The sequence below is a fragment of the Muntiacus reevesi genome, chromosome 3 (genome assembly GCF_963930625.1).
Source record: "Muntiacus reevesi chromosome 3, mMunRee1.1, whole genome shotgun sequence".
Taxonomy (NCBI): domain Eukaryota; kingdom Metazoa; phylum Chordata; class Mammalia; order Artiodactyla; family Cervidae; genus Muntiacus; species Muntiacus reevesi.
In genome coordinates this window covers 115,687,969-115,759,042 of record NC_089251.1, presented here as the reverse complement: position 1 = coordinate 115,759,042, position 71,074 = coordinate 115,687,969, and the positions used below count along the sequence as shown (strand labels likewise).

General features: G+C 47.8%; 1 protein-coding gene and 1 pseudogene across 1 annotated transcript; one reads left to right on the top strand and one right to left on the bottom strand.

Moving 5' to 3' along the window:
- Window positions 1–21,821: 21,821 nt before the first annotated feature.
- SPOCD1 (SPOC domain containing 1) lies at window positions 21,822–52,365 on the top strand. The gene is made up of 14 exons (XM_065928901.1): window positions 21,822–22,988; window positions 41,180–41,221; window positions 42,212–42,388; window positions 43,034–43,094; window positions 43,408–43,513; window positions 44,290–44,449; window positions 44,589–44,705; window positions 46,259–46,384; window positions 46,619–46,627; window positions 48,807–48,988; window positions 49,303–49,438; window positions 49,959–50,048; window positions 50,616–50,802; window positions 51,698–52,365. Exons 1-14 carry the CDS (start codon window positions 21,822–21,824, stop codon window positions 52,363–52,365), a joined length of 3,228 nt encoding a protein of 1,075 aa, XP_065784973.1.
- Window positions 36,375–36,945, bottom strand: LOC136163142 (large ribosomal subunit protein uL13-like; annotated as a pseudogene).
- Window positions 52,366–71,074: the final 18,709 nt, after the last annotated feature.

The following is a 71,074-nucleotide window of genomic DNA, read 5'->3' as shown; positions in this document are numbered from 1 at the left end:
CTCCACATAGCTGCCAATGAAGGCCCAGGTTGGTCACTGACGAGCCAATGGCTAATGTGGCTCTTCAACCAAGGTGGCCTCTTTAAGTGGCCCCAGAAGGTCTGCTGGTGATGGTCCAGTGCCCAGAAAGCCCCCTGCTGGTGGTGATGGAGAGGCCTTAGCAGTCTCTGGGCACTGACTCCCTTCTCCTGTGGTCCCACACGTCAAGTTTCCTCATCCCAGGCCCCCTACCCACTGACCTCTTCCAAGGTCATGCCTCCTCCCGCTCCTTTCCCCTCTCCCAGCTCAGTGACCCCATTTACTTCCCTAGGTGGCACGTGATCTGAGTTATCTCTGTTCTCTTTTCCATCTATAGTTAACACAAAAACTCTGCCTCCAGCTTCCTTCAGGACCTTCCCTTTCGATTTTCAAGAACATTTTCTTCTCTCGGCAAAAGCAGTCTCTTGCAAATCAAAGGCTCTGCCTTTCAAACGTGTGGTTTCTGATGTGAGCTTCAGCAGACTATCTGGGAAGTTAAAAAACAATGACATCTGAACGTTGGCTGTTTCCTTCTCTTTATATTCCTGCTATGAAAGCACTCATTCTCCTGGAGGTAAAGTGGGACCTCTGATTGACGTGAGGAAGTGGGGAAAATAAAAGAATAGTTATTTTGAGATGTGCTTGTGTAGCCTTCCTGCATGTCAATGACAGGTTTGTTTTCCAGGCTGTTACATGTCTTTTAACTTTGCTCCCATAGTCTTCTGTCATTCAGAAGTGAAATGTTTCTGTGTAGTCAAATCTATCCACCTTTTCCACTTTTCTTCTAATGGTTTATGAGGTTTTGTGTTTTACATTTAGTTCTTTAAATCAAAGGTACTTTGTACATGTGCCTGGTGTGAGGTGGAGTTCAAATTTTATGTTTTTCAAATTGGACGGTCATTTGTCCTCATGCCATTGATTAAATAATCTGAATCTCCCCCATGGATTTGAAATGTTATACTTGTGATAGACAGATATTAGACTTTCTCTTGTTTTATAAGTAATTTTGTTTCTGTATTGGCAGTTGTCCCTGCCAATTAAATTTTTTTTTGTGGGAGAATGGAAGAGATGGGGAGTTATTGCTTAAGAGGTACAGAGTCTCAATTTGGGATGATAAAATAATTCCAGAGATGGATGGTGGTGATGGCTGTATAGCAATGTGACTGTACTTAATGCCACTAAACTATATGCTTAAAAATGATTAAGATGGTAAGTTTTATGTTATGTGTATTTTACCACAGTAAAAATTCTAAAATTGTTTTTTATTTGTGTGTATTTTCTATATATCTTTTCTTCCAGTTTAACCTGAGAATCAGCTTGTCAAATTCCATTAAAAAAAACCTTCAATATTTTGATTGAAATGACATGAAATTTATAGGTGACTTAGGGGAGAAGTGACATCTTTATAATACCGAGTCTTTCCATTCAGGGACATGATGTGTCTCTCCACTTATTCAGATCTCCTTTTATGTCCTTCAGTAAAGTTTTATAATTTTATTCACATCAGCTTAGTCCTAGATATATAGTGGCTTTAGTTCCCATTGTGAATGGAATCATGAGTGTAGCACAGGCTGTCACTCAAGTCTGTCCCCAGCCTAGACCCTCAGATGAATGATGGGGCCCAAAAGACACATGAGGCAGGAAGTAAAAATTACACGATTCATTTCAGCAAAAGGCTCTGCAATAGGCAACGGGTGAATCCAAGCGAGCTGAGCTAAAGAGATGGCAAGAGGATGGTCGACCTTCAGGATCAGAGAGACCCGAGTTTGTCATCAAAAGGCCAGGAAGAGGGAGAAACGCAGATGCTGGAGGTCGGCACTGATGCTCATCATTAATGCTGATATAGCGAAAATGCCTCTTTCACTTTGCAGAGCAGACTGTGACTCTGAAACCAGGAGACCTGAGTTTGAACCCTGACTCTGTCACTCACTAACTGGGTGGCCTTGGGCCAGTTGCTTAGCTTCTCAGAAGCCTAGTGTCCTCATGAGCAAAATTAAGTGTGAATGCTTCCCTGATGGCTCAGGTGGTAAAAAGTCCACTTGCAATGCAGGAGACCCAGGTTTGATCCGTGTCGGGAGGATCCCCTGGAGAAAGGAATGGCTATCCACTCCAGTATTCTTGCCTGGAGAACCCCATGGACAGAGGAGCCTGGCGGGCTGTTGTCCACGGGGTCGCAGAGTCGGACATGACTGAGCAACTAACACTTTCACTTCACTAATTATACATTCAGCTGTTTAATTATTTGTCTGTCTCCCACTGGACTGTAACTCCACATGGGCAGGCTCCAACTCGAACTGCACATTCATAAATGTTCAGGGTTGCTGCTAGCCCATCCAGAGCTCTCCAGGGAACTTGAAAAAGGCATCTTTTTGAACAGACACAGCTCTGTGAGCCCCTATCTTCGTGGCTGGGCATGTGTTGCATCTTGGTCCCAAGTTATCCTTGTCCTGGGTACTCTTGTGCAGTGAGTGACCCGCCCTGTGGGTCACAGGTCTGGAACATCAGAGGCTCTCAAGAAATTTATTGAATAAGTTGATGATTAGATGTGGGGTTTAGAGAGAAGGGAAGATCCCCTGGAGAAGGAAATGGCAACCCACGCCAGTACTCTTGCCTGGAAAATCCCATGGACAGAGAAGCCTGGTAGGCTACAGTCCACGGGGTCGCAAAGAGTCGGACACAACTGAACGACTTGACACTTTACTTTAGAGAGGAGATGAGGAAGCCCCTGAGGGGTTCTTGTTTGTGCTCAGAAGCTCTCTACTTGCAGGTGCCCAATAACATGGAATTGGCGAAGTGCTTTATTTCCTGTTGCAGGGGCTCAGGATGGCATCTTCCAGCACCCTGCCTGGGACCCCTACAGGAATGGGCCAATCTGATGACCTGGTGAGAGAGACCACCCAGGGCTTTCTTGCATGAGGCCTAGGGAGCCTTCAAGAGGCAGCCTCTCCAGGGAAGAGGGAGCCTGACTTGGTAACAAAACCTTGAGCAACCCAGGGAAGTAGAGATGAAAAGTAAGTGGGGAAGCTCTCTGTGGAGGGGAATGAAGTGGTACCTTGAAGGCTGAGGAGGAGCCAGACACCTGAAGAGCAGGGGAAAGCATCCTAGACCCAAGGATGGCGTGTGCAAAAGTTCTGAGCCTGGGGAGAGGTTGCTTGGCCCCTTTGGGGAGTTGAATGTTGGCCAAGGTGGCTGGCCCTCCATCTGTCTTTTCTTCTTTAAAAATTTTTATTTATTTATTTATGGCTGTGCTGGGTCTTCCTTGCTGTGTGCAGGCTTTCTCTAGCTGCGGTGAGCAGGCTTCTCATTGCAGTGGTCTCTCTTGCTGTGGAGTAGGGGCTCTAGGTGTGTCAGCTTCAGTAGTTGCAGAGTGCTGACTCAGTAGTTGTTGGCACACGGGCTTAGGACGTGGGATCTTCCCGGATCAGGGCTCGAACCCGTGTCCCTTGCATTGGCAGGAGTATTCTTTACCACTGAGCCACCAGGGAAGCTTTCCATCCAACTTTTCATAGACTCTTCACTAATCAGGTGCCTTTTGGAATGTCCTGCAACCATCCTCCTCTTCGTGAACTCTGTGAAGTTCAAACAACTGAGTCATACCCTGACTACACCACTGTCTCCCCAGCATGTCTTTTATCTCTGAGTACAGCCAGCCTAGGAGTTGACAGAGTCGTCCCACTAAGATAGAGAAGAACCCTAGCTCCACTGTGTATCGACTGTGGACTTTGTCAACCCCTCCTTCTGCATTTTGAAGACAGGGATGAGAAGACCAATCTTACCTAGTTGTTGGGAAAATTCGTAATAATAGGGGCAAAGACAAAGGAAAGATATTTTAAAACTCAGGAAAAAGATAAAAATGCAAAATAAGGAAATATACAAGCACATTCTTTGTGCTTGAACAGTGTGTATATGTTTACAGTAATCCTTAATTTTTTATTTTTCTTCTTTCTGTGCTGGCCAGAACTTCCAATGCAACATGGAACAAAAGCAGTAATAGTGGGTAATGTAGCTTAGTTCCTGACTTTAGAAGAGATAGTTAGAATGTGCTCCATCCAGAATGAATGCTAGCTTAAGAAACTGTGGGAATGGTGAAATCTGAGTCCTCACAGAACTTCTGATCTCTTTCTTCTTGCAACTAAACAATGGTATTCGTGTTTCAACCACCCCAGGACTCCACATTGCCTAGGGCAGTAAAGTTTTTTTTTTTTTTAAGCACAGAGTTAAAGGCCTCTTACACTTTCCCAATCTTAAATCTTCAGAGTTCACACATTCATTCCAAATGCCTGAACATCCTAGAACACACCCTTGATGGCATCTTGAATTATAATTTAGAATGTTTTTTTCTGTGCCTTTATGCCTGCCTGCCTTCGCATAATGATCTTCCCTCTGTCTGGGACACCCTCCCTTTCATGTACTCCCACTCATCTTTCCAAGGCCAGCTCACTTCTCCAAGGAGGCTCTCCTCCCACCCTCTCTAGCACTTAACATCAGACTCTTTTATGCATAAGTCTTACATGCATAAGACTCTGAGGCACAGGCCCCAACACATACAAGAATCTTTAAGTATCTGTTACACAAACACAGGCATGCTGAGTCACCTCAGTCGAGTACAACTCTTTGTGACCTGACCCTATGGACTGTAGCCCGCCAGGCTCCTCTGTCCATGGAGGATTCTCCAGGCAAGGGTACTGGAGTGGGCTGCCTCCAGAGGATCTTCCCAACCCAGGGATCGAACCGGTGTCTCTCATATCTCCTGCATTGGCAGGCAGGTTCTTTACCACTAGCGCCACCTGGGAAGCCTGAACAAACACATAAATGAACCCTAAGAGGCTGGATCACCAAAAGGAAAAAAAGTTCCATTCCTCCAACAAATCTAGACGGCTTTGCCTCAGCCTCCAAACTCCCACACATGTTCAAAAATGTTGTCTTCTGCCTTTATACTGGATCAACACTTTAGCTGAAAATAAAATTCCTGAGTCACACTTTCTCTCCTTGCTGACGTTGTAGGTGGTGCTCTATTGAATTCCAACACTGGATTCTGCCACCGAGTCAGAGGCCAGCCTTGTTTCCCCACCTTGTAACTGATTTGCTCCCTTTCGTGGAGCTGCCCAAGGGATTCTTTCTGAACTTTGGAATTCCCACCACTTTCCTAGAATATATTTGATATGGATCATTTTGGTACGGATCAGTTTTCATTGGTCTCATTAACTTTTCAATGTCTCTTTTTCCACTAAAATATGTTCTTGAACTGTATCTTGTAATAATATTGTTTGATGCCATTATTTTGGTTTACTTCTTCTGTTATGTACATATGGCTTCTCTTTGTCACTTTATAAATCAGTTAAACTTAAATCTTTTCATTTCATTTTTCTCACTTTTCTTATTTCTTTTCCCTCTGTCCCTTACCATGTTTCAGCAAAGCCTGTTCTCTTTCGTGCTACTTTCACCTTGACTTTCACTTCTGTGACATTGGATGGGGTTGGCCAAAAAGTTCATTCATCAGATATCATGAAAAAACTTGGACGAAAATTTTGGGCAATCCAGTAATTTCCCTGAACCCTGACAGCTTATTTCCTTTTGTTACCATCTCACTCTAAAAAATGAATTCTATGCCTCCCCCTGAAGCTCCGTTCCGAGCTTCTTTGCTTTTATCTGCTTCCATTTCGGATTTCTCCCGATTTCCTCAAAGATGGCCTTTGCCTCTTTTTTCCCCTTCTTGTTGCTTTCTGGGAAGAGAAGTGGGGAAGGACCAGCTTTTTCAAATAGGACATTCCAGCTGCATCACGAATAACCTCACTTCTCTCCTCTACAGTGATTGGCTGCTGAGCCTATAGGATTCATGGGATCAGCTTTTGTCAACCTCTCTGGCCTCATTTTCAGTGTTCTCCGCTCTGTCCACAGTGAACTCTGGTTTCATTTCCTTGAAAGCCCAGCATCTTTCCTTGTTCAAGACCTTGAATCATCTTTCTTTGCCTTTCCTCTGCTCTTTACCTGGATGACTTCTACATATCTTCCAGTTCTCAACAGAAAAAGTCACCTCCCCAAGGAGCTCTCCCTGACTCCCCAGCTGGTGTTCCACAACCCTATCAAGTCTCCAGCGCTCAGCACCTTTCCTCCTGGTGCTCGGAGTCAGGACACTCCATTATCTTCCCCCTATTTTGCCCTAATGTCATCCAAGCAGTGACATGGGACACTTCAGTAGCCCATGAGGCTTTGTTCAGGGTGAAAGCACAATTCCCATTTGGCCTTTTGAAATTCTGACAATAGTAATGGGATCCCCACTGCAGGGGTAGCCAGAGTTCCTGGGATACCTTGGGTGGGAAGGAAGGTCTTAGTGAGGAAAGGCCAGGTGCCTCCCAGGGGTTTTTAATCCAATGAAGAGGGACAGAAGACTCAGCAAGGTTTTTTCCCTGATATTGCTTGGGCAAAACCATGGGCATCAGCCAGAGGCAGGGTGGGGCGCTTGTCCACAGAACTCTCGGAGGGACCAGGGCTAAGCTGCCTGAGACAGCTTCGGTTGTTCTTTTAATTGTGTTTTGATTGCACACATGACATTTAAACATCACTAAAGGCAATGTTTAAAAAGAAAGAGAAGCCACTGGACCCCATCCATCTTACACATCTGATGTACTGGAAAGAGGCCTGGGCTTGGAGTCCAGCACACCAGGCTTGGCAGCCTGCTTTTCCGATTCCTGGCTGTGCCACTTTGGGCGGGCTATTGGCCTTCCCTCTGCCTTAGCTGCCTAAACTCTAAAGGGGAACAACACCTTCCTCAGGGGGATTATTTGAGGACAGTTGGGGAAGTAAGTGAGATCAGGTTTGTGGGATTCCTTAGGCATAGTGTCTGGGGTCTGATGGATACTCAGTAAAGTTTCTTTTTTTTATTTCTATCAAGGCAATGGCTTTCATTTTCTTTAAATTTTCAGAAAGCTTCTGCCAAGCTTTCATCAGGTCCATATGAACATTTTGCACTTGTGATCGTGCTTGAAATTTAATTTTGCGCTCTGCTTGTAAACTCACTGTATCCTAACCACTTGTTTCAACGTTTTCATGATGATTTCATGGTGGATGTGCCATTGAATCAGTGTCTCATTATTTATGTAACCATTTTCCTGCTATTTGGACATTTTTCAGTGTTTAAATAATTCCACATCGAAGTCTGTACTCTTTATTATTGTTGCTTTCATTGGTATCTCGTTTTTATTTCTCCTGTGGAAGGTTGAATATTCTCCCATATTTCCTTACTCCTCTATTTCCTCACCTGAATTGCCTGCTCATGACCTTTGTCCAGATTTCTCTCAGCTGCTCTGATCTTTTTTACCACTGTGTACGAAATCTTTACGTAATGAAGGCGTTACCCGTTTGCCGTTTTCCCCGCTCCCCGGGTTCACTTTCATTTTAGTTGTTTTTTCTAATAGAAAAACTTAGTATTTCATCGATCAGTTTTTGTGTTTTTTTAAAACACAATAACAAATAAAGATCTTTATTTATTTTAGGCTGCCCTGGGTCTTACTGTCGCTCCCAGGCCTTCTCTTGTTGTGGAGAATGGGGTGCTACTTTCTCGTTGTGGTGCTTGGGTTTCTCATTTGGTGGCTTCTCTTCTAGGGCACGGGCTCTAGGCGCACTGGCTGCAGAAATGGGGGTATCTGGGCTCAGTGGTTGTGGTGCATGGACTTAGCTGCCCTGGGGCAAGTGGGATCTTCTGGGACCAGGGATCGAACTGGCATCCCCTGCATTGCAAGGTGGATTCGTAACCCCTGGATCACCAGGAAAGCCTCCTTTGCGCTTGTGATTTCTTTGGTTGAGTTCATCAATTACCCAACAGACACCACATAGTAGATGAACCTCATGGAAAGGTATGGGGCAAGGGAGGAAAAGTTACCCCAGTTCTTGATTTCCAGAAGGTCTCAGTTAAGTTGATGTTATAGACATGAACTCAATCATGATGCTGCCTCATCATGAACAGAAAGGGTTGCACGAGCTGCAGCATCAGCAGTGGTCTGAGTTGTTTCTCTGCAACAGGCCCTGTTCTGAGAATTTGCTTTCACTCTCTCATTGAAGCAGCACAACAACTCTGAGACTTAAAAACTATTATTACCCCTTTTTATAGATGAGGAAAATGATCCTCAGAATGATTACAAGACTTATCCGAGCTCCAGCAGCTAGTAAGAGCTGAAACCAGTATTTGAAATCAGTCAGCCAAGCTGTAAAGCTTGCCTTCTTAAACACTACCTGAGGGCATACCCAGGGTGGTGACGGTGGTGATGATGGCAGTGGTAAGGGATGGGGCTGTAAACCAAGGAAGGCCTCCAGGAGGAGGTGAGACAAAACTGAGAAATGAGAGATGAAGACATCTTCACCATCAGGTAAGGGGCTGGGGAGGAATGGGCATTCCACAAAGAAGGAGCAGCTTTGGGGCTTCCCTGGTGGCTCAGCGGTGAAGAATCTGTCTGGAGGCCGCAACTACTGAAACCTGCGCACCCTTGAGCCCATGCTTCACAACAAGAGAAGCCACAGCGATGAGAAACCTTTGCACTGTAGCTAGAGGAAAACCTGTGCAGCAAGGAAGACATGGCACAGTCAAAAATAAATAAATCAAATTATTTAAAAAAAAGAAAAGGAGTAGCTTTTCCAAGAGCATGAAGTTGTACCCCTCCCCCAACCAGAGGCTGTAATTTGGCCAGTAGCCTCAAAGTACAGGTGTTCTTTCATTGCCCACACTTTATTTAATCTGTGTATTCCTCACAGGCTCCATGTTAGGTGCTAGAGATACAGAGGTGAACAAGACATTCAGGGAACTCAAACTGGGGCTTGGTAACAACCTAGAGGGATGGGATGGGAGGGAGGTGGGAGGGATGTTTGAGTGAGAGGCGACATGGGTAAACATGTGGCTGATTCATGTTGATGTTTGCTAGAAATCAAAGCAATACTGTAAAGCAATTATCCTTCAATTAAAAATAAATACATTAGATTAAAAAAAAATGCAAGACGGTCAAGATGATACCTGCCTCATGGAGCTTTTGTTCAAGGTAGGGGGAAGCAGACAAGAAGGATGTACTGAATGTTTATCATTCATTACTAACAGTTAAAAGCAATTCCTTTCTACATGTTGACTAGCCTTTATATCTTAAGTTTCTCCTTCCCAAAGCAGAAGTCATCTCCCCTTGTAGGGTATATGCATGTGATCTACTTTCCTCCAATCACACTCATCCTTTTGAGATATCAACCAGAAGATAGTCTGTGTGGGAGCAGCTGTGTGTGGGGCACACCTTTTGCTGGCCTGAATGGTGGCCAAGGCAGGACTGGTTCCGGGCTTTGTGATGGCAACAGCAGTTCCCCCATCAGTTCAGTTCTGCTGTGTGCTTCTTGGAGATGCTCCTGAGCTGGATCTAAAGCTCAGTTCTCCATCGTCCAATGAGCCTAACATTCCTAATTAAATTCCCTTTCTACTTAAATTGGCCAGAGTGGACCCCATTATCTGCAGGCAAGAGAACTGTGAATATGCAAACAGATAAATACACACACCAGGAAAACCAAGGGGTTTGCCCAGGGTTCCCCAGTGGTGGAGCTGAGATCTGAACCCAGGAGAGTGAGGATCCAGAGCCAGCTTCTCATCCTAGAAGCCACTGGTCAGTGTCCCTGCCTCGTGGGACCATCCTCCAGGGTTGCAGGCCTGAGAAGACCATCTAGTCTTCCCTCTTTTGTGCAGGAGAACACGATTTCCTTTCCTTTCAGGTGCACGGATTGCAGGTGGCTGGGAGGGAAGCCTTTGCACGTGGTGCCCTGGCCCTGGGCTCTTAATCTCTTGCAGTGATCTCTGCACAATCCTCCTGCCTGGAGGACTGCTAGGTGATGGGATTGTGTATTTTTGTTAATGTTATCATGGTGCGATTCTGGATCTATCCCATGGTCAGAAATAAGGGAGGGGCTACAGCCCGACTGGACCGTCCCAGAAAGGGAAGAAGGGGAGAAACAACCCAGGGTGTATGGCCTGGAGGTTGTGAGCCATCCAAGTCCCCTATGTCTGTGTCTTTGTGAAGGAGGGCTCACGCGCACCGTAACTAGAGAAAGCCTGTGAGCAGCAACGAAGATCTAGCACAGCCAAAAACAATCAATCAATCAATCAATCAAAGAAGGCAGGCTCAGAGCCCCCTGAAAGCCGGAGGCATGTCCTTGACCTCACTATTAAGAAGACCACTGCAGGAACTTCCCAGGAGGTCCAGCGGCTAAGACTCTGCTCTCCCAATGCAGGGGTCCCAGGTTCAAACCTTGGTGAGGGCACTAGATCCCACATGTCACAACTAAAAATCCTGTATGCCAAAATGAAGATCGAGGCTCCTGTGTGCCTCAATGAAGACTTGGCACAGCCAAAATAAATGAATAAACAAAACAATACCAAAAAAAGACTACTACTACAGAAGGGAAAATGGAGGCTCCTGTCTGCAATTCAGAATCTGCTTTCGTTTAGTCAGCATCTTGTTCTGGGAGACAAGGCAACTCGCCCGGAGCATGAACTGACAGCAAGGGAAGTCGATCGCCCACAAGTGGTCCTTTCACTGGCAGGACTTGCCTGTTAGCAGCAAAAGACAGGTGTTTTTCTGTTGGATGCATTTCTCTGCATTTTCCAAGGCTGGTGGATCGATAGCTACAAACAGCTTAAATAAATTTCTGTCTCAGCGCCTTACAACTCTCAGGTGGGAAATTGCATCATTGTGTAACTCAGGTTCGCATCAGGTGCCACTGCTGTTAGCAGCTGCTGTCCCTGGCTTCTCTAGACCCACGTGACAAGCCTTGTAAGGTCAAAACTACTGTGCCTATCTCAGAGATATGGACTGAGTCTCAGACAGGGGAGTCATTACCCAACATCCTAGAGCAGGGAGTCATTGGCTTCAAGGCCTCTGTGTGTGGTAAGCTGTTTGTTTTTACAGACCCCATGGACTGTAGACCGCCAGGCTCCTCTGTCCATGGGGATTCTCTAGGCAAGAATACTAGAGTGGGTTGCCATGCCCTCCTCCACGGATCTTCCCAAGCCAGGGATCGAACCCAGGTCTCCCGCAATGCAGGCAGATTCTTTACTGTGTGAGCCCCCAGGGAAGCCCATTTGTTTTTACAAACTAGGTTATTACCATTGTCAGTTTCCCAGGCTAGCAGTCACAATGGTTCTCAGAGACAGCAAGCGTCATCCCAAGGTCACAGAGCCAGTGAATAGCAAGGCTGGAATTAGAAGCCAGCTTGTGGGACCGCAGAGCCCTCTGCTAGAAGAGCTTGTCAGCCTGGGCTGGTCCAACCTCCACAGGCCTGCCCTGGAAATAATGGAGAAAGGCCACAGGCACTAAGATTTGTGTTTCTCTGAGCAGCTCCCAGAGGGAAAGGCAGGCTCCTTCTCCATCCACGGTACCAAGGGCATCAATTCCCAGCTCTGGAAGGACCTACTCCCCAAGGCTGCAGTTCTATTTTTAGCCTTGAATCCATCAATAAACAGAGAACGGCAGAGCAGGCAACTCCTGGCTGCCTGATATTAGTTAGAAGAGAGACAGGGACCATTTATTAAGTATTTTCTGTGTGCTGGCCATGCGAAATGCTTCATGTGGATTATCTACTGAAATCTTTACAACATTCCTATGAAATGACTGTATTATTATCATCATTTTATGAGTAAGGAAAATGAGGCTCAAGGAGGTTAGAGAATTTGCTTGAGGTTACACGGCTGATAAGCTGCAGAGCCAGGGTCCAAATGAAGATCACACGCTTTCCAACCTGGCAGTCTCCAGATAAGACCGCCTGGAAGAGCATTATGGGCAGGGGAACAGCACAGGCAAAGGCAAAGACGTTTGAAGTGCAAGGCCTGTTTGGGGGACAGCTAAGAGTCTGGTGGGATTCAGGTTGGCAACGAAGATGAGGCCAGGGCCTTGAGCAGCACAAGATTCTGTAAGATTGTCAATCCCTGGGTGGGTAGTGGTTCTGAATTCTGGTTTCTGGAAAGATTGTGAGTGGAAGAGTGATATTGCCATGTCTGAGCTTTAGAGTAGATGATGGATTTGAGGGAGAGATTGGGGAGAGGAAGACAAAGGAAGATTCCCACTAGTAACAGCGGTAATAGCTTCCATTTATGAGCACCTACTATGTATGTTAGGAGCATTAGATGCATTTTGTAAGTTACCACCTAATTCATGGATCAGGGGCTCACTCAGTGGTAGCTATTTGGAGGCTATTACTATCTCTCTTTTACAAATGAGAAAACTGAGGCATTGAGAGGTCAAGTGACTGCCCAGGGCCACTTGGATTGAAATCCGAGTCTGGTTGATTCCAGAGACCTTGACGGCTACCGTGACCAGATGGGAGGGCAGGTCATAAAAACAGTTTCCAGCAAAAGAACATTTATCTGACGTTCAGGAATGAAGACGATAAGGTAGGTTGCAAAGATCATAGGGAGGCAGAATTTTTATTTTGTTTTGTTCTTTAAATAATATGTTTATTCACACACACTGAGGAAAGCAATTACGTCACTATGGTCACCAAGCTTTTCTGGGGCCGAAACTGGTAGACAGACTGAGCCAGGGGAAAGGGCATCGTTTCTGTAGGGCAGTGACTGGGGAGGCAGGAAAGGGCAGGGTCCCAAGTTCAGTTTGTCCAGCAACTCCGAGTCTCCCACAGTCAGAGGCGCAGTAGCACGTGGCTGGGGCAAGTGACAAAGGGGGCCGGGATCATTCTGAGTCTCAGCTGCATCTGATAACTGACATCAAAAGTCTCCAAGGAGGTAGAAAATATACCTGCCCCTTCACACACACACACACACACACACAATAATGGGGGTGTGTCAAATGTCAAAGGGACACAGGAGCCAATTGAAAGAGCTCCCAGTGACCAAAACTGGAACAGTTTGAGCAACAAAAGAAAATAAAGTAGCATTGGATTACAACCCAAAGTGCACAATAAATACCCATGAGTTCTTACTGATTACAAACACACGATTGAATAAATGATATAAATAAATGATTAAGGAGAGAAAAACCTCCCATGCAGAATTCCAAACAATTTATGTAGACATTCTGCCCTCAAGGAGCGGAGCGTAACTCCCCACTGTTTACGTGTGGGCTGCACACAGTGGCCGCCTTCCTAAGAGCACCGTGGGGGGCGGCGGGGGAGGTGCAGAGAAAGCTTGCCAGTGGAGAAACTTGACAAATGTGACCTCAGCCAGGTGACGAAGGTCGACGGTGATAAAGCAGTCACGTTGACACGATGTGTGTGCATCAGAAGCCTTGGGCGAGGTGCCAGCAGCTTTGCATAAACACAAGCATGTCCACCTGCAGCGGCCATGGCCCTGGTTTATTGTTGGCTGCGTCCGTCCACGACCCTGCGGAGGGGGGATCAGGAGCCTTGGAGCGTCTGACCAGGGATCGCCTCCGCTGCTAGGAGCTCAGAGGCACAGGAAATCCAGAACCTTCAGCCTTGGCCCGGGACTTAGAGGGGCAGCCAGGCTCAGAAGCAGGTTCAGCAGGGCTCGGTCAGAGGTCCAGCAGTGCCCAGCAACCTTGACCGGGATTGCAGAGTTCACAGTGTCCAGCGCATGCCCTTGAGTCAGAGAGGAGGTCCCAGGGGCTGGGGTCCCAACAGCTGACAGCCTCAGCAAAGTCCCGTGGTGCCTTTCCTCAGACGAGCCTGCGCCTCGGGACACAGAGCTGACACCTTGTGTTCCAGAGTCTCTTGCCTGGCGCCCAGAGGGTTTGCTTCTGGTTTTCCAGTTCTTGAGTCAACAACCCGTCCCTCAGCAAATTGAGGAAGCTGGGAGGAGGTGGAGCGATGGTGAGCCAGAGGCCCATGCAGGCCAGGTTCAGTGGAGGGAACAGCACGGTGACCTCTGAGCCAGCCGCCCCACTGACTTCTGCTGCTGTTGGCTGGTGGAAGCCGGCCCGGGACAGGCCGTGCAGGGGGCGCCTCTGGGGAAGCTTAATTCCCAGGGACATCTGTTCTCCCATCACGGGTTTGCCTCCCCTCTTTCCCTGGGTCCCACAGCTTGAGAAGCCAGAATTGAAGAAAATGCACAAAGGTATCCATGGAAAAGAAACTTTGTCCTCTCTGCCCCTCCCCAGCAGCTGGAGAAGCTGATTGACAAAAATCAGCCGATCTCAGGGAGTCAGGAGAAGGTAATGGCACCCCACTCCAGTACTCTTGCCTGGAGAATCCCATGGATGGAGGAGCCTGGTGGGCTGCCGCCTATGGGGTCGCACAGAGTCAGACACGACTGAAGTGACTTCGCAGCAGCAGCAGCAGGGAGACCTTCCCCCTAACTGAACCTGTAGTGGCCTCTGGTGTGGTAGCCAGAGGGGTATAGGACTGTCCAGGCCCAGCCTGTGGAGTAATTGACTGGATGGAATCCTGCCAGGGGAGAGCTGCCTGGTGCCTGGGGAAGGAAGGTCCCCAGCACTGGAACTGCTAGGAGAAGCAAAGGGAGAGGTGGGGCTGATCAGCCATAGACCTTATGGCTGATGAGAGGAAGGGTTGACTTCTAGGTTTCTGGCTGGGAGGACTCAGTGGTGGATGGACCTCAGGACACGGAGATGGAGATGCAGGAGGAGGGGCAGGCGGGGCAGGAAGCCAGCCTGGGCCACGCCAGCTGGCTGGAGGCTGGGAGCAGAGATGGCACCTCTTGGGCCAGGAAGACAAAGCCCTTTGTGTCGGGGTTCCACATCCACTCACTCGGCTGGTGCCCAGCCAGGAAGGCCAGGCCCCAAGCCCTCAATCAGTGGCAGTTTCCCTGCCATACATACAGCACCGAGGTCTCTCCCATCAGCGAACTGCCTCTCCCTGGTTCTCAGGAGCCCTTTTGCTTCTCCCTAGGCTGGGCTCCAGGCCTTAGCTCTCCTCATCCTTCTTCCTCCCTTGGATACAGGAAATTTCTGGCCCTGCAGCCCACTTGGCCGAGTGTCACCTCCCAGCTTCCAAAGCTAGTCTGGGCCTCAGACATTTGGGGAGAAGGAAGGGAGGGAAAGAACCACCAAGCATTGAGTAGCTACTGGTCTAGGTGCTCTGTGGTTCTCACATCACTCTGCTAAGTGTGTTGTCACCCTTTCAAATGGCAGTCCTAGGATTTGAACCTATGTCTGTCCAACTCTAAAGCGAGTGCTCTTTGCACAAAAGGAGAGAGCTGTAATGCCCACATGCTCTCAACACTGAGCTAGCTCCTCGCTCCTGTGTCTCCATCATCCCCTCTTCCCTGGTTCCTTCTCATTTGGCCATAAACTCAATGCTCCTTTTTCTGGAAGTCCTTTCCCCTTGACCTTGCAGTCCTCTCCTTCCTTCTGCTAGCAAACCTCCTGCTTCATTCCCTTTTGTCATTTCCATGCCAGAGTCACCAATACCCCTGGGCTCCATGATAGGCTCTTTCTTGCCCTTTTTCATTATGGTGTTTCACAGGAAATTGAATATATTTCCCTGTGCTACAGAGTAGTGCCTTGTTGTCTCTTTATTTTGTGTATAGTAGCTTGCATCTGCTAATCCCAAACTGCTAATTTATGCCCCCCCTCCCCTTCGGTAACCATAAGTTTGTGTTCTCTGTGTGTGTGAGTCTGTTTCATAAATAAGTTCATTTGTGTCATACTTCAGATTCCACATGTGTGATACAATGGGCCCTTTCTTATTTAGTCTTTGTATTTCCAGGTCTGGACTTCCCTGGTGGTCCTGGGGTTAGACTCTGTGATCCCAATGCAGGGGGCACAGGTTTGATCCCTAGTTGGGACTAAGATCCCACATGCAGGTTGGTCAAAAAAAGAAGCAAACTATTATACAGAATGAATGAAAAGCAAGGTTCGACTGTACAGCACAGGGAACTATACTCAATGTCCTGTGATAAACTATCATGGAAAAGAATATTTAAAAAGTTGACACAAACACTTGGGAGCACAGAGTGTTCCAACTTACACTCCCATTGGGAGAAACCCCCTAATGACTCTGCATCCTAATATGTGCTGTTTTTTCACTTCTTAATGACCACTTTTTAAAAATTTCATTTTATTTTATTGAAGTATAATTGGTTTGCATTGTTGTGTTTATATCTTGGTGTATAGCAAAGTGATTCAGTTATACATATATATACATAATACATTCTTTTTTAATATTCTTTTACATTATAGTTTATCACAGGACATTCTATATGATAGTTTGCTTCTGCTAATCCAAGCTCCCAATGCATCCCTCCTCCACGCTCCTCTTGGCAACCACAAGTCTGTTCTCTACGTCTTTGAGTCTGTTTCTGTTTCATAGATAGGTTCATTTGCATTGATGACCACTTTCTAATTCTTAGTACCCTGCCTCTCACTCACTTTCTCTCTCTCCTTCTTCTTCTTTCTTTCCCGCAATAAATATGTGTTTGGGGGCATATATTTCTTTTCTATTTTTAAGGAAAAACAAATCTTTTGTTTTTTCAAGGAGTAGTTTGTTGATAGCATCATTTGCTACAGAAGGGCCTGGAAATATATATATATATTTTTTTCCTTTTTTTGACCAACCTACATGTACCATACTATGAACAACTTTGAAAACCTAGGCCATTATCAAAAAGTCTACAAACAATAAATACTGCAGAGTGTGTGGAGAAAAGGGAACCCTCTAACACTGTTGGTGGGAATGCAAACTAGTACAGCTGCTATGGAGAACAGTGTGGAGATTCCTTAAAAAACTGGAAATAGAACTGCCACACACCCCAGCAATCCCACTGCTGGGCATACACACCAAGGAAACCAGAATTGAAAGAGACACGTGAACCCCAATGTTCATCACAGCATTGTTTACAATAGCCAGGACATGGAAGCAACCTAGATGTCCATTGGCAGACGAATGGATAAGAAAGTTGTGGTACATATACACAGTGAAATATTAGTCAGTCATTAAAAAGAATGCATTTGAATCAGTTCTAATGAGGTGGATGAAACTGAAGCCGATTATACAGAGTGAAGCAAGTCAGAAAGAAAAACACCAATACAGTATATTAACGCATATATATGGGATTTAGAAAGATGGGAACAATGACCCTATATGTGAGACAGCAAAAGAGACACAGATGTAAAGAACAGTCTTTTGGACTCTGTGGGAGAAGGTGAGGCTGGGATGATTTGAGAGGGTAGTGCTGAAACGTGTATGTTATCATATGTGAAGCGAATCACTGGTCCAGGTTCGAGGCATCAGACAGGGTGCTCAGGGATGGTGCACTGGGATGACCCTGGGGATGGAATGGGGAGTGAGGTGAGAGGGGGGTTCTGGATGGGGAGCACATGTAAAAATAAATAAATAAATTTGAAAACCTATATAAGATAGACATAAAACATAAACTACTAAAATTGGTTCAAAAAGAAAAAGAACTGAATAGATCAATAGTCATTTAATAAATCAAGCTAGTAGTAAAATGTCTCATTGGCCAGTGGCACAATATAATTTTCCAGTGAATTTCACCAAATATTATAAGGAGTAGAAAATCACACACAATGTTACAGATGCTATATAAAAAAAGGAAATCTACCTGATTCATAAGACTAGTACAAACTTGACACTAAAACTAGAGAAGGCAGAATAAGAAAATAAATCTTTAACCTATCTTTCTTATAAACATAGATGCAAAAACCCTACTAAACTGTATTAAATCAAATGTAGTTGTGTTTGTTTTTTTAAAAAATCATACTTAGCAACATTAGAAAATTCTATCAATGCATTTTATTGCATTGTTTTAGGTAGAAAGGTATCAACAGATGTGGAGCAAACATACAATAAAATTTGCCTCATTAGTGAAAAAAGTATTTAGTAATAACAAAAGAAGGGAATTTCCTTAACATAGTATATATTACCTACCAAAAGTCTACAGCAAAAATTGTGAAACTTTAGAAATTTATCATTTAAAACCCCATGCATCTATTCAAAATGGCACTAGAAGTTCTACACAATGCAAGAAGATTAGAAAAAGAAATATGACATATAATGAAAATGCAGTCTAACTAAAAGATATCAAATATAATGCAATACAAGACGAAATTGTCATTATTTTTAGACCTAATGATCATACAGTTAAATATAATTACAAGAAACCAATAGAAAAATTATTACAGTTAATGAGAGAGTTCAGCAAAATTTGTGGATACACAGTTCACAAAATATAATTGCCTTCCTTTTCATTGGTAATAAACAAGTGGAAAAATAAGAAGAAAAAAAGCAACAAAGATTACAGAGCACAAAATAATTTAATAAAAATGCACAATATTTTGGTGGAGAAAAATCACAAAAGTGAATTGAAAACCTGAAAGTATAGAGAGAAATAAATCAAATTTATAGGTTAGAAGACTCAGTATTAAATATACTCAGTTATACCTCCAATCTGTACATTCAATGAAATTTTATTATAAATCCCAACAGAATTCTTCAGGGAACTTGAAAAAATGATTCTACCATTCATATGGAAGAATAAAGGTATGTAGACAGCTAAGACAATCATGAAAAATAGGAGTCAAGTTGGGGATAGGACTTGCCCCCAAGGTATCAAGATGCTATCACAAGACCGTAGAATTAAAATAATGGAATGTTAGGAATAGACAACTTGATCACTGGAACAGAACAAAGAGCCCAGAAATAAACCCAAGCTTTACTGGGAACAAGGTATACATCAGAGACGTCATAATCAGTGGAGGAGTCAGTCAGCAACCAATTCAGTAAAGGGCATTGGGCTAAAACCTGGCAAAACTTTGCCTCGATTATTTTGTATGATAATAAGACATTTAGAATATCAGGAGACAGTGATACCTGCTGGGTTTCTAAACCAATTTACTAAAGGAAATGAAAAGAGGTAAACATAGGATTAATATAGGTAAAGGATTTAGACCACATACCCAGCACTAAGTTTCCCTCATTAACATATTTTTGCTTTTTAAATTCAACATCATGTCTTTGAGATATTGGATAGGCTAAACAGTTCATTCAGGTTTTTCCATAACAACGTATGGAAACCTTGGCTTGAAGTAGCACTATTTGTATCAGTCACTATTGTCCTTTTATCCTCTATACCATGCTTCTCCTTTCCTTGTCCAATTGTGGGAGACTTTCATTATCTCAATGGGCCAGAAAAATAGTCTACTTGGTCTTAATGGCCCTGGTCCATGTCTCTGCCATCATGACGGGGACATTCCATGGTGGGAAGTCATCTTCAAAAATTTTTCTTTAGAGCAGTAATTGCGGTCATTGGTAACATCCAATCTCACCTCTTAACCTTATTTGTGACCTTGACAGCCATATAATGAGAGTTTTCAATATGGATCACACTACAGCTTTTTTTTTTTTTTTTTCTTGAAGTAAATTTTATTTTCTAGAAGAGTTTTAGATTTGGAGGAAAAAAAATGAAGATTTGTACAGAGAGTCTCCATATACCCAGCACTCAATTTCCCTCATTAACATTTTCTTGCTTTCTAAATTCAACATCATGTCTTTAATATCCAACATCTTTATTGGATTGGCTAAAAAGTTCGTTCGGGTTTTTCCATAACATCGTATGGAAACCTCTATGAACTTCTTGGTCAACCCAATATTTAAATGTATTAATTCTAACTGAATGTAGTAATCCCATTGACTGGAAGCTTCTCTAGGTCTCACATGGCACAAGTTTCATGCTGGGGAATTTCATCTCCCCCTCAGTCAAATCTCTAGCTCTGCAGTGAAAGTATTTACATAGTCATAATGTTATAAATGGGGCTTCCCTGGTGGCTCAGCGGTAAAGAATCCACCTGCCAAGGCAGGAGACACGGGTTCTATTCCTGCGTGGGGAAGATCCCCTGGAGAAGGGAATGGTAACCCACTCCAGTGTTCTTGCCTGGAGAATCCCATGGACAGTGGAGCCTGGGAGGCTACAGTCAATGGTTTTGCAAAGAGCTGGACATTACTGAGCAAGTAACACACAACAACTAGAGAATGCCTGTGCACAGCAATCAAGACTCAGAGCAGCCAGGAATAAATTAATTATTTTAAAAAGTCAGCAAAAAAAAAAAAAAAAAAAAAAAAGTCAGCAACATTTCTTTTAAAAAAGATATGTAAATTTATTTGGCTGCACCGAGTCTTAGTTGTGGCATGCAGGATCTTTAGTTGCAGCCTGTGAACTCTTAGTTACCACATGTGGGATCTAGTTTTCTGACTAGGGATCAAACCCAGGTCCCCTGCATTGGCAGTGTGGAATCTTAGCCACTGGACCACCAGGGAAGTCCCAGATGGAAAATATTTTCAAAAAAATTTCAAGAAAGACTCCAAAAGCAAAATTTGAATTTCCTAAGCACATGCAAGATATTCATACAGCATTTACACTGTACAAGGCATTATAAACAGTATAGAGATGACAAAGTATTTGGGAGGATGTACATAGGTTACATACAATGGCTATGCCATTTGGTATAAGGGACTTGAGCATTACAGAATTCTGGTGTGCCTGAGAGTTGGAGAACCAAATTCATCAATCAAAGAGATGACTATAATAGCAACTAGTAGAAAAACAAAAATATATATAAATATAAAAGACAAAAACTGGGAGGAGCAAGGGGGAAGGGATTGGTAATGAAATCACACAGTAGTTAGTCAATAGACACTGTTAGCCTGGTGAGCTGCAGTACATGGGGTGGCAAAGAAAGGAACATAATTGAGCGACTGAACAACAAAGATATTAATAAACCAACGAACAGAAGTATGAGTATATTATTCATAGTCACATGAATAAAAAAAGAAAGAAAGTTGTTCCCAAGAGCTGGGCAAGTGAGAGGACATTTTTAGGTTTTAATTTCTAACCTTTCTGTTGGGGTTGGGTGTTGCGTGTTCATCTACATGAATTATATTTGAGACAACAGTAATTAAAATAAATAATGGAGGAAAAAATCTAGATAGATCTGATTCTGATATTTCTCTAGAGGTTCAGGTACTTTCAGTAACGCCCCATTACCTAGGATCAAGATGAAACTCTGACGCAGGCATTCAAGGCCCTTCCTCGCCAGGCACTTCCTCCCGGAAGCCCTTGGGTGGAAGAGAGCGCCCTCTGTCGGAGCAGCGACGTCAGCACGCCCGAGGTCCCACCCTTTGCGTATCAACAGACTCCGCCCCCATCCCTGGGGGGGGGGGCGCTCTCCGCATCACGTGATCTCAACCCCTTAACACCTGGGTGTCGAACCCCAAGAAGGGGAGCCCAGAGACCCCAGACCCCAGGTGAGAGCGAGTGGGTCGGTGGGTTCTGGGTTCCCTGAACGGTGGGAGGCTGCCTGGTCAGGCTGGGAACGTGATTGGGAGCGTCTGTCAGGCGCGGCCCGATGTGAGGGTGATGGGCAATTAACCTGAGTGGCTTAGAGCTGGGCTTTTTGTCGGGGACCAAATCCCGGGTCTTCCATTTTTTATCTGCGCATGGCCTTGGGCGAGTCACTGAATCTCAAGTTTCCTTGCCTGTGGCTGCCAGCATGAAATGAAATAATGCACAGAAGTACATAATTCATAAATAATAACTGTTGTTTTTAAAGCTCATACATGCAAATGTGTGAACTCTCAGAAGAGGGGAAGACCTTATAAAAGGTGGCTGTAGCTCAACCCTGTTTGGAGACAGGCCTCCCCTCCCTCACCTGGGGCGCTGTGTCCCGCTGGGGTGCTTATGTCTGTGGTTCCTGGGTGCCCTGGAGGTGCCACCTGTAAGGGAGGCTGCCTCCGAAGTTCCCACTGATCTGGTGTCCTGAGTGGGCTGGCAGATCAGACCCCCACCTCTTATCTCCTCACAGGGCCTGCCTTCTGCATTGGGCCCTTGGAGGCGAACAGACATGTCTCAGGAGGCGGCTCCAGCGGGCCCCAGCACAGAGGACCCCGTTCTCAGTCCCCTCAACAGCCTTGGACTTTTCCAGGAGGGTGTGGGAGAAACTAGCTCCATGTCAGGCCTGGCACCAAACCTGTCAGGAGAGAACTCACGGGACCTGGTTCGTGCTGGCAGCAGGAAGCGCGTCCTCAGGGAAGAGTCTTGTCAAGGTGCCAGCTCCCAGGCAGTGGGTGCTCCTGGGGCTAGCCTAGAGGCCACGGCCCATCCAGTGGTCCTGGGGCTGCAAGCTGTGGGACAGAACCGGGATTCAGTGCCCAGCCCCAGGCTCATCCCTCAGCTGCCCACAGCGCCTGCTCAGGGGAGGGCTCAGGCCTTCAAGAGGGTTCAGATTATTCTGCATGATGTCTTGGCTGGAAGTTGTCCCGGGAATCTTTGTAGTGGGTGTGTGGGGTCAAGAAAGAAAAGCAGGAGGTCTGAGACCATCTCAGAGGGTCAGGAGGGTGGCTTCTTGGGGCTTGGTCAGAGCCCTAGTGGGGACAAGCCCCAGGCTGTGGGAGACCCCCCGCCAGGTGCTGACGTAGTGTCGTTGGGAGGCCCGTGCAGTCCTCTCTCTTGCAAGGACACTGGGTCTGGGCCTGGACACCCAGGTGGAAGTTGGGTGGACTGTGACCCAGGGATTCAGAAGTTTGAATATTTGTCCACTGTAGGGAGTGGGACCCCTCCAGCTAGCCCCTGTGACCCTGTGAACTCCCCCCTGCCCAGTGGAGGACCGTCACTTCAGCTAGCTGCCCAGGATCCCCTCCAGAGCCCTGAGCTGTGCCCGGGAGGGTCTGGAAAGGCTTCCACAGCACAGCAGGAAGCCGAGCACATGGGGAGGCCTGGCGATGGTGATGGCCATGGCACTTCACACAACCAGGAGGAGCTGGAGGTCGGGGCTCTACCAGTGTCTGGGGGGAGGCCAGGGCAGGGACTTGCTAACACCCCCTCCAGCTTCCTGGAGCCTGGAGCCAGCAAGGCTAGCTCAAGCCCATCCACGAGGCAAAGAAATGCCAAGTGTGCTAAACGTTTGAAAATGGGCCCAGTGCCTGCTGCGGATCAGGGCACTAACAGATGCCCAGACAGCTCCAACCAGGACCAACCAGAAGAATCCAGCCCAGGAAGCGGCCCCAGACTGGTAAGTTGACCCTGAGAGGTTGGGATGGGAAGGGCATCTTTATCTTTTGGTGTCAGTGAGTCATGTGTTCAAATCCTATCTCTGCCCACATTCTAGCTGAGTGGCCCTGGAATATTTTTTAAGCTGTTTCCTCATGTGTGAAAAGGGAATACTAGTTCCACTTTAATGGGGTTGTTTTGAGAATTAAATGAGATGATGGTGTGAAATAACGTACCTAGCACAGCATAAGGCACAAGGTAAATACATTTGTGTTAAATGTGCTTTTCCTTGAGTGTTACAACAGTCCTGTGAGATAGGCATTAGCCCTGTGTTTCCGTGTGGGGAAGCTGAGGCTCAGAGAAGTTAACAAACTTCTCCAAGTTCACACAGCAAGGGAGTCAGTGCCTAGACATATTCCCTGTGTTCACTGCTTCCCTTTTCATTGTTCTTTTATTGATCATAATTAGCATTTTATTAATACTAATAATTATGGTCAGTATGTTTATATACCAAGGGCAGAAGATGGCATTGCTGTGTTTGGTGTATATTTCTGACATAGTTGAATTTTTTTTAATTTTTTTATTATGTATTTATTTATTTATTTATTTTTGTTCTTATTGTTTTTTTTTTTTTTCTTACTAGTTGGAGGCTTGAATTTTTTTTAAATTGAAGCATCATGTTAGTTTCAGGTTACAGCATAGTAATTCAGTTATATATATGTAAGAGTCAGACACGACTGAGTGACTGAACTGAACTGAATATATATGTATATATATGTTCTTTTCAGATTCTTTTCTCTTGTAGGTTATTACAAAATATTTGAGTATAGTTTCCTATTTTATATAGTAGCTCCTTGTTGGTTCTATATATCTTGTTGGTTTTATATATCATAGTCACATAATTGAATTTTTATCACCTTGGTTGAATATGTGTTGTATGCTGAGTGCTTTTGATTTAGTCTTCACATGAAACCCAGAGAGGTGGCTACAGGCCCAAGGTCTCACAGCTGGTAAATGATAGAGCCAGTATGCAGACCCAGGCAGTCTGTCCAGAAAGCTTACTGCACTGCCTGCTTGTGCACATTCCCCGCTAGCATCGCAGTAGTAAAAGTACCTGGCGTGCTTACTACATGCTGGGTACTATTCCCCAGCACTTATCTTCAGTCTTCCTATCACCCTTATAGAGAAGATGCTATTGATATATACCCATTTTAATGATGCAGACACTGAGGCTCAGACAGGTAAAGTGAGTATGTCAAGGTCAGACAAGCAAATTAGTTGAAATAGGATAGGAACCAATGAGCTGCCTGTTGTGATTTATCACTGTTTGATACTGTAATTATATTGGAGATGCTACTACATTATCTGTGTAAATATCACTCAAAACATTAATTTTTAATAAAAAATGAATACATGTTTATCATTGAAACTAAGGAAGAAATAAAAATTCCCATAATGCCAACAACATTCAGAGCTATCTCCTGTTGACATTTTGGTATATATATCCTTTCTTCCATCTTTTTCGTATGCATATATATCTTTTCTTTGCCTAGAAATGGGATCATGCAGGTCAAAATTTATAACTTGATTTTTTAGCTATTAAAAATTGTTTTACAGTGAAGTTGTCGACATAGAATGAGGAAATCCCTTTTAATGTCTCCTGGCCCAGTTGCCCTTTGTTTGGTGTTAATGGTTAGCATCCTTTCAGTCTCCTTTTCTATGAACTTCTGTACATGTGTGAACATCTGCATATTGGTCACACCTTTTTATATCTAAGTAGGCTCATGCTGTGCCTCATTGTTCTGGGGCTTGTACTTTGATTTTCAAATGATTTAGTGTTTGAAAATGTTTCCAAGTTGGCAGAGTGTGCTTTCCCTGAACCCTGCATCGTGTTTGTCTACAGGCACTGCTGGGACCAGAGGGTGGGCTGGGACTTGCTTTTCTCATTTCTGGTCACTGTCATGTAGTTAAGAGCATGAAGCTCAGAGGCCGACAGATTGGCATTCAGGCCTGGCTTTGCTGCTATCTGAGTGTGACCTAGGCAAGTGGCCTCACCTTTCCGAGCATAATTTCCTCATCTGTAAAATAGAGGTAATAAAGTACTTACCTCTTTGGGCAGTGATAAGGGGCAGGTGAAATGACGTGTACCTGTGTTCTGTATTTAGCACAGTGCCTGGTACAAGAAAAATACTAAGAAATGTTTCCTGTTGTTGACTATACAATTTTATCCTTCTCCAAGGACTGCCGGGAACTGAACCTCTGTGCATCTGGCTTCTCCCCATTTCAGATTATCTATGTGGGCCAGATGCCCAAAATTGGGATTCCTGGGTCTGCAGTGTTTTGAGGGGGTGTTTGAATTTGGTGGTGGAGGCAGGTGCCTGCCCGCCTTGATGGGAAGCAACCCACGGCTGCTCTCTGCTTCAGTCCCATCCTTGACTCTGTGACACGGTCCCTCATCCCACAGCATCCCAAACAACCGGTTGCCATGGCAACTAGTGCCAGCTGCAGGAGAAGAATGGAGGCTGTGCTGCGACAGGGACGGGCAGGTGGTTGAGACCAAGGCTGAGTGGGGTGTGGGCAGGTGTGGGCGTAGTGCCCAGCTGGTCAGGATCCCCTCTCAGGGCTCTGGCACCTTCTCCTGGAGACAGCTCGGCTCATGTCAGGAGCAGATAGACAGGTTCAAGGTCAGGCTCTGCTTCTTACAACGGAGTGACTTTGGAGACATCTCTTCTCTGAATCTTAGTTGCTTCCTCTATGAAATGGGGGGATCAGCTGGGCCCTGGAACTACTGGGAATCTGGTGTGAGAGGCTGGCTGTGTTGTGTTCTTTTGGTTTGAGATAGAGATCCTTGGAGGAGGGTGGAGAAGTTGGTTGAAGCTCCATTTTCTTCTCTGTTTGATCCCCAGGGTGGTTAGTGAGATCCGGAGCCACTCTGTGGCTGGGATAGCAGGAGTCGTGGGACGGGCAGCTCTGCCAGGGCCCCCTGCTCTGCCCAGCACCGCTCGGGAGGTACACAGCTCCCCTCACGCCACCTAGGCTCTCAGGCTCAGGTACCCTGTCTGCAGCTACAGAGTATCAGGAGGTGTGTGAGGGAGGAACATGTCTCCAGCAGATGGGCAGCGGAAGAGTAGCTCTTTTAAGTGCTTACTGTATACTGGGAGCTTCACATAGGTCATCATCTCATGTTTAATCCTCATAGTAGCGTGAAAATTCGGTGTTAATATGCTTATTTTGCTGATTAAGAAAACAGGGATTCAGAAAAGTTTAGTGACTGACTGAGGGTCACACAGCAAGTAAGTGGTGGAGTCAGGCTTTGAATACCGGCCTGTTCAGTTCCACTCTGTGCCCTGAGCCTGGCTGCCAATGGCCTGGCTACAGGATTTAGACGTTTTTTCCCTCATGGGGGAGAATGCAGTTTATTTATTCTTTTAAATTAGTTTTTATTGGAGTATAGTTGCTTTGCAATGTTGTATTTCTACTGTACAGCCAAGTGAATCAGGTATACATACATATACCTTCTCTCTCTTTTAGATTTCCTTCCCACTTAGGTCTCCACAGAGCCCTGAGCAGAGTTTCCTGTGCTATGCAGCAGGTTTTTATAGTTATCTCCTTTTTCCATAGTAGTGTTTATATGTCAGACCCAGTCTCCCAGTTCATCCCATCAGTGCTTCCCCTCTTGGTATCCATACCTTTAGTCTCCACTTTTGTGTCTCTGTTTCTGCTTTACAAATAAGTTCACCTGTATCATTTTTCTAGATTCCACATATTATGTGATATGTGTTTTTCTGTTTTTGACTTACTTTACTCTGTGTGACAATCTTTATGTCTGTCCGGGATTTAGATTTTTATGGGACTTTTTGTTGAGCACACAGGTGTGCTCCTCCAGGATCTCAAAGTCCAGTGGAGAGGAGACAAAGTAACCAGAATTGAAATGCAGATAGAAGCCTGGCATGTTCTGGATCCCCAGAGGACAATTGAGTCTTCCTTGGGGAGGGGTGAGAGGGAGGGCTTGGAGGTAGAGAGGAGCAGAAGGCGGGGGCTGTAGGAGCTGGGTTTGGGCAAATAAAGTGGGTATGCAGCAGGCCAGTTGTAGGAAGAACATCCCAGGAAGAGGACAGAGCACATGCAAAAGCACAGAGGCAGGAGGCAGCCTGGAGCATTGCAGGAGAGGGGCAGTAGGAGGGATAGGGTCAGAGGGGAGGAAGGAGGTGGGAAAGATCTGTGATCATAACATTGCTTTATTTTGGGGAGCTCCAAAATCACTGCAGATGGTGACTGCAGCCATGATATTAAAAGACGCTTGCTCCTTGGCAGGAAAGTTATGACCAACCTAGACAGCATATTAAAAAGCAGAGACATTACTTTGCCAACAAAGGTCCATCTAGTCAAAGCTATAGTTTTTCCAGTAGTCAGGTATGGATGTGAGAGTTGGACTGTAAAGAAAGCTGAGCACCAAAGAATTGATGCTTTTGAACTGTGGTGTTGAAGAAGACTCTTGAGAGTCCCTTGGACTGCAAGGAGATCCAGCCAGTCCATCCTAAAGGAAATCAGTCCTGAATATTCATTGGAAGGACTGATGGTGAAGCTGAAACTCCAATATTTTGGCCACCTGATGTGAAGAGCTGACTCATTGGAGAAGACCCTGATGTTCGGAAAGGTTGAAGGCAGGAGTAGAAGGGGACGACAGAGGATGAGATGGATGGCATCACCGACTCAGTGGACATGAGTTTGAGTAAACTCCGGGAGTTGGCGATAGAGGGGGAAGCCTGGCGTGCTGCACTTCATGGGGTCTCAAAGAGTTGGACCCGACTGAGTGACTGAACTGAACTGAACATTGTTTAAAGGGAATTGGAGAGACTGAAGTGTGGTCAGATACCAGCAGGGAATCTCTCAAGGATAGGTACCAAGGAATCTTCAACAACATCAAAGCTTAGAGAGAGCTTTCTGTCTTCCAGGCACTGTTCTGAGAGCCTTAAATAATGGTGATAATCCTTGTATTGACACTAGGAAGTTGATAACTGGTATGATCCTCATTTTACTAATGAGAAAACTGAGGCCCAAAGAGGTTAAGTAACTTTCCCAAGATCTCACAGATCCTAGGTAGTGGCAGCAAGTATCCTATTGCATGAATATGGCATGATTTATTTATTCCTTGACTCCATGTGGGCATTTGGATTGTTTGCAGTTTTTTGCTGTTACATCTGGTACTGCCGTGATGAACAGTTTTGTATGTTTCTTGGTACATATGGGCAAGAATGCCTCCATGGAATATTCCTGGGAGTGGAATTGCTAGGTTATAGAGCGTACACATCTTCAACTTAGTGCTAGATGTGTCTAAAATGGTTGAAAATAGTCTGTACTCCCATCAGCAGTGCCAAATGCTAGTAGCCCCATATCTTTACCAACATCTGATGTTATCAAACTTCAACTTTTGCCAAAGTGAGGATATGCTGTGGTGTCTCAGTGTTTTTTTAATTTTCATTTCCCTATTACTGAGGAGAGTCTTGGCATAAATTCTGATATTTTCTGTTGTCTTTTGCCAAAAAGTTTTGGTGGTTTTAACTTTTTCTTATTGAGCTGTAGGAGTTTTTTTTAATATGTATATATTCCAGATACTAGTCCATTGCCCATTGTATGTTTTGCAAATTTATTTTCCCAAAGTTCATATTTTGATTTCTTTATGGTGTTTGTTGATAGGTAGAAATTCTTTTGTTGTTGTTGTTGTTTGACCACACTGCACAGCATGTGGGATCTTAATTCCCCAACCAGGAATCAAAACTGTATCTCCTGCAGTGGAAACTTGAAGTCATAACCACTGGACTGCTAGAGAAGTCCCAGAAATTTTTAAGTATTAAAAATTGTTTTATTGTGGTAAAACATACATAACATAAAATTTCCCTTTTAAAACCATGTTTAAGTGTTCAGTTCAGTGGCATGAAGTGCATTCACATTGTTGTACAACCATCACCACTATCCGTCTCTGGAACTTTTTCATCTTCCCAGACTGAAATTCTGTACCCATTAAATAATAACTCCCCAATCTCCTCTTCCCCCAATCTCCTCTTCCCCCAACCCTTCATAACCTTTATTCTACTTTCTGTCTTTTTGGATTTGACTGTTTTGGTGCCTCACATGACTGAAGGTGTACAATACTGGTCCTTATGTGTCTGGCTTATTTCACTTACCATGATGTCTTCAAGGTTCATGTTGTAGCATGTATCAGAATTTCATTCCCTTGTTAAGGCTGAATTAACATTTCATGGTATGTATTTACCACATTTGGTTTATCCGTTCATCTGTTGATGGACATTTAGGTTATTTTCACCTATTAGACATTGTAAATATGCTGCTGTGGACGTGCATTCAGGCTAAGTCGCTTCGTCGTGTCCAGTTCTTTGCAACCCCATGGACTGTAGCCATATCCAAATTTCCAATAGTCTCATAAAAATGATAATTTATTTTTATACTTTTTTTTAAGTCAGGGTCTAAATAAAATCTCTATGTTAGAATTGGTTGATATGCTTTTTTAAGCTTCTCCTAACCTATAGATGGGAGTCCCAGGTGGCACAGTAGTAAAGAATCCGCCTGCCAGTTCAGGACACGCAGAAGATGCAGGTTCAGTTCCTGGGTCGGGAAGATCCCCTGGAGGAGGAAATGGCAACCCACTCCAGTTTTCTTGCCTGGGAAATCCCACGGACAGAGGATCCTGGGGGGTTATTGTCCGTGGAGTCTCAAAGAGTAAGAGATGACTGAACATGCACACACAACCCATAGCTCTCTTTCCAGTCTTGTTTTTTCTGAACTTTTAAAAGTTTTTTAAATTAAAAAATCTTTTTATTTTATATTGAAGTATAGCTATTTAACAATGTTGTGATAGTTTCAGGTGCATAGCAGAGCAACTCTACTATACATATATATGTATCCCTCAAACTCCCCTCCCATCCAGGCTGCCCCATAACATTGAGCAGAATTCCCTGTGGTATACAGTAGGACTTTGTTGGTTATCCATTTTAAATATGGCAGTGTGTACCTATTAATCCCAAACTTCTAACTACCCCTCCCTTCGTTCTTCCCTCCTTGGTAACCATAAATTTGTTCTCTAAGTCTCTTGAAGTCTGTTTTTGAAGAAACTTAAGTTGTTTGTTTACTAAGTTGTAGCTTATTGCATCTCCATGGTATGGTGAGACCTGATCCTCTGTTTTCTGTATTTTCTGTGAAGTGGTGGTTGAATCTGGAGCTTTGATTAGCTGTAGATTCAAAGTTCTGGGCTAATTTGTTTTTAGCGTGGTTTTTTTTTTCTCTTTTTAAAATTATCTTTTTTATTAGTTTTTTTTAATTTTTATTTTTTGGGAGGCAGACTAATTTGAAAGCATATAATGTCTCATTTTATTTCTTTGTATTCTTGATGTGCTATAAAATGGTAGTGTTTTAAAACTGCAGTTTCTAGCTATTGATGGTATATAAAATGCAATAGATTTTGCAGAAATCTTTTATTTACATAATTTATCTATTAGGATTTTGTTTGTTTTCTATGTAGACAGTCATGAAACGTGCAAATAATGACAGTCTTGTTATTTCCTTCCCAATTCTTGGATCTCCCCTACTCCCTTTCCTTATTGTGCTACCTGAGACCTTTATAATATTGTATATATCTGTGTAACATTGAATATAAGTGGTGATAGCAGGGACCCTTGTCTTGTTCTGGATTTTAAAGGGAATGTGGTCCACTTCACCAGTATATTTGCTATATTTGTATCAGGATAAGGGAACTCCCTTCTATTCCTGATTTGCTTGTTATTAATGTAAAGTACATTTTAAGAAATATATTTTCTACAGTTTTTGAAATAATATGATTTTTATTCTCTTACTAATATTAGTAAATTTAAAGAGTTGGATTTTTTAAATGTTAAGTCAGTCTTTCATTTCCAGAATAAACCCCAATTGATCATATTATATCTTGTTTATGTTACATAAACATGTTTTGTGTTTGTTTCCAGAACATAATTATGTGCCTTATGTTTCTTGTTTATGTTTTCGTGTTGATAATATTTGGTTTGGAAATTTCATGTTTCTGTTGATGAGCTGGTTAACTGGCCTGAAATGATTTGTTCTCATACTGTCCTTGTGAGGTTTTGGTATTCAGTTTTGCAGCTTCAAAGAATAAATTGTAGACTGTGTTCTTTTTTTCCATTTGCTGAGCAGTTTGTATAAAATTGGAATTATTTGTTCTTTGAACATTTCAGTAGAATCACTGGTTAAAAAAAATCTGAACTGGTGTTTTCTTTAGGGAAGATAATTCCTCCCCTACTGAGTCAATTAATTCTATGCTTATGTGTTTATTCAGTTTTTAAAAAATTTTTCATCGAGTCAGTTTTGGTAATTTATATCTTCCTAGAAATACATCCACTTAATCTGAGTTTTCAAATTTACTTGCATGTTGGCATAAAGTATTTTACAAATCCCCTAATTTTTTTTAATATCATGATTACTCATTGCAAATATTGTCTTGTTGTACCTTCCCTCTTTTCCTTATTGTTGCCAGAGAGTTGTCTGCTCTTTGAGTCTTTTCAAAGACCCGACTTTTGGTTTTGTTGACCCTGCCTGTTGTATGTTTGTTTTCAGTGTCACGCTTCTTTCCATTTATTCTTTTATTTTTATAATATTTTGAGAATAATGCTTGGTTCATTTATTTTCTCTATTTAGTTTCTAATAAAGTCATTTAAAGTTAAAAAGGAACTTCTGATGATCATGTTAGCTGCATCCACATACTCTTGTATATAACCTTTCTTAATATAATTCAGTTCTCAGTATTTCATAATTTTTACTACTTATTTTATTTGACCTGTGTACTATTTAGAAGCGTATTTCTTAATTTCCATTCATATGAGTTTCTTTCTTTACTTTCCTTCTCTCTCTATTTTTCTGTTATCCTTTGTTAAATTAATTAAAGAATTTTTTACTGTGCTGAGTCTTCACCGCGGTGTGGACTTTGCTCCAGTTGTGGCAAGCGGGGGCCACTGTCTTGTTGCCGTGCTCGGGCTTCTCACTGCAGTGATTTCCCTCGCTGCAGGGCGCAGGCTCTAGGATGTGAGAGCTTCAGCAGTTGCGGCTCGTGGGCTCAGAGGTTGAGGTTCCCGGGCTCTAGAGAACAGGCTCAGCAGCTGTGGTGCACGGGCTTAGCTGCTCTGTGACATGTGGCATCTTCTTGACCAGGGATCGAACCTCTGTCTCATACATTGGCAGGTGGATTCCTTACCGCTGAGCCACCAGAGAAGCCTTTATTATTGCTTTTTAACTAACTCATATTGTGGCCTGAGAAAGTGATCTTTATCTGAGTCGTCTGATGTGGTGGCCACTTGTCTCTGCTGAGCACTTGAAAGTTTGCCAGTCCAAATTGAGATGTACTATACGTGTAAATACAATACTGGATTTCAGTGACTTAGTCACTGAAAAAAAAGAAATTAAAATTTCACTAATAATGTGTTATATGGATTATTAGGCTTGTCATAGTAGCATGCATTTTAAAAAACTTCAAAATTGGTGAATTCTTGTGTTCAGTTCAGTTCAGTCGCTCAGTTGTGTTCGACTCTTTGCGACCCCGTGGACTGCAGCATGCCAGGCCTCCCTGTCCATCACCAACTCCCGGAGTTTACTCAAACTCATGTCCATTGAGTCAGTGATGCCATCCAGCCATCTCATCCTCTGTCGTTCCCTTGGCCTCCCGCCTTCAGTCTTTCCCAGCATCAGGGTCTTTTCCAATGAGTCAGTTCTTCACATCAGGTGGCCAAAGTATTGGAGTTTCAGCTTCAGCATTAGTCCTTCCAGTGAATATTCAGGACTGATTTCCTTTAGGATGAACTGGTTGGGTCTCCTTGCAGTCCAAGGGACTCTCAAGAATCTTTTCCAACACCAGAGTTCAAAAGCATCAATTCTTCGGTGCTCAGCTTTGTTTATGGTCCGTCCAACTCTCACATCCATGCATGACTACTGGAAAAACCATAGTTTTGACTAGACGGACCTTTGTTGGCAAAGTAATGTCTCTGCTTTTTAATATTCTGTCTAAATTGGTCATAACTTTTCTTCCAAGGAGCAATCGTCTTTTAATATCATAGCTGCAGTCACCATCTGCAGTGATTTTGGAGCCCAAGAAAATAAAGTCTGTCACTGTTTCCATTGTTTCTCCATCTATTTGGCATGGAGTGATGGAACTGGTTGCCATGAACTTAGTTTTGTGAATGTTGAATTTTAAGCCAGCTTTTTCACTTTCCTCTTTCACTTTCATCAAGAGGCTCTTTAGCTCCTCTTCACTTTGTCGTAAGGGTGGTGTCATCTGCATATCTGAGATTATTGATATTTTTCCCCACAATGTTGAATTTTTGTGTAGCTATTTTAATATTGAAGACGAAAGATAAAAAGAAACATTTTCAGCATACTATGCTTTATTATTTCAAGAAAGGTAAAAACATAACTAAAATGCAAAAAAAAGGTTTGTGCAGTGTATGGAGAAGGTGCTGTGAGTGGTTAAACATGTCAAAAGTGGTTTTCAAAGTTTCATGCTGGAGATTGCTTGCTGGATGATGCTCTATGGTTGGGTAGACCAGTTGAAGGTGGTGCTGATGGTGGTTTAGTTGCTATATTGTGTCTAACTCTTACAACCCCGTGGATTGTAGCCCCCTGTCCATGGGATTTCCCAGGCAAGAATACTGGAGTGGGTTGCCGTATTCTTCTCTGGGAGATCTTCCCATGAAGTTGATAGGGATTAAATTGAGGCATTAATTGAGAACAATTAAAATTAACATTATACCCAGCTTCCCAAGTGGATCAGTTGTAAAGAATCTGCCTGCCAGTGCAAGAGATACATGAGATATGGGTTCGATCCCTGAATCGGGAAGATCCCTTGGAGGAGGAAATGGCAACCCACCCCAGTATCCTTGCCTGGAGAATCCTGTGGACACAGGAGCCTGGAGCGCTGCAGTCCGTGGGGTCGCAAAGAGTTGGACACCACTGAGTGACTGAGCACACATGCAATGTCCTACCGCATGAGAGGTAGCCGACATACTCAGAATATCCACATCAAGCACTGAAGATCGTTTGCACCAGCTTGGTCATGGTAATTGCTTTGATGTTTGGATTCCACATAAGTTAAGCGAAAAAACCCTTCCTGACTGTATCTCTGCATGCGATTGTCTACTTAAACAAAATTACAACATTCCGTTTTTAAAACAAACTGCGACAGATGATGAAAAGTGAACACTGTACAATAATGTGGAATGGAAGAGATCTTGGGGCAAGTGAAATGAACCACCACCAACCATACCAAAGGCCAGTCTTCAGCCAAAAAAGGTGATGTTGTATATATGGTGGGATTGGAAGGGAGTCCTCTATTATGAGCTCCTTCTGGAAAACCAGACAGTTAATTCCAACAAGTATTGCTCCCAATTAGACCAACTGAAGGCAGCACTTGATGAAAAGTGTCCAGAATTAGTCAACAGGCTACATATATCAGGATAACACAAGACCACATGTTTCTTTGATGACCAGGAAAAAACTGTTACAGCTTGGCTGGAAAATTCTGATTCATCTGCATGTTCACCAGACACTGTATCTTCAGATGTCTATTTAGTTTGTGCTTATAAAATTCTCTTAGTGGAAAAAAAAATTCAATTTCCTGAAGACTATAAAAGGCACCTGGAACAATTCTTTGCTCAAAAAGATAAAAAGTTTTGGGGAGATGGAATTATGAATTTGCCTGAAAAATGGCAAAAGGTAGTGGAACAACCAGTGATTGGATTCCCCATTGAAGTTCTTGGTGAAAATGAAATACGTGTCTTTTGCTTTTAACCTTAAAACTGAGGGAACTTTTTGGGAACTTTTTTTCAATGTTGAAATGATAATGTTTTGGATGTGTTAAGTAAAATATAAAATGAATTTCACTTGTTTCTTATTTACTCTTTTTTAATGTGGCTGCTGGAAACTTAAAAATATACCTATGGCTCATTCATATTTAATTGGGGAGTGTTGATCTAAAAAATACTCGTTTTTTGAAACTTGCTGAGATTTGCTTTATAGTTTAGGCTGTGCTTAATTTTCATATATGTTGCATGTATACCTGAAAAGAATATGTGTACTCTAGTTGTTAAGAACAGTGTTCTATCTATGTACACAGATTAGACTTCTTCATTGTTTTCATTGAATCTTTTTTCTACTCACTGATTTTTTTTTCAGCTAGATTTAACAATAATTAAGAGAAATATGTAAAAATTTCTTGCTACAATGTGGATTTGTCATTTTCATGCTTTGCCAATTTTTACTTTATGTTTTTGGAGGTTATGTTATTAGATGCTTATACATTTAGAATTGTTGCAGCTTCTTGGTGAAACTGCTAGTCATTATGTAATAAGGTCTCTACCTCATTATTTTTTGCCTTAAAATCTGTTTTATCTGATACTAGTGTAGCTACAAAATTTTATTTTCGTTAGTATTTACCCATTCACATATTACTCCATTTTCTTCTCTTAACCTTTTTGCATCACTGTGTTTTAGAAATAGGTTTTACAAATACCTTTTTTGCCTTTTAAAAATTTTATTATTTTTAAAATTTAATTTTATATTGGATACAGTTGGTTAACAATATGTTTCACAGTGTACAATATGTACAGCAAAGTGATTCTGTTATACATATATCTACTCTCTTTCAAATTCCTTTATAAATACTTATAATTGGATTTTCTTTTTTAAAGATCTGATAATTTTTGTGTTCATTTGAAGTGTTAGTCCATTTACATTTGTTGTAGTTATCGAGTTATTTGAACCTATTCCTACTGTCTTACTTTGTACTTTGAGTATACCCTGCATTTTCTATATGCTTTCTCCCTTTTATTATCTCCTTTTATTTATTTATATTTTCTTTAAAATCAATTTATTAATTTTGGATCACAAAATATGGGGAAGACACAGGGGCAATGCCTGTGACCCCGTGGCTGTGCTTCCCTTCCATGAATACCTTTTAGAACCCCAGATTCATGCTGCCCAACCGTTGCCTCACATCCTAGCAGCTGCAGAGTGTGTCCAACCACGTGGGAAGCTTGAGCAGGCTCCCTGTACTCAAGGTGGTGTCCCGTCCAATGACGCCTTCCAGCTCACTTTTGCCACTATTGCAACAGCACTGATTGTTCCAACCGTCTGCGTTCTAAAACTCTCATGAAGGAACAGGTCTCAGGCAAGTTATGCCTGCACAGCCCTTAGAGCGTGTGGATAATACAGCCCTGTCCACACTTTTAAAGAGGCCCTTCTTAAACAGCCATGAGAAAGGCCCCTCCGCTGTACCCAGGCTTCTAAGCCCCAGGCTGCCTGTGGCACCTGGATGGCAGCCCCTGGGGGTCCCCCACAGTAAACCATTTTATTGGGCTCAGACTAGAAATCCATGGCTCTTGAGGACCCCTGTGAATTTGTCAGTTTTCTTCCTCTACGTTCCCTTCAGCCTGCTTCCGTAGCCTCATTAGGTACTACTGCCTCTGATAATGGCACTTGGCCTTCTCTTTTCTCTTCTCCTTCTGGGTGGCTTTTACTGCCTGGTACTTCCAGCCAACCTCATGAGCCAGGTGCCCTAGCTAGGCAGACTTCGCCTAGACTTCAGATGCACAATCTGAGGGTGGCAGGAACCACCATGTGCTTTTTCTGGTCATAGGGTGGTGGGATCGCCTCAGAGACCTTGAGGTGGTCCAGAGCGGCCTGGCCTCGCTTGGCCTTGTGGAGCAGCGTGCCTCAGGCCTTTGGGGGTTCAGCAGTGGTAGGGGCCGCAGAAGGGGGTTGGTGTTTATCTGTTTGCAGAGGAAGGTCAGGTAATTCAATTTACTTCTGTAGAAATTGCCAGAGATGCTGATGCCCTCACAGCACAGGACCACACCTTCTGGCCCAGAAGCACCTGCTCGGCCATGATGGCTTCGGGCATTGAGCACGATGACCTGCCGTTCTGCCATCTTTGGCAGCTGAATGGGGCTTATTGTCTGTTTTTAGATTGACTGCTTTTTGTTATTCCTTTTTATCTCTCTAGTAGTTTGGAAGTCTTCTGTGTCCTATTTATATTCTTTTGATGTCTGGTAGAAATGTCAACAGAAATACCTAGGCTATCAAAGTTTAAAGGTAGTTACTATCTTCCTCTGAAATAACGGGATCTTGGAATGCTTTAATTCCAGGCATGCACCCCTCCAATTTATGTGATGTTGTTATCTAGGAAGTTAGACCTCAGTTATTTTTCCAGTCCCACAAATTACCCAAATATTATAGTTTCACAGAATCTGTGTTTGTTTAGGTTTAACCACATATTTATCATTTTATTTGGTCAGAATTCTTTTTTGCATCTCAGTTTTTCTGTCTGGATCATGTTTTTTTCCTTTTGCCTCAAGTTCATCCCTTAATGTTTATTAAGAAAGATAAAATTATTTTAAAAAACAACTCTCTTGGTTTTTCTCTATGATACCTTTATTTTTTAATTTTTAAAACTTTTTTTTCAATTGAAGTATAATTAATTCACAGTGTTGTGTTAGGTTCTGGTATAGAGCAAAGTGATTTGACTCACTGAATCTATTCTTTTTCAGATTCTTTTCATTATAGCACAGGGAACTATATTCATACATTTTAAGGTATTGAATATAGTTCCCTGTGCTATACAGTAGGTCCTTGCTGTTTATCTGTTTTATGTGTAGTAGTGTGTGTATGTTAATCCCATGCTCCTAATTTATACCCCACTCTGCTATCCTCTTTGGTAACCATAAGTTTGTTTTTTATGTCTGTAAGTCTATTTCTGTTTTGTAACTTATGGTATCTTTATTTTGTCATTGTTCTCAAAAAATAATTTTTGTGTCCAATTGATAGTTATTTTCTTTAAGCACATTGAAAATATTATTCTGCTACATTTTGCCATCCATGTTACTACTGAAAAGTTAGCTGTTAGTTTAACTGCCATTTCTTTGTAGGTGAGATATCTTTTGCTGAGAGGCATTATAGCGTTGGGCTTCCCAGGTGGTACAGTGGTAAAGAATTCACCCGCCAAGACGCAAGAGATGCCGACTGGATCCCTGGGTCAGGAAGATCCCCTGGAGTAGGAAACGGCAACCACTCCAGTTTTCTTGCCTGGAAAATTCCGTAGACAGAGGAGCCTGGCGGGTTATAGTCCATGGGGGTCACAAAAAGTTGGACATGACTGAGCATACACACATATTGTAGCATTAGTGGTTAAAGGTGTGACCTCTGGAATCAGGCTGTGTTGTATGCTCAGTCGTGTTTGACTCTTTGCGACCCCATGGACAGTAGCCCACCAGGCTCCTCTGTCCATGGGATTCTCCAGGCAAGAACACTGGAGTGGGTTGCCATGCCCTCCTCCAGGGGATCTTCCCAACTCAGGGATTGAACCCAGGTCTCCTGCATTGCAGGCAAATTCTCTACCATCTGAACCACCACAGAAGCCCAAGAATACTGGAGTGGGTAGCCTAACCCTTTTCCCCCGAATCTTCCTGACCCAGGAATCTTCTGCATCGCAGGCAGATTCGTTACCAGCTGGGCTACCAGGGGAAACCCCTGGAATCAGACAGCCAGGATTTAAATCTTAGATCTCTGGTTTACTGGTTGTATGACACTGAGGAAACTGAGTAGCCTTTCTGCACCTCCATGTGCCTCAGTTTCCTCTTCTGTAAAATAAGGGCGATAACAGTACCGATATCTAACTCACAGCATTGTGGTGAGGATTAAGTGGACTAACATGGAGAGTATTCAGAACAGTAGTAGCACATTGTCAGTGCTAGATGGTTAGCAAAGTGTTAGATGGTTATTTTTTCTCGGTGCTTTTAGGATGTCCTTATCACTGCTGTGGAGCAGTTTCACTATGAATTTCACCTAAATTCACTAGGTGTGAATTTACTTTTACTTAAACTTTTTGAAATTCACTAAGCTTTTGGAATCTGTAAATTGTTGTCTTTTATCAGTTCTGGAAAATTCTTAGTCATCTATCTTCAAATACTCCCTCTGCTCAGTTCTTTCCTTCTGGAACTTTGGTTTGAGTGAAATCAGTGCTTTTCACTCTGTCTTTTGTGTTTCTTTAATTGTGTTTCATGGTCTCTGTGCTGTGAATAATTTGGATAATTTCTTTAAACCTATCTTCTAGTTCACTAGCTTATTTCAGCTGTCTAATACTGTTAGGCCTATATATTGACTTTTTAAATTTTCAAACTTATTATCACATTTTTCATTTCCAGAAGTTGTGTTTGGTTCCCAACCAAATATGCTTGGTCTTTTATATGTATTTTTGCCCTTCATCATGTTTGGGCTATAAAGAAAGCTGAGCACCAAAGAATTAATGCTTTTGAACTGTGGTTTTGGAAAAGACTCTTGAGAGTCCCAAAGAGATCAAACCAGTCCATCCTAAAAGGAAATCAGTCCTGAATATTCATTGGAAGGACTGGTGCTGAAGCTCCAATACTTTGGCCACCTGATGCAAAGAACTGACTCACTTGTAAAGACCCTGATGCTGGGAAAGATTGAAGGCAGGAGGAGAAGGGGACGACAGAGCATGAGATGGTTGGATGGCATCACAGACTCGATGGACAGGAGTTTGAGCAAGTTCTGGGAGTTGGTGATGGACAGGGAAGCCTGGTGTCTGCAGCCCACGCACTTGCAAACCGTTGGACGCGACTGAGCCACTGAACTGACTGATGTGTTTGACCTCACCCTTTCTTTTTTGGCCGCACTGGGTCTTCACTGTGGCGTGCAGGCTTTCTCTAGTTGCGGTGTGCCAGTATACTTGCCCTGAGGCATGTGGGATCTTAGTTCCCCGACCAGGGATCAAAGCCATGTCCCTGCATTGGAAGGCAAATTCTTAACCACTGGACAACCAGCAAAGTCCCCTCACCTTTTATTTATTTAAGCATATTATACATACATACATTGTTATTCTTGTCTGATAAGTCTAGTATCTGAAGTCTTTGCCGGTCTGATTCTGCTGCCTGTTGTTTGGAGCCTCATAGCACTGGTATGTGGACCCCTGAGAACAGGGGCCAGCCTAAAGGTTTTAAACTTGGAAAGACCATTTTTAATCTCTTGCCTGCTTTCCTTCCCAGGTAATCCTGTTTTCTTGTCTCCTCCCCCTTTTTTTTCCTCAATTTACTTTTTTGAAAGGCTGACTCATTCCCATGGTTTTAAAAAAAAGTGAAAAACCTCTTTCCCAGCTCCCAGTTCCTTTCCTACTGGAAGCCTCTGTTACCAGGTCTTGTAGATACTTCCAGAGGTATTTTATGCAGATGCAAACAAATACAAATTAAAAATTCTGTTTCTTTTTAAAGCAAATGGTAGCACACTATACGCATTGTTCTGAACTTTCTCATTTTAAAAATAGTATGTAATTGTAAAAGAAACACATGCTCATTTTGAATAACATAAATACCCAAGTGTCTTCGAGTAGAAAGTGAAAGTCCCCCTGGAATTTTCATTCCCCAGAGATAACCTGTATTATGCATCTATAAATATATATTTACATAAATTGGCTTATGCAACACATACTGCTCCATAACCTATTTTTTTCTTTTTCTCCAAACTATACAGCTTGACATCTTTCCATGAATCTTATCACATCTGTCAGTGTTCTCCACATAGTGCAGCAGTTAAATGCCTGGACTTTGGAGTCAGACAGAACTAGATTCTAATTCTAGCTCTGCCGCTTAGTAGCTACGGGAGTTTTCAGAGCTGCTCTGAGCCTCAGTTTCATCATCTGTAAAATGGGGATAGAAATAATACATAGTCCATGGTGTTGTTCAGAGATCGTAGTAAGACCACGTATGACATGCTCCCTCCATAGCCAGCTGCTTTATAAGCTCTTAACAAACGGTGGTTTTTCCTATGACTCACTCTTTTTAATGGCCACTTAGTATTCTGGCCTGGAGAATTTCATGGCCTTTATAGTCCATGAGATCGCAAAGAGTCAGACTGAGCAACTTTCACTTTTAGAATCCATAGTATGATATGTCACTATTTACTAACCATTCTCCTTTTGATGGACATTGGATTGTACCCCGTTTTTTGGTTACAAATGCCAATCCAGCGAACACTGAATATACATCTTTCACCTTTGTGTGGGTGTCTTCTTATGAATTCACTGGGGGGGGGGGGTGGCGGGGGTCACTGGGTCCTCTGAATTCTAATCTTTCTATCCTCTTTCTCTCCAAGGAGACGATGAGAATGGCCCATGGAGTGAAGCTTGTGTGTTACGTAGGTTTTTGCTTTTTATTACTGCTCTTCTTTCTCCCTCTTCTGAGGTTTGGTGGGGTGGGAGGGGTCCTCCCTAGAGACAATCCCAGTCCCTCGCCCCTGCCTGCCCTCTTCCAGAGCATCCCCATTCAATATGATGTGAATCTCAGACTTCCATTTTTCCCTAAACCTTGGAACCTGACCATTCATGATCATTTACTCAAGGATTAGTTTTCAGACCCATCTACTTTCAAAACAACTCCTGGTGACTTGTAATAAATTGGAAGAATCAAAACACACTTAAATGGGATAAAAGTCTAAGGAAAGTGAGAAAAGGGCAAGGAGAAGGGGAAATCTTGTTACTAACAACCCGTTACTCTACCAATCCTGGAAAGGTACAACTGCTAGGCTTAGAGTTAAAACTAAGCTTCCTGGTGGCCAAAGCAGAAAGGGGAGCAGAATAGGTTCTATACATCATCAGAAGACCCAGAACTACTCTGCACCTTGAAAGGGTCATGAAGGGCTTCCTCTTTGGGTAATAGAGGGATGATCAGTAGGCTTTCAGAGGGGTCATGGATATGTTCACCATGTGGCTGCTTCAGGGGGAAAAGGCAAGTCACTGACCCCCAAAAAGGGGCCTGACAGAGATTTTGAGAAAGAGAGGGTGGACTCAGAACAGGATATGAGCCCCTGGTAAGATGCATCTCTGGTCAAAAGGGTGAGAAGGGTCTCAGTACAGGGTCCAAGTAACTATGAACATGGCTGGGAGGAAGGGTGAAACCGAGAGGATGAGAAAGAAGCCAGGCTTCTTTCCTGGGATGGAGGCCAGGCAGTCAGCAAACATTAACTGAACCCTACTGAGTGCCAGGCCTTTTCCAGGCATTGGGAGTACAGGGGGGCCAAGACACACATGCTGTCTGTCCTCATGGAGCTTACAGTTCAGCGGGGAAGAGAAAGGACTGTAAATTGCAGATGAGATTAGTGGTCTGAAAGGCTCTTCTCCCCTGGCAGGTTGGTTCCGAACCAGTGATCTACCTCCTGGGGGCCGTGAGCTACGGCCAGGCAGTGGGGCAGCTACCTCCAAAGCTGGAGGTTCTGGAGGACATGATGGAGGCCTACTCAGCCTCATCTGCCCAGAGGCCCAGAAGGAAGAAAAGGCGCAAGGCCCGGGGCCGTGTGAGGCGCCAGGTACAGAGCAGGGTCTTTACACTGACGTCGCTTAATCCTGCTGGGAGGGACACATGGGCGTGTGGTTCACGGAGACGGGGCTGCAGCCCAGAGCGATGCTGTGACTTGCCCGTGGTCACACAGAACGTGACAGCCAGAGGTGCGTTAGACGGTCGTCTAGCCTGGTGCCTGTGTGCGCCTTCCCCTGCACTGCCGGGTTCAGGAGCTCGACTGCAGCAAGGGAGGGAGGGAGGGCCCGTGGCCTCCATGCATTTGGGGAGAGAGTGGTCATGGACCTTCGTTCCTGGCCAACTGGCATGTCCCGCCATTCCAAGATCCTCTAGCCACCTCCCTCAGGGAGGGGGGTCCTGATGGCCTCGCTGGCCCCTTTCACCATCCCCAGGAGTCAGTCCCTGCACCCCAGGGACTCCCCCTTCTTCTCTGCATCCTCGTTCTGTTGCAGGTGGGGGTTCGTGTTCAGGAGGCCAGAGCTGAGTGTCTAGGGGTGAGTGCTTCTGCTCTGGCCATGCTGTCTCCCTTGCTGCGGCACAGGTCAGAGCGAATGTGGGGGTGCACAGGCAAGTGGGGAGATGGTGCCCCCCTCACTCTGGGGCCAGGAGGCTGTACCCAGGGACAGGGCCTCAGTTCCTCACCCTTCCCCCACAGTGTGACCCAGTGAAGGCTGAAGAGGAGGAGCCTGGTGAACAAGCAGGGGGCGAGGACTTAGGTGAGGGGCTGTGGAGGGTGCCCCTCAGCAGCCGCCGGTCTTCCAGGAATTTCTGGGGACAGTCGGGGTTCATGCCCAGCTCCTGACCTAAGCCCTGCCAGGATTCCTCTCCTCCCCCCACCATCTGCCTGCAGTCCTTCCCCAAAGGGGTGGGAGCTGCTGGCTGCCTGGACTCAGCAGACAGACATCCTAGACCCCTTGGGTCCCTGAGGTGGGACCCCTTCCTTATCTCCCTAAGCCCCTCAACCTTGAGCTGCCCCATACCCTTGTCCCTGAGCATCCCCTGGGAGCCCATGACTCTCTTTCCCTACAGCTCAGCTTCAGCCCCAACAGGAGAAGCCACCCCTGGATACTGGGGTGCGGGACACCGTGGTGCGGGACACCGTGGTCCATGCCATGCAGGAGGCGCTGTGGAGTCGGTAAGGCCTTGCTCCATGTCCTCTGACACCCAGACATTCTGAAGGGTTGCCCTCCCATGTCCCACCTCCCGGGGCTGAGCCGTGTTCTGAGGGCTTCCGTGTGTACCACTAGCCCTGTTTTGTCCTATGAGGTCACTTGCTCACACAGCAAGCCAGTGGAGAGCCGGATTTGAACCTGGGTCTCTCTGGCTGCAAGGTGGCGCTTTTCCTTTAAGCCACTGCAGCTCCCAGTGTCTGCTCGGTCCTCGTGGGTATCACTCACAGAAAATGCTTTCAGACACAGGGCGACTCTGTGCTGGGACCATCTCAGAGATCTGAGCTCAGGGCTCTCATTTTACTAATGGTGAGACCAAGGCCCAGAGAGGGCAGGATTTTGCAAAGGCCACACAGCAAGTCAGTGGCCGATTCAGGTTTATATCCAGGGCTAGGTCTCCATCCTCTGCCCTGACCAGCACCTTACCCTCCCCCCTCCCGGCTTCTGCCCCTCCATCCATACCCTGGTTCACTGGCCAGAGAGAGCAGGGGCTGAGCAATCGGAACTTGCTTTTCCACTCATCATGTGGCCTTGGCAAGCTCCTTATCTTCTCTGAGCAGCAGTCACCCATCTGTAAGTGGGGAATGATGATACTTGTTCCTCACAGAGTGTGGAGAGATGGGTTCACGTAGGAAAATGCTCAGAGTAGAAACCAGAGTTGGCCTAAACCCTGTTCCCCACCCCTGCTCGCGCTCGGGCTCAGTGCCCTGGCCCTGCCCTTGTTCCCCTCCCCACCCCACAGCCTTCGAGAGCACCCAGACCTGGTGCTGAGTGAGAAGGTCGTGGGGGGCATCGCCGCTGGCATCGAGGCAGCCCTCTTCAACTTGACACAGGCCACCAACGGCCGCTACAAGACCAAGTACCGCAGCCTGCTGTTCAACCTGCGGGACCCCAGGAACCCGGTGAGCGGGCCTCCAGGCCGGGCGAGGGCCCCTTCCGAGGTGGGAAACCCTGCAGTATCTGGGAGCCTGACCTGGGAGTGCCAGGCGGGGTTGGGGTTGGGGTTCTCCAAGCGGTGTGATGCAGCCCTTACCCCCGCAGGAGCTGTTTCTCAAAGTGGTTCACGGAGACCTCACCCCCCATGGCCTGGTGCGGATGAGCTCAGTCCAACTGGCCCCCCAAGAACTGGCCCGCTGGCGGGACCAGGAGGAGAAGAGGGTGAGTTGTCGGATCAGGTCAGGACCCGGCAGAGGGACTTGGGGGAGGCCTGAGGATGGAGCTGGAGAGACAGAGAGTGAGGAAGAAGGCGGTGGGACAGGGGAGCACAGGATAGACAGAAATGAGGAAACAGAGCAGGCAGACAGGGAGAGAGTCAGAGAGACTTTTCTCACTGGGGGGATAAAAAGGGGAAAGAGGCAGAAATGAAGGGGGTTGGGGATGGAGAGCCTGGGAGAGGTGATGTCCCAGGAGGTGTGGTCGTCCACTGGCTTTTCTGTGGAGCTGGACTCGGGGTGTGTGTGTTGGGGTGGGGGGACTGGGGATGATGGCCCAGACTCTGAAGTCCAGGAATATCATCCGCCATCCATGGTGGGTAGACCCAGTGTGATGCCTCCGCTCTAGTTCCAGCCCCAGAAGTTCCAGAAAAGGCTGGATGTCTTCCTGGTGCCCCAGGCCCGGTGAGGACGCCCACAGCCTCCCACAGTTCACAGTTACACTCCCATACACTCTGTGTCTGTGGGTCTCTCCCTCCCTGGGAATGGCTCTGAGACAGGGAAAGTGTGGTGGGCGCTGAGCCAGCTTTGGGAGATGTTTGTGTAATGGCTGTTGGTGGCCCAGTGAGAAAGACGGGGACTGACTGAGGGAGTGGGGCCCGTGGACGGACTGGGGGCACTAAGGCCTTGTTCTGACAGATACTAGGCTGGTTAGAATTAATATGTGGAATCTAGTAGGTGCATCTGTCTACTGCAGTCTGAGTTTCTGTTGGGGCACTGTGGGGGTCAGGGAGTAGGGTCATCTCTGTAAATTGTGGGCCCATGCAGAATGAAAATGCGAGCACTTTGTTGAGTGATTAAGAATTTCAAGACGACAGCCTGGGGCCCTTCTAGAACCCTGAGCTACTGCATGGAACCCATGCCCACAAAGCCAGCCCCACAGGGAGGACTGGGCTTCTGTTCTCCAGGGCTTAGAAAGGGACAGACAGGCTTTCCGGAAACATTTCAGATAGGATGACAGTGATCAGCAATAAGGATCACAAGAAGCAAATACTATGAACTAGACTCTGGGCTAAGCACTCTATATAAGCTGTTTAATATGACAATCTCAATTTCATTTCTAAAGAACGGATCAACTGAAGCTTAGAGCCAAGGGCTTGCCCAAGGCCACACCACGTTGTGGGTTTTTATTAGTGGCAGCTGGTGGGCCGGCGGCTGTGCTTTCTTGATGACACCACACACTCTTTCCAGGACAGAGAGTGGGTGGGATACATTCTGGGGCAGATTTGACTTGTGGGAGAAGGCAAAGTTCTGGAAGACTTCTTGGGGGAGGCAGGGTTTGAGTCGGAGGGTGAATGAGTGGAATATGGAAAGGTAGGGCAGGTGATGGAGGTCTGTCCGGGTTAGGGAGTTGCAGAAGCGGAGGTGTGGAGGAAGGGAACCGGCTGGCACGGCAGGGAGCCACAGTCGAGGGACCTCGAAGAAGAAAGGGAGCACATGGGCTCCTGGTGGCCAGAGTCCCCCTGACCCCAGCTGAGCAGGGGCTGCCCCCTCCACCAGGGCCTGGAGATCATTGAGCAGCTGCAGAAGGAGCCGTGTAGCCTCCCGGCCTCCAAGCTGACCCACAAGGGGGAAGTTGAGATCCTGCGGGACATTGACCAAATGCTGACCCTGGAGGACCTGGTGGTAAGTGGGAGCCTGACCTGGTGGTTGCCAGGCAGGGCCTGTGCCCACGGGCCCCAGCCCTCACCTCCCCAGCTGTGTGGCCGTGGGCAAGTCACCTGACTACGCCTGAGGCCCAGGGTTGTCACTGTAAGTCGGGGAATGTTGGTTGCTGCACAGGGTCTGGGAGAGCATGGGGCGAGACAGCCGCCGGCACAGGGCCTGCCGACACTTTCTCAGTGCTGCTCCCCCCCCCAGGCGCCCCCTGTGAGGAGTAGTGAGTTCCCTTTCTGTAGTTCCCCCCAACCTCAGACACTCTGACCACATCCCAGGTTGGGAAGCAGGCAGGCCACGCTGTTTGAGGCAGTGACTTTTGGGAATGTAAGGAGCAGAGGCTTACTCTACTCAGAAGAAGGACTGAAGGATGCTCTAGCAGGGAACTGCTTGGAGTCCAGGGCAGTCTGTGCAGCATGTCCTTTTATCACTTGGGGTCTGCCCCATCCTTGTGTCCATCCTGCTCCTTCTCCCACCTCGGCTCCTCCGTCTTGCACTTGACCCAGCAGGGTGGAGCAGCCCTCCAATCAATGAAACCATCCAATCCATTGTCAGCCTCCTGCAGCCAATCGGAGTGCCTGCTTGGCTCACTTCAGTCACTCCCAGGAGAAGGCTGTTTTGGCTTTGGTTGGGTGTTCCATTGGTCGGATGTTCACCCTGGTCTAATCAGTTGTGTGTCCAGGATAGGGGAGTGTTGAGCAGGTCCCTTGAGCCGTGTTTCCAGGGGAAACGGCAGTGACCATGACCAACAAGAATCCCTACTCTTCTGCACCAGTATCCAAGCCAACAACCAGAATTGCTGGCGGCGCAGAGAAGAGCCCTAAGGGTGTGTGGCTGTTCCCCAACCCAAACCAATCTGTGTTCCCTGAGAAAATGTAATGTAAATATAGGGGGAGGAGCCAGAGAGAGATGGGTAGAGAGAGTGGTTGGAGAGGAGGGGAGGGGAAGATGACACAGAAAGCAGCCCTTACTCCGATTGAACACCTCCTGTGTGCCCCTTTTACAAACTGTCTCATTCAGACCTCACAATGAGTGAGATGGGTGATGCCTGTTTCCTGGGTGAGGCACCTCAAACCCAAGGTCGCTTGGTTGGCAGTGGGGGAGACTGGCACCCAGGCTGTCTGACTCCAAAACCTGAGTCTTGTCCACTGCTCTAGAGGTGGTTTTAAGGCAAAAGTAAAGTTTCAAGATCTTTTCAAATCTTCCTAAAGAAATGTTCACTGTGTGTTTAAAGCTGGTTCTATTGTAAGGTAAAAAGCTGATTTAGCAATGGGCATTAGGACTTTAAAAATGTTCATTCTCCCTGATTCTGTCATCTACTTATGAGAACTCATCCTAAGGAGGTAAATTGAAAGCTTAGGAAAATACTTTCTGCTCAAGGATGTCCTCAGTGTTATTTGTAATAGTGGAAGCCTGGGTATGACTCAGTTGTCATTCAACAGTGCGACAGTGGTGATGCGCACACTCCAGTCCACCCCATGAGCGCAGTGTCTACAGGGATCGTATAGCATGGCATATGCCTCTGCTGTGGTTCATGGACAAAATGAAAAGACAGGCTTGCATATATGATCCCAGCTCCATTTTTTTTTAAAGTAATTTATTTACGTATTTGGCTGTGGCAGGTCTTAACTGCCCTACGGATCTTTATTACAGCCTGCTGGCTTCTCTAGTTGTGGTGTGTGGGCCTAGTTGCCCTGTGTCATGTAGGATCTTAGTTCTCCGACTAGGGATCAAACCCACATCCCCTGCAGTGGAAGCCAAATTGTTAACCACTGGACCACCAGGGAAGTCCCGCAGCTCTTTTAGTAAAAGGATTCCCAAAACTTTGGGTATAGATAAGCTATTATAAAGGAATACCCCAAATATCAGCAGTTGCTTCTCAGTGGTGAGACAGGAGTGATTTTTGTGTGTTTTTTTTTTTTAATTTTCAAATTCTCTGTGTTTCCTAAATTTTTTGTAACAAGTTTGTGGTACTTTTGTAATTAAAGAATGTATTATGCTGATGCTGTCTGGAACTTTCTGGCCAGCATCTGCCCAGCTAAGGCCAAGGTAACCACCCAGCCGTGAGACACCTCTCCTCCTAGCACCGTCCCATCCAGCCCTGAGCTCTCTTTTGCTCCAGCTCTGGAGCAGAGGCCTGGTTTATGGTATGTGGGTCCAGTTCCCCCTGTGACTGCAGAACTACTGTGTGACCCTAGGCAAGTCCCTCTGTTTCTGCCTCTGGAAAATGGGGACACTGTTCCTCACACGGCTCTCAGAGGTTCAGATGAGACCAGGGGTGTTTGTTTAGAGACATAAAACCACATCGCTGAGGCCCCCATATACCAGGAGGCCTCCTGACTCCCCCAGCTGCCTTCCCAGCCCACCCCCTCTCCCCTCTTGTGCCTCCCAGGGACCCATGGTATCCACAGACAGTGGCCCACTGGCCCTGCCCGCTACATCGAAGGACAGCTCCCTCAAAGCCGCCAGGAGGATGGGGGATGATGCTTTCCAGAGAACCCCAAGCCAAGTCCCTGTGTCCTTTCCAGATATGCCCCCAAACAAGAAGCGGCCTCCAGCAGAGTGCAAGGACAGGTGTGGGGAAGTGTGCAAGGAGGTGGGTAACCCAGCAGGGTGGGTAGGCGAGGCACCCACTGGGGCAGCAGACACAGCCTGAGCTTTTCCATATGGCCTTGGGCAAATCTTGCCTCTTGTTGGGCCTCAGTTTGCCCGTCTGTGCAGTGGAACTAATCACCCCCGCCTACTGGTCTCCACCTTGTAAGGCCTTACTTGGACCAGTGTTCCAGCACTCACTGGGGTCACAGGGCCTTCTCTGAAAACTAAGGAGCTGCTGGGGAAGCCCTGATGACCTGCTCTGCCTGGCCCTGTCTCCCTGTCCTTTCTTCTAGGCTCCAGATGCCTGCTGGGCCCACAAAAGCCCTGCCCATCCAGCTGCCCTGGGAGGGGTCTCTGGACGTGTTCTGCATCAAGCGGTTCCGGGTCAAGGCCCAGCTGATCTCAGGACACAGCTGTCGCCTCATCCAGGTACTCCTGCCCTGCTCTCCAGGGACTCCTTTGCACACTAACCAGCCCCCTCAGCTATGCACACTGCCATTCATTCATTGACATACTCATTGTTCTGAAACAAATCGTCAGCACCCTGTCTGTGCTTGACCCCATACTAGGCACAGGGGCAAATGAGATGCCAGTCCCACTTCACACATGGCCAAAGGACTCCCTGTAACCCAAAGCATAAAGCAGGAAGGACGCAGGACAAGGTCTGGTGTTTCCTGGTCAGAGAAAACCAGGAGTGAGCGAGTGATTAGCTAAAGCATTGGATAAGGAGTTAGAGGAGGGAGGGAGGGGTTTCTGAGAAGTTGCAGATTGACCAGGACAGGCTGTAGGCCTCCAGGGGTAATTAGGGCCCCAACAACCATGGGGGGCCCTGATAGACTGCCTGCCCATCCTCTTGGCCACAGGCTGTAACTTCCGGGTAGCTGGTCCTGAGTCTGCCCTAAGTGGGTGGGAAGTTGGGAGGCTGACTGGCCATCCTACCTGCCTGCAGGCCCTGCCGCAGGTGATCCGCTCTGCAAGCTGCATCGCCCCGGATGCTATCTGGGACTTTCTGGCCAGCATCTGCCCAGCTGAGACCAAGGTAACCACCCAGCCGTGAGAACCACCTCTCCTCCTAGCACTGTCCCCCCAGCCCTGAGCTTTCTTTTGCTCCAGCTCTGGAGCAGATGCCTGGTTTAAGATATCTGGGTCCAGTTCCCCCCCAGTGACTGAAGACCTCCTGTATGACCCTGGGCAAGTCCCTCTGTTCCCACCTCTGAAAAATGGGGACCCTGTTCCTCACACGGCTTTCAGAGGTTCAGATGAGACCAGGGGTGTTCACAGGAGCAAAGCATGCTGCTGCTGCTGCTAAGTCGCTTCAGTCGTGTCTGACTCTGTGCGACTCCATAGACGGCAGCCTACCAGGCTCCCCCGTCCCTGGGATTCTCCAGGCAAGAACACTGGAGTGGGTTGCCAATGCATGAAAGTGAAAAGTGAAAGTGAAGTCGCTCAGTCGAGTCCGACTCTTAGCGACCCCATGGACTGCAGCCTACCAGGCTCCTCCATCCATGGGATTTTCCAGGCAAGAGTACTGGAGTGGGGGGCCATTGCCTTCTCTGGGAGCAAAGCATAACTGTTGCTAAACCTGCTCTCCTTCCTGCAACCGCAGGACGTCTGCGTGGTCAGACTGTGCCCACAGAGCTCTCGGGACACCCAGAACTGCCACCTGCTCTACTCCTACCTCAACAACAAGCAGCGCCACGGCCTGGCCGCTGTGGAGCAGGTGAGGGTGGTCCTGCTGCCCCTGCCTGCTTTCCAGCCCCTGCCCTCCAGGCTGCGCCCTCTTGGAGGTCCAGGTGAGTGACCGAAGCCCGTCCCAGACCCCGCCTCCCCTTGTTTGGTGACCAGACGGGCATTTCTGACACAGTCACCCATTTCTGTGGAGGCAGGCATGTCTCACCAGGGAACTCCCAAGACAGGCGCATGTGAGAACAGATTTGTATACCACTTAGTATGAGACCGCGTTCTGAAAGCTGTACTTAAAAATTAATTCAGTCAGTCCTCAACATTACCCTATCAGAATGGTTCTGTTAGTTTCTTCATTTCACAGATGAGGAAACTGAGGTAGGGAGAAAGCAAGTGACTTGTCTAGAGTCACAGAGTCAGTCAGTAGCAGAGACTGGGCTCCTAACCACCACATAGCCTCTCCAGTAAGGCTGATGAGAAACTAACCAGCGAGTCACGTTTGACTCAAACACGGCAGAGCAGAGGCAGGACCAGGAATAACTGGCTGAAAGCCAGACCTAAATAAAAGAGGAAGGAGGGATGTTCTTACCACAGCTGTCCTGGGCCAAGCTTGCCTTTTGTGCATGGGTAGCCTCCAGGGCATGACTCCAGGAAAGCTTGGGAGGGGGGATGGGGTATCAAGGAGTGGGATGTGCCTATTCCTGAGCAGAGTGTTTGGTGTTTCTGGACTGCCTGATCTGGAGACACTACGGTAGAATCACATAGTCTGGAGATCAAACTATCCATGCCTCATTCTCAGCCAGTGAGCCCGTTCTCACACCATGAGAACCAGTCTTAAACCCTCCTACTTACTATTCTCAGCCCCTCTTGGGCCCCATCTTACTGCTGGAAAGCTCTCTTGGGGTCTAAGCTGTAGACCTCTTGGCCACAGCCAGAATGCAGTTTCTGGGGGCTGTGAGTTCTCTCTGTCCAGGCCTTTGGTCTCTTCCCCCCATATTTCTCCAGGCCTGGAAGCCACTCACTCAAGCCTGTTGCTGGCTGTGCTGCTCCCCCAAACAGGGCTTCCGGCCACGGAAGGATCTGGCACCTTGAGGGGGAACGTTCGCAAAATGGTCTCCTTCAACAGAAAAGTGGAGATGAGATGCTACCAGCCAGAGGACAAGGGACCACATGTGGCCCTGAAGGGCTCCTCTCCCCCAGGGGCTGCTGTGCAGCAGAGCCACGGCAAAAACAGCCTGGCTCCAAGGGGAATTTGTGCTTGGCAGAGACCACCCAGAGGCAGGGGGAGTCTGTGGAGAGAGCCTGAGACCTGGCAGGGTTCTGGGCGAGGGTCGTGGCTTGCAAAACCAGGCTCGTGCCAGTCCTGGCATCCCTATTCAGCATCACCAGCTGGCCGTGACCAGCACTGCCACAGGGCTTCCTGTCCCAACCAAGCCCTGCTCCAACATCTTGAATCCCTGGTGGCCATGACGCAGCAGCTCCAAGCCTCACTGATGTCCCCAGGACAGGAGGAACTTTCCCAACCCCCTGCTCAGCCTCCCACAGCCCCTGGGACTCTTGGCCTTCTCTGCCAACCCCTTGCAGCTCCAGAGCCCCCTGGCCCAGCCCTGGACTCCTCTTTGGGCCCTACAGATGGAGCTGGCACTGATAGTCCCCTTCCTGGAGAGACCTGACCCTCATTACTCATAGAAGAGGGGCTTTAATTCCCCCACCAGTGCTGAACTCTTAAGTGTTCCAGGGAGAGCAACGGACATAGGAAGGGGAGGGTTAGCTGTTTAAGTTTCCTGTTCTGCTATTTGCCTGGTGTTGATTTTTGGTTTAATAAAGAATTTGGCAAAGTTGAGAGTGCATCTGCTGGCTTGACAGGAGGGACCCTGGGACTGGCCCTGTGTGGGTTGGGGTGGGTGTATCTGGAAGATTCTGTGTACAGGTGTGGCAGAGCTGAAGTGCTAGGGATGGGGGAGCAGGGCAACTTTGCTTATCTGAGGCCCTGGGCCATCACTGTGCCCCAGGGCTCACCTGTTGCCATGGTGGGCTCTGGAAACATTTTTATAAATATTTTGAACTGGGTGGAAGAAGAAGTGATGGGAGAGAGGACAGCTCTAGGTTGAGGAGAGAGAGAGAAATGAGGTTTTTGAAAGGGCATTGACACTTAAAGATTGTTAGGGAGAGAAGGCGAGCAAGTTGCAGTGGTTTTTAAAATTTTCAGTTACCAAGGTTTTTCCCTTTGGATGGTTGGAGGTTACCACCATAATCCCCATGTCTCTGTTTCTGTGCGTATCTGAGGGTCACTGTGTGTCTATGTGCCTGTGAGCATGTGTGTGCGTCTGATCCTATGTTTGTCTGTGGGTCTCGGATGTCTCTTCTTTGTTTCTCTTGCCAGCCCCCAGAGACTGATGCTGGAGACAAGCAAAGGGTCTTGGCTTGGGAGGTGGACTTTTCAGGGTGGGTTTGGAGGCTTGTGTTAGGGCGGGATGGTGCTGCTTTGTTTGGGGGCTGGGGTGAGCTCCTAACAGCAGCTGCAGTTGTAAGGTGTCTGTGTGTGCACCTCCAGAGAGCTGCATGGGAACTAACTGCATCCTGGCTGCCTAATCCAGGGCCCAGAAGCAGGGCTACCATTGGAGAACAGAACATGCGGCAGGATGCCAGCCTTAATCCCCTGCCTCGGCTTGAAGGGTTGTTCCACTGCCCACCGGTTCTCCAAGTCTACCCACGTCGCCCTGGGCTGGGAACACTGGGACAGTAGTTGGGGCTGTCCCACCTCTCTGCCCCACGATCTCTGCTGCTGTCCTACTCGCGATCGACAGCAGAGGGGGCCCTAGACCTTGGGATGGAGGTCGGGGATGGCAGGATGAGGCCCAGCTGGGGGCGGGACGAAGTGTGGGAATTTAGCGGTAGGAATTGGAGGCGCTTGCGGGGGTGGGGTGGGACAGAGAGTGGGATCAGGATTGATGAACGCGGAAGGGGGCAGGGTTGCGAGGGCCTTGTCTGGGCCTCCGTCTTGTATGCAAATTACGCAAATTACCATGCAACCTGCGGCTGGATGCTGACTCGGCAGCAACTTGGGTCATTATCTTAACACAAGGCAGTAAGGGGACGGCTGCGCGCCCCTTCTGAAGGCCCAGGGCTTCCTCCCAGGAAGACAAGAGAGCGTTTACTGCTTTCCCAAGCACTCAAGGAAGAAGCAGCTCCGTACTCTGGACTGAAACTTCCTTTCGGAGCGTCAGTTTTCCCTTCTGTAAATGGGAGTGATAATGCGGCCCTCTGGCACCCTGAGCCTCGGAGAGGACTATAGGTGATTCCGTAAATCCTCAGGCTGCTTCGAGATCTGGACAGCATAACCGTCACCCACCTTTTGCCCCAAGTCCACAACCCCTTGCCTTTTATTTGGCAGAGATGGCCAGAAGCGCAGATTAGGCGAGCTGTTACTAGGGGGCGTGGCCGGTGGTTGCTAGGCTCGGGGTTGCCAAGCAACGCTGGGCGGGGCTTACGTTGCTAGGCCGGAGTGGGAGTCGCCGCCGCGGACCTGAAAAAGCCCCCTAGTTCCCCTCGGTTTTAATACAGGGAGGCCGAAGGTCGTGCTCTCCCGAGATTTTCTCCGGGTTTGTGCTTCCTCCAGGCAGAACGCCTTCTCTGAGGGTCTTTCCGGTCACACCCTCTGAGACTCCGCGAACCTCTAGGCCCTGGAGCGAGGAACCCTGGGTCTTTGTGCACGTGTCTATGCGTTTGCTTGTGCAGGAGAGGGAAGAGGGGGGCCGCTTTTGGGTTTCTATAGCAACCGCTCCAGTGTCACCCCATTGCTCCCGAAGATTTGAGAGGTTGCTTGTGCAAATTTACATGTATCTGCATGTCATTAACATAGAGGCGGAGTCGGAACTTGTTTGGGCAACAATCCCTGGACAGTTACGTTTGCTTTTCTCTCATCCCGCCTGATGGGCACGTGGGCCCGCGCATGCGTGTTTTGCTTATTAATGTTCCCAGATTTAGGCTAGGTGGGTGAACTGTAATAGTCACCACCGTTTCCTGGGCCCCCCAGTTACCTCATGGAGCTATTTGAGTGAATCTGTCCAAGTACCGGTGACCAAAGACCGAGTCCCGCCAGGCAATGCCAGGCCTGGTTGGAATCCCAATTCTGCCATTTCCTGTCTGTGTGGCCTTGGGCAAGTTTAGTTGCCCTTTCTGTGGCTCAGTGTCCTTCTCTGTGAATGGGGATACTAATCCCTAACTCATCAGGTTATGTGAGGGTTCAATGAGATGTCACTTTTAGGTACACTTCTTGCTGCTTCTGGCATACAGTAGGCCCTCCATGATAGCTCTCTCCCTCCCTCCATGGAGCCCAGCTCCTCTCAGGCCCCAACCAAAGCAAACTGACTTCTTTGCAGCTCATGTCGTGATAACAAAACACCAGGAAGAACATCCAGATGTCAAGACAGACTGGATTTGAGGCACAGGGTGAGGACTATTAGTTTGCCTTTTTGTCCTTCTTGGAGGTTGGAGGCCAGATTGATAAAACATGGACACCCCGCCCATCACCACCGTTAACCACACACACCCTTACACCCTTCTCTATCTCAGTGGCCAACTGTTCCAAGAAACCTTACACTTCTGTCTCAGGACAGCAGCAGTAAAGTTGAGAGTTTCGAGAACCAGATGAGGTTTTAAGGGAACCAAGGGAGTATTCTCCAGGACTCTGCCGTCTGGGATGGAGCAGGATCTAGCAGGAGGCTGCGGCCAGAAACTTTGCTTGAAGAGCCGCATAGCTGAGCCTTTACCGGAGAGGACTGGGGGACCCCTGGGGCCACTCCGTTGCCTTTTCTGTCCTCAGTGTCCCCATTTGGGGACCATTATGAATAACTGGAACTCCTCTGCTGTGACTTGGGGCAAAGGGAGGCAGAAGTCAGCTCAGTATGGAGAACCTTCTCACTGCTGCAGCTGTGTAGCAGTGCAGGCAGGAAGTGAGTTCCCTGTTGGGGCTGTGAAAGCAGAAGCTGAGGAGGGTCCTTGGAGCGTGGCTGGAATAGAGCAACAGATCTGAAAGTTGTTGTTCTAACTTGGACTTCTAGTTGTTCGTTTGTCCACTCATGTCTGACTCTTTGTGACCCCATGAACTTCAGCACACCAAGCTTCCCTGCCTTTCACAATCTCCCAGAGTTTGCTCAAACTCATGTCCATTGAGTCGATGATGCCATCCAACTGTCTCATCCTCTGTCGTCCCCTTCTCCTGCCCTCAATCTTTCCCAGCATCAGCGTCTTTTCTAATGAGTCGGCTCTTTGCCTCAGGAGGCCAAAGTATTGGAGCTTCAGCTTCAGCATCAGTCCTTCCAATGAATATTCAGAGTTGATTTCCTTTAGGATTGACTGGTTTGGTCTCCTTGCTGTCCAAGGGACTCTCAAGAGGTTTCTCCAGCACCACAGTTCAAAAGCATCATTACAGATGGGAAAAAAAATGGAAGTCTGTCATTGTTTCCATTTTCCCCCATCTATGATTGTTCCAGAGAGCCTCTTAAAAAACTGGGAAGTTCTCCTGAGTCTAACGTCACCTTTCTGCTCTGGCAGAAGCTCCCTCTTGTCCTCCTCTCTCTCTATGTAACCTTAACAGCCAGAGTCAGAGAGATGGCAGAGCAGGTGTTAAAGGAGGAGAGTCAGTTCTACTCTGTGTTGATCTCTTAGTAGCCAGTTGGGTTCAGATAATTAAAATAAATGAGATTGGCTCCTATCCTAGGTGGCGATGGTTGTTGGTGACAAAGAGGAAGTGTAGAAGCTGGGTTCTGCTTGGTTGGTTGGCTTCCTGGAGGAGGTGGAATTGTGGTGGGGCCATGCCCTGCAGTTGTCAGTCTGCTGTGTGCAGGACTGCTGTCTGCCGGCGGATGGCAGTGGGCCAACTCCTTCGCCAGAAGCCACCTGTGCTCCCCAGGTAAGGGTTCTAGGGACAGGCTGAGAGCCTGGCAGTGCCCAGTTGGCCTGCTTGTGTCCCGCTCTGGGGGCCAATTAAGTCTCCATCCCTAGCTGCGCCGATGAACAGTTAATAAGGCGGCAAACACCTGCAGCTATGGAGGCGAATTAAGAGCAACAGTCGGCATAATACACAACCCGATAAGTGAGCAATTAACAACCGGAGAAAGATTAATAGAAGCAATTACGTCTTACTCGGAGCTCTGTAAATACGACTGTCAATGGCTGAGGGATTCAGTCCAGTCTCTCCCGGCCCCACCCCAGGCTGCAGCCTTTGCTAGAAGGGGAGCCAGCCCAGCCAGCCTGTGGATTCTGGACCACATAGTCATATGCAATCATGGAAAGTGCACACATATGCAGACGTGCACACAGACATACATATACAGATATGCTCATAGAGGCAGTCCATAAAATGCACACAGACACACACATCCCTTACTGTCACCACACTCACACTCACACAAATGGGTACCTGGAACTACACGTTGGTCCTGCCAGAAATACACACGCAGGAAAATACCCACAGTGTCACAAACAGACATTTCCCTGTCTTAGACAGAACTAGAGCCACACGGGGGCTTCCCTGGCGGCTCAGACAGTAAAGAATCTACCTGCAGTGCAGAGACCTGGGCTCGATCCCTGGGTCGGGAAGATCCCCTGGAGAAGGGCATGGCAACCCACTCCAGTATTCTTGCCTGGAGAATCCCCGTGGACAGAAGAGCCTGGCGGGCTGCCGTCCGTGGGGTCACAGAAAGTCAGACACGACTGAGCAACTTGAACAGCACGGTACAGATTGGCACAGACAACCAGACCCACAGTGACACTCACGTGTACAGTCTAGGCATGTAGACACCCAGCTCAGTACTCTTAGGATCCCAGGTGCATATGGCATCTGCCCTCCTTTGATGTCCACCTTGCAGAGGGTCACGCGTAGTGGATGAGAGCTGTGGCCGGGCATTGGTCTGAGAGAACCGTAGTGAGGGTAGGAAAGGACAGAACATATGTGAACACATATGTAAGCATGTCTGTGTGCATGTACCTCTAAGCATGTGTATCCTTGCAAGAGTGTGTTTTACCAGTGTATGTTTCTGTGTGTAAGTGTACATGTGTCTACATCTAAGTGCCTGTAGGGGTGTTGGCCTGTCGTGATGTGTGCACAGGTACATGTGCACCTTCTCGTGTCCAGCGGATCTGTGACTGCACACGTGGGCTTCCAGTTCCTGCGTGATGCTGTGCCAGTGCCCAGGTCTGGGTAATTGTGTGGCTGTTCCTCTGAGTGGCTTTATGTCTGTCCTGTCTCTGTGCTGGGGCAGATGAGGGAATTCTCTCTAGGATGCTTCCCAGGAAGCCTGCAAATTCTGATGATCCCGGGGTCTACCTCCAGGGGTTTGGGTTCAAGGACAGTCCAGAACCCTCTAGAACTCCTTGGTTTTCCTCCCAGGAACTTCCAACCCCTGAAGTGGGACTCAGCACCACCGGGCCTGACCCAGGTAGGAGGAGAGGAATGAGAACAGTTCCTAAAGAAATAGACTTGAAGGGTAATTTCTCCTGGTTGAAAGTTGAGCCAGGGTTTCCCTGAAATGTTTCTCTCAAGGCCACAGCTCCAGTCCCCAAGGGGCTCTTCCCACTCCTGCCTCCACCTTGGAGCTGCTCATGGAAAACCCCCAGACCCAAGACTCACACACTTAGCCTGCAGTCTGGGACATACTCCATCATGCACAAAAGCTCCCAGACTACAAGGATATGGTCATGCAGACACACAAACCTAGATGGTCATGAATATAAACACATGACTATAAACACCTATTCACGGTCACACCCAGACCTGGCTGCCCACTCACCGTCTCCTAGCACACACAGAAAATCACACACTCGTGGGTACACACACCTGCGCTCCCACACGCCCCCACTCCCATCACTGTCTGAAATGAGCTCAGTGCCAAGCCCAAGGGCACAGAGGGTGGTCCTGAGACAGGTTTCCCCCGCTTCTCCTAAGGTTAGCCCAGTTAGATGGCCCCAGGAGAGTTCTCCATCACTGCTCACCCACCAGCTGACAGGCGGGTACGCTGAGGCCTGGCTTTGCCAGAGGGGGCACAGTGTAAATAAGGAGGTAATGAGGCTCACCAACATCCCCCACCTCCCCACCAGAGACCCAGATACAGCCTGCCCAGGGCCTCTCATTGTTGGGCAGGGAGGAGTTTCTGAGCAGAGACACAGACACAGGGATTCACAGGGAGCCATCCACATATACTCAGACCTCCACAGGACACCAAAGGACCCAGGCACAGGCCTTGTCTGGCACTTCCCCTTTGGCACCTCCCCCGCCGGCAGAGGCGCCCCCTCACCCGGCGTGAGCCACTCGTCAAAGCCAGGGCTAACCTTGCAGAGTGTCTGGCTAGACCTCTCACTCCCCAGCAGCCACCCACCATCTAATGAAAGCAGACAGGAAACAGATCTGAGGGCCCCCGAAGCCAAAAGATCCACATGTCAGTTTCTCCTTCTGTCAGTCAATCCAGCCTTCTGTTGGACTTTTATTCATTCAGTCTCTATTTTTCATCTGTTTGTGTGTTCACTCATTCATTTTTAACCAAGAAGGATGTTAAACAAATCATTACTTTCAGGCTAATGACCTGGCTGCCCTTCTGGCATCCTGGCTTCCTGGCCTGGGGGCACAGTAGCTGGGAAGGGAGCGAAGTGGGGGCCCAGGGCTCTGAGGGAGAAAGGGTAGGAGTGGAAAGGGTACCCCATCCCCTACTTCTTCCTCAGACCCTCAAAGTGAAAGAAAAGGTGCTGCTTCTGCAGCTGGAAGGAAAAAACTAAGTCCCAGGATAACAGATAATAATAGCTAACACAGGCTCTTACTCTGTGCCAGGCACTGTTCTAAGTGCTTTCCATGAATTAACTCAGTTCATCCTCATAACAACTCCATGAGGCAGTTACTATTAACCCCACTTAGGCGCACAGGGAGGTTAAGTAACTTGCCCAAGGTCAAACAGCTTGTCAGAGCCACCCCAAGCATTTAGAGAGTCTAGGGCAGAGTATAAAAGGAGGCCTCTAGCCATCCAATGGTTCCCCTTTTCTCCCACCCTGCTCCCTATGGCAGCACGAGGGGCCTCGTGTGCATGCCTGTTGGCGCCCCAACACTTGAGTTCCCGCTTGCCATGGTCCTGGCAAAGAGCCACGCTTCTGCAACCCTTCAACCTTGAGAAAGGATGTGGGAAGAGACCACTAGGCTCTGGCAGCTGGCTTAGGGCTGTTTGGGGAAGGAATTCCAGGATCCTAGGTTGGGGTATGGTCTCGAAGTGGGCTGGAGTTTCAGATGGGCACAACCGTGTGAGCCTGTGGGCCTTTACTTTTTTCTTTTTTTAATATCTCTTTATTGAATTTATTTATTTGACTGTGCTGGGTCTTAATGTGGGCTTCCCTGGTGGCTCAAGACAGAGGATTCAGGTTCAATCCCTGGCTCAGGAGGATCCCCTGGAGGAGGGCATGGCAATCCATTCCAGTATTCTTGCCAGGAGAGTACCGTGGACAGAGGAGTCTGGCAGCTTTACAGTCCATAGCATCGCGAAGAGTCAGACACAACTGAAGCAAATTGAACATGCAGGCACGCTCAGGTCTTAGTGTGGCATGCAGGATCTTCAGTCTTCATTAAGCAGGCAGGTACTTTTATTAGTTGCGCATACGGAATTTTTTTTTTTAGTTGCAGTATGTGGAATCTTTAATTGTGACATGTGGGATCTAGTTCCCTGAACAGGGATCAAACCTGGGCCCTCTGCATTGGGAGCACAGAGTGTTAGCCACTGGAGCACCGAGGAAGCCCTGAGCCTGTGGACATTTAAATTCTCACGCTGTGCAGAAGAGGGTCTAAGTGGGGTCATCTAAAATGGGGGGTTCAGGGCAAGGGCCTCGCTTGCCGAGGTCTGAAAATATAGGAGCTGGTAAACGACAGACCCAGGCTATGATCCTAGGCTTTCTGGCTGGAGTCAGCTCTTAACAGACTGATGGGGGCTGAGGAGGGCAGGGGGCTGACAGGAGGGGCAGAGGTTGCTGAGTTCTACTTCCCCACCCCGACTCCCAGCCCTGCCCTGATCAAATCCAGGCCCTTCCCACCATGGGAATGCTCTGTGCCCAGCTCTGTCTGGATGCTGTGGCTCCCAAGGATGACTTGATTCTTAACCTTGTTATCCCTCCCACCCCATTCTCATTGACACCCCCGCCCCTCCTGCTGCAGGGGTTAGGGAAGGAATGGAGGCTCTGGGATTGAATGGGCACCAGTACATCGATACATCCAGCTCCCTGCCTCTGTTTCCCTGGCCCCAGGATTCCTGCTGGTCTCCAGAGGCTTTTTCACATAATTACCCAGGCTAGGAATTTCAATTTCTGGTGCCAGCCAGGTCCTTGTTATGCAAATATAGGCAAATGAGATGCAAACGGAGCAGTCCCAGATTAACAGAGAAATCCCCAGCAGCTGGAGGAGTCACCATAAAGTCAGCTCACTGGAGCTTCCCCAAGTTCCCCGCATCCAGTCACTGTCCACCTGGGTGTGACTGGTCCCTCCAGTCCTTGCTGCCACTCTCGCACCCCTTCCCCGCCGGAAGCTATCTGCCCAGACTCGGGGAGGGTCTGGACAAGAGGAGACAACACGGCCCAGGCCCTCCGCCACCATTCCAGCTGAGGTCTCTGCCTTCTCCCCATTTTCAAGAGATCCAGACAAGGATGGAAGTTAGGGTGGGGGTGGTGAGTGGGGCTGGGAGAGAGGGAGAACTCTGCTTTGCCCCTGCAGAAGAGAGAACTCACGCACACACACATACCCACGGACACGTGGGGTTGACGGTGAGAATCACCCCTAAGATGTACACAGGTGCACACTATTCAGATGCAAGCCTCACACGCAGCACCACACAGATCTGGCCAAGCTCCATCTTTCTTCCCCCTGTGCTGTGCTCAGTCACTTCAGTCGTGTCTGACTCTTTGCGACCCCATGGACTGTAGCCCACTAGGCTCCTCTGTCCATGGGATTTTCCCGAAAAGAATACTGGAGTGGGTTGCCATGCCCTCCAGGGGAATCTTCCTGATCCAGAGATCGAACCTGCATCTCCTGTGTTGCAGGCGGATTCTTCACTGCCCCGGGGAAGCCTGTCTTTCTTCCCAGCATGCCATAAATTGAGCCATAGACGCCAACAGGCTGAGATAGGAGGGCAGGCTGTGTCCCCATCCTGGGACCTGAGGTTAGAGGCTGGGCTGGTGGAAGGACCTGGGGTCTGTGTGAAGACAGAAGGGAGTAGAAGATCCTGCCCAGGGGCTGTCCCTGCGGAAGAGGCTGGGGGTGTGTGAAAGTCTCTGCAGGAGCAATGCCCACCTGAACCCCTGGGGACAGGGTTGAGGCTGGTGTCTATACCCTCAGGCACTGCCTGGGGAAGCCTGGCCCGCTGGCTGGCCCAACCAGTCCAGGCCCAACTTCTAAAAATAAGAGTCGAGAATCTAAGCCCCTGGTTGGTTCTGCAGGAGCCTGTTGCCTTGGCAACCCCTTCTTAGAGGCTTCCCTCCCAGCTGCCCCGTTTGGCTGCTGGTCGCTGTGCCAGTCCCCTATGCTGGCCCCTCTGTCCTGTCCTCCTGGGGAGGAAGGAGCGGGTGTGGGGCTGGGGGCAGAAGCCCTCGGGGGCTCGGGCTGAGCACAATAGCCTGAGTGTGCGACCTGTCTGGGGCTGACTGTGTCGGAGGCTGGCTGAGTGTGGGTGTGCGGCTGTGTGCGACAGGACCCGTGTCTGACAGCCTACGTCAGGCAGTGCCTCTGTGCATCTCTTCTGCCTGTGCCTTGACTCTGAGAGTCCCTGCGGACGACTGTGTGGATCCTGGTCCGCGTGCGGCCGCGTGTACCTGTCCGAGGGAAGGCCTAGCCTTGGCCTTTCTGTGCCCGCCCCTGCCCAGGCTCCCCTCCACGTGGGCTCCCCCTTAGCCCTGCCCACCCCCGCTTTCCAGTGCAGCAGACCGGGAGCCCACATGTGCAGGGGGTCCCAGAATGAACCAGAGGTCAGGTGGTGACTGGACCAAGGTCGGCTTCTTCCAGGGTCTGCAGCCAAATGTGATTAAGGCCTGAATCTGCTCCTTTGGGAGAACAGGGAGCAAGCCACTCCTGAAGCCACGCGATCTAAATCTGAGTGCCTGCACGTGTGCTCCATAGTCGCTGTCAGAGGCAGCGCCTCCCCTCCCCCAGCCCGCCTCCCCTCTCCAATTAATCACCGGGTCCTGTCAGATCTCCTCATAATCACTGCTCCAGCCCGCCCTTCCTCTCTTCTTCTCTGTCACTACCGCCCAGCCCAGGCCAGCCCCCTCCCTCACCCAGATGATGCAACAGACTCCTCGCGGCTCTCCCGGGTTCCCAGTTTCTATATCTTGCCTCCGCGTATCTCCCACGCCCCATGCTGTGGCCACGATGGTGATCTTCGTAAAACACAACTTGGATCCTGCTATGTTACACAACCACCACCACCCCCCACTCCCCGCAACTCCCCGCAGAGGAACATCCACTTTATTCTCAGGGCAAAGTGCCAGCTCCTCAACCGGCTCAAGGTCTCTGCTCACCGACTGGGCTTACCTGTTGCCCCTTCACTCAGCTCCACAAACTACCAAGAGTTTCCAGGAGAGGTCAGGATCTCTCTTGCCTCTGTGCTTTGCACATAATGTTTCTTAGCCTAGGACCAATCCTCCCTCCTTTGGATAAACTTATGCATTCTGAGACTCAGCATAGGCATCACCTCCAGCAGGAAGCCCTCCCTGACTGTCCAGGCTGTGTTCTCATGACACCCGGAGCTGCTAGCCCCCCAGCCTCCACCATCACACACGCTGCATGTATTTCTAGTGACTTTGCCCCAAAATTTTGTAAAAAATTTAGAAGAAACTCAAAAGTATTAATTGAAACAAAAGTCACTGATAATCCTCTCAGACTTAACTAATTTCTTCCAGACTTTCTTTAAGTGAATTGATTAAATATTTTTGTTATAAAATTAAGAATATCCTATAGGTATAGTTTCTTTTCCTGCTTTGTTTCATTTATCATTATATAATGAATCTTTCCCCAGGTTATTAAAAGTTCTTTAAGAACATGACTTTTATTGTTTGCCTAATATTCTTATATATGGACATATTGTATTTTATTTAACCAGCCCTCTATTGCTAGACATTTATGGTGGTTGTGATTTTTTACAGTTACAAATAATGATAATAAGCATCCTTCTGCGTGGTTCTTTTTCAGCATCATTGGTTATTTCTTGAATTGAGTTCCTAAGAGTAGATTAAGAGGGCCAAGGGGTCTGTCTGTTTTAAAAGCTCCTGACACCACAGCCCAGTGGCCTTCACCCTTCCATTGGGAGTCTGAGAATGCTCCAGATTTCAGTTCTCATCAACACTGATGCTATCTTTGGAAAAAAAAAAACAAAAAACTTTTAATTTCAATAGGTAAAATTGCATTGTATTGTTGTTTTAATTTGCATGTCTTTGATTACTGGTGAGAATAAAGCTTTTATATCTCCTCTTTCGTGTCATGCACAGATCACGCTGAGCTATAATTATATTTTTACACCCTGCCTCTCCCTCACCAACCTTAGCTTCTGAGGGCAGAGTCTGTTTGGGTCTAATTCTCTGTATCAGGAGCAGGGACTGAGGAGGTGTTCCCAGAGGGCTGGATGGGTTTAATTGAAGACGTGTCTTCAGCCTACGCTTTGACATTGGGCAGACCTGGAGTCAAGCTTAACTTAGAGGACTGAACTTGGGCAAATTACTTTGCCGCTCTGGGCCTCAGCTTCTGTGTATGATAAGTGGGTTTGAGTGAGGCTTCAATGTGAAGAAGTATGTGAAGAGGCATATGAGCTGTTGTTCGAGTTCTGCTCATGTTCACGTTCAGGGGGCTGAGGGAGGAAGGAATGTGCGGGAATGGCCAACTCTCCCCTTCCAGACACAAGATGGGGTCCAGATGCCTCTTGATCCAGAGGTGGACAGGGAGCTAAGAGCCAAGGGTCCAGGTGGGCTGGGAAGGGCTGCGGTAGCAGTCAGGCCTGAGCTCCAGTTCAGTTGAGTAGGGCATTTGTGTCCTTGTGTTAAGTCCCAGAGGGGAATTGTTGGCACTGTTCCCATCTGGCAGGGTTTCTGTGTTGTGAGCTGTTACCCACACCATTGTGTGATATGGTTAAATCGCCAGCACCAGAGAGGGACAACACCTCTGCCCTGGTGGCACAGCATCTCTTCCTGAGATTGGGCCCCTGCCGCGGGAAGTGTCTTAGAGACAAGCCCTTTTGCTGGGAACACCCTCACCCATTCTGGCTCAGGACATGTTCCAAGACAGACACGCACAATTTCTCTGAACATTACCAGCCTAATGATACTGTCATTTGAAGTCTGGAAATGAGGAGAAATCGGCTTTTTCTCGGTAATTAACGTGAGTGATGGGCCTTGAGATGGAGTGGCAACCCCCTTTAAGTGAGAACCAAGCTCTTAAGAAAGTCAGCCAGGTCATCCCTCTGCCTTCAGGAAGCTCCACATACCTACCCCTGGCCTCTGTTTGGTCTCCCTTGGGTGGGCCAAGGCCCCCTTACCCCTTCCCCTTTGCCATTCCTTTAGGGATCACTTTAGGGGCTGAGCCCTCATGGTCAGGAAGTTCCTCCTTGAGTCTTCCCATAGTCCTTCATGCTGCAGTTCAATTTACTCTGCCATTGTCCTCCTGAGAGCTGCCTTTATTTTGGGGGGAGTATCCTTGGCTTAGTAGGGGCTTTCTTTATCTCATTTTTTGTAGAAAGCAGAGGTAAAAACACTTGGATAAGACTGGATTGAAATGAGGTACTCCAAACTTTGCAGCAATATTCCAGAGAAGAACCTGGAGGGATGGGGTAGGGCTTAGCTCTAGTCAAGAGAGAGTTGAAAGCTGACCCAGCTCTTCTAAGTGAAACATCACCAGAGTCATGAATACTTCTCTGGGTGCCTGCCTCAGTTTCCCTACTACCCTCAGGGGAAAATGTTTTTATCCCATCCCTTTGTCTTCTTTGTTCACTTTTGGTGCTGAGGAAGGAGACACAGAGTAAATCAGCTTGAGGCCCTGCCCATGAACAGCTCTGAGTCCAGTGGGACAAGAGACGCTGATACTAATGCTGGGAAACAGATCTACAGTGTCACAGAAGGAGGAGGTTACAAAGGGAGCCCAGAGGAGAGAATGGAGGAATCTGGGAGATAGAGGAGGGGGTCTGGAAGGATGCATTTGATAACAAAGGTGGGGTGTTGGAAGAGCAATCCAGGTAGAAGGAATAGTGTGGTCAAAGGCTGGGAGGTGAGCCAAGAACCTGGCACAATCAGGAAATGGGTCCTAGATCCTGGGACACAGGGTGGGTGTAGAGGGTGGAAGAAGGGGAAAGCTGGGAGGTTTCCAGGGGTCAGAGAGTACAAGGCAGTGAATGCTGAGATAGGGCGTTTGAACTTTATCCTGAGGGCACCAGGGAGCTGTTGAGGATTTAACCAAAGGCGATATGGTTGAATTTGTTCCTTAGGTTGATCATTTGGAGAAAATATGGACAGAGCATACAGGACAGGACTAGCAGCCACTCTTACAGTGTCTGTGGTCCTGAGCAAGGGCAGCGGGTTCCAGAGATATTAAGAGGGAAGATCAGATGGGACCCCACAGCACCTGCAGGTGAGATGGGTGGTTGCTGGTGGTCCAAGGTCAGAAACCCAAGATGACTCTCCGCACAGTCTCCTCCTCCTCCCCCCATCCCCCAGTGGCTCCCTAGGCCTCCAGGAAGATGTTTCAGCTCCCCAGAATGGCGTTCCCAGTCTGGCCCTACCTACATCTTCAAACTCAGCTCCTCCCACCGCCTGGTGCTCTGGCCCAACTGGTTTCTCCACTAGTCATAAGCTCACATCACCCATTCTAGCATCCAAGCCTTTGTTCATATTAATTAGTCGCCCCCCCACCCCATGTCTTCCCTCCTCCCTGCCTCCCCAAATCCTCCCCACCTCCTCAGTGAAGGAGGCCTTGTCTGCCTCTGCTCCCGCCACCCCCAACCCCACTCTGCGCCCCCTGCCTCGTCAGCTCACTTTCCCTCCTTTCCTCTATAACCTTCACTTAGCAAAGGTCTGAGCAAACCGTGTCCTCAGCACAAACAGTTGTTCAAAGATCTTTAAAGGAGAACTGCAGGCTTTGGCTCAGGTCAGGGAGGAGAGCCGGCTCCAACCCTGCAGGGGCTCTGAGGGGGCCAGGCCAGCAGAGCGGCCTCCTTTGCAGCTATCTCCACTCGGCCAATGGAGTTGTCGTTATTGCTCCAAATTAGGCACCAATTTGCCCGTGTAATTGTTTGCTAATTGGCATGAAATCCTTACGTAATTAGTTGGGCCCCTTATCAGGGAGCCTGGGGAGCCAGAGGTGGTGGTGGGGGGCCACTGGAGCAGGGAGGGTCTAGAAGTCTGGGGAAATGTGTCTGAGGGAGGAGGCCCTGAGCTGCCATTGGGGTTGAGACAAGGAAAGGTAGAGACTGCAGAATCTCACAGTGGAAAGAACCTTTGGAGAGCCCGGGACTTGCAGCCCATCTTACAGATGGGGAAACTGAGGACAGGGGCAGGAGGAAACTCCTGGGAGCTGGTGGGAGAGCTGGACCGTTTATCTGGGTCAGCTGTCTACAGTGAGCATGGCTGTGGCCTGACTATGGGTCTTTATGGCATGGCCCGTGGCTGTCTGGCCTGTTTCCAAGTAAAGGTACCCCTTTGAGAGGGAGGAAGGGAAAGGGTAGAGGTTGTGGGTACCAGATCCCTTTTGAGTAGGAAATGCAGTACATAGAAGGCCTAGGAAGGATGTCAAATGGTTAAAGTCAGAGGAGTGATGGGGGCAGACAGGAGGCTCTGAGCCTCCCCCTGGGGAACGACTTTGGTATTGAGAGGAAAGATGGGGAGGCTAGAAAACTCAGCTTTTTTCCCCCCTCCTCACTTGCCGGCAGATACCCCCATATCCCACCCCAGGCTTTTTGCTTCTTCCGTCTCTGGAAGGGGTCCAGCAAAGGTGCTGGAGCCAGCTCATCCCAGCTTATGAGAGCCCATTGTTAAATGTTTAGGAATTTTGCCAACCAGTTGACTTGGTGGTGGTGGTTGAAATTGGCCATCACCGGAGGATTTACACCACGGAAATGAATAAACGCTATAAATCAAAACCACACCTCCCTACACCCTACTCAAAGCCAGTTGGACAGTTACCAATGGACCACTGAATTCATCTGAAATGTGATGAAAGAGCTTCAGAGACTCTAATCATGTTAGGGCTCAAAGGTCTCTCCAGATCCCAATACAAGGGGAAACTGAGGCTTAGAAGACACTGAGGAAGTCTGCGGGTCTCCAGACTCTCAGTTCGCGCTCCCCTACGCCCCAGGACTGATAACAGCAGAGGGGGGCGCAGAGTTGCTTGAGGATTTGGCCTCCAGAGAGAGGAAGGAGGCATTAAAAATGGACAGGCTGGGTGTGATGGCCTGGAAGCGGGCAGAGGGAGCCAGGGGACCACAGGAAGTCATGTTTAAAGGGGCTCCTATCAACAACCCAGCCTGTTTCCCTGACTCTCTCCCAGGTAGCCAGGTAGTTTGGCAAGTGAGAGGCTGTGGGCCCAGGCAGGATCAGGAGGAGGGGCAGCTAGTACTGGGACCGTTCTGAGGATGCCATTTTAATCACATGGTCCCACCCCCACACCCTATCCCTAGCAGCCAGTCTCCCCCAGAATTGACTCTCATGCCCCAGGTTACTCTTCATCCTCTTCCCTGAAGTCTGTCCTTAATCTTTCCAGCTGCATCAGCTCCCAAAGTTCCATTCTCTCTAATCCCTATCTTTACCCAAATCTCTCCTGTTTCCTGGTCACCATCCCCGGATGTCCTGAAGGCACCTCAATGCAGTGTGTCCAAAATAGAAATCATCGACTTCCCACGAGTCTTTCCCCATCTGAGTAAATGGCACGCTTCCCCTTAGGGCTTTTGCACTTGCAATTCCCCCTATTTGGATAGCTCTTCCTCCCAATATCCCTCACCTCCTTCAGGTCTCTGCTCGGATGTCACCTTCCCAGAGACACCTTACCCCAAATTGACCTCATTCACCTCTACCTCACCTGCCTGCTCACCCAACACTATCTTCCTTCTCTGTACTTATCAACACTCACATCCCATATATTTATCCTCGTGTGTCTAGCTTTCCTCCCCCAGTAGAAGGTCAGTTCCACATAAGCACAGCAGTTATGTGGTCAGGTTCTAGAAGTTCCTTGAGATCCTAGATTGTATCCGTTTCAATCTCTTAGTACCATACACTTTTAGTAAGCTCTCAGTAAGTATTTGTTGAATGAAAGAATGATTGAGCCTCTAACCAGTCACCTTCTCCAATCCTGGCTCCTCAAATCCACCTTCCAGTTGACCATTGTCATTCCTTTAACAAACTTGACTATGATTCTAAAATCTAGCTCTAGTTTACCTTAAAAGACCCTCAGTGATATATTTTCATTTTAACCTCCAGTTTCACACATCCTTCCCCAAACAACTGCACACACAGGCACTGGCACAGAGCCTAGATACACCGTTTCTGCCTGTGTATAGAGCTCCCTCGGCCCTTAGGTGGTCCTCTACTTTCTCTGACTCATTTACTGCTTTTCTTCTTTCAGTCCCTAGTGTTTCTGGAGCAGCCCCTTGGTGCCAGTCCCTTGCTGAGCCTTACTGGGGGGAGTCAGCCCCTACCCTCCTCAAAATTCTCCCCATCTCTCTGGGAATGCATGTGTGCGAATGCTCAACCTTGTCCAATTCTTTGCGATCCCATGGACTGAAGCCCACCAGGCTCCTCTGTCCATGGGATTTCCCAGGGAAGAATACTGGCATGGGTAGCCATGTCCTCCTCCAGGGGATCTTCCCAATCCAGGGATCAGACCCATGTCTCCTGCCTCTCCTGCATTGGCAGGCGGATTCTTTCCCACTTGAGCCACCTAAGAAATAGGACCTGGAATCTTCTCATCCCTAGTTTCTCTTTTATTGTCATTTGGAGCCCCTGTCCCCAGGCAAGCCCCTGGAGGGCCCTCAGAGGAGGCAACCCCTGGCTCTTATCTGCCTCTTGCTATGGGATCACACATTATTAGAATGATCAAGAATAACTGGATCTGGGGTTGTTGTGCCCCTCCTGCGGGCTTCAGGGAGGCAGGATGCAGGGTGAACCCTCCCTGTCAGGGCCCAGCTTAGGGCCTAAGTGAGTAAAGGGAACAAGGAGTGATCAGGCTACTTCTCTTCCCTAGGACTTCTGAACCTGGGTGCCCTTTACCCCACAGGCTGCGAAACCCAGGAAGAGGTGCGGTTCAAGGGAGTGAAATGTGCACATAGACTTGCGGGTCTCTGGAGCCTGGCCTCTTAGCCGGGTGTCAGGGGCCTGTCTCACACTCTTGTCTGTGTCAGGCGTGTTAGGAATGTGTCCAGTGCCTTTGCATTAGGGTTGTGTGCGCCTGGCCTGTTAGGAGCCGCCCCCGTGGTCCTTCCTGCGCTCTAGCTTGAGCCTCAGGGCAGCCACAGGTCGGCGGCAGCTCGAGACTGAAGAGCTGCCCCTGCGCCTTCAGAAAAGCGCCAGCGTGAAACAGGCGCCGCTCCGCCCTTCGGGCTAATAGCCCATCCTCTCCAGCCGTTGCCTCCGAGAGCCCATTGAGCGCCCACGGGTCAGAGAGCCCGAAGGCCGGGGGTGAGGGGAGGAGCAGGGGTCGGGCGTGCCGCGCCGGGCGGCGGCCTGCCCGGGATCCTCCCGCAGGCGCCCAGAGACACACAGCGCTGCGGGAGGCGGTGGCCGGCGGTCGGGCCTGCCCCCGGAGCCCTGCGCCCTCAGCCCCGCTCACGGACACCCACTTCTGCACCCTCGCACGGACGCACCGACACTCGAGGACGCCAACCCCGGCGGAGACGCAGTGACACAGACACCCGAGTGCGCAAACGCAAGGACCTGATCGCAGCTTCATGCGGGGGCTGGACGCGAACACACGGGGACCAACACATTCAGACAGACTCCTTCCTGCAAACGCCCGCCCCCTAGGCTCATCAGACCAAACGCGGGACCACACAGGCGAGCAGACACACCAACACACCCTCAGTGACATAGCGAGCCCCCAGTCGCACTGGCACACTCGCAGACGCACGCAGGACCGAGACCACGGACACACACACGCTGGGGCGGACTCGTCCTAGAAACCACGCTCACAGAGGCGGAGGCGTGCCCACAGTGCGCACAAACATCCGACACAGCCCGGTGGACGTTAAGGCAGTGACGGAGGCCCCGACCCCCGGCCTCCCCGTCACTGGATCGCAGCCAACGCCGGGCTCGTCCCGGCCCCACAGAGACCCAGTCCCAAAGCGCGTCCACCCAGACTGCACGCCACACATGCAGGCGCGCGTGAGCAGACACACC

Excerpts from the sequence above, each read along its gene's own strand:
- SPOCD1 (XM_065928901.1), top strand. The coding sequence starts at position 21,822 with ATGTCTCAGGAGGCGGCTCCAGCGGGCCCCAGCACAGAGGACCCCGTT. Across the intron at positions 44,450-44,588 it reads TGCGGGACCCCAGGAACCCG|GAGCTGTTTCTCAAAGTGGT; the intron begins GTGAGCGGGCCT and ends TTACCCCCGCAG. Across the intron at positions 49,439-49,958 it reads ACAGCTGTCGCCTCATCCAG|GCCCTGCCGCAGGTGATCCG; the intron begins GTACTCCTGCCC and ends ACCTGCCTGCAG.